The sequence below is a fragment of the Silurus meridionalis genome, chromosome 9, assembly GCF_014805685.1.
Source record: "Silurus meridionalis isolate SWU-2019-XX chromosome 9, ASM1480568v1, whole genome shotgun sequence".
NCBI classification, from domain to species: domain Eukaryota; kingdom Metazoa; phylum Chordata; class Actinopteri; order Siluriformes; family Siluridae; genus Silurus; species Silurus meridionalis.
Window position 1 is genome coordinate 5,879,865 of NC_060892.1, and position 71,525 is coordinate 5,951,389.

At 38.0% G+C, this 71,525-nt stretch overlaps 6 protein-coding genes and 1 non-coding gene across 12 annotated transcripts in view; 5 read left to right on the top strand and 2 right to left on the bottom strand.

Annotated features, from left to right (window-relative positions):
- The window catches only part of map1sa (microtubule-associated protein 1Sa), a 29,532-nt gene extending 28,104 nt beyond the window's left edge, over positions 1-1,428 (top strand). Inside the window, exon 7 of the mRNA XM_046857520.1 lies at positions 1-1,428. This exon is cut by the window's left edge and continues 676 nt beyond it. The gene's annotated coding sequence lies outside the window, so the exon portion shown is untranslated.
- Positions 1,429-7,841: 6,413 nt separating this feature from the next.
- Positions 7,842-14,511, top strand: ifi44g (interferon induced protein 44g). 6 transcript variants are annotated; one of them, XM_046857545.1, is made up of 9 exons: positions 7,842-7,923; positions 8,031-8,112; positions 9,286-9,396; positions 9,969-10,029; positions 10,123-10,318; positions 10,761-10,916; positions 11,620-11,791; positions 13,755-13,855; positions 13,980-14,511. In XM_046857545.1, exons 2-9 carry the CDS (start codon positions 8,058-8,060, stop codon positions 14,169-14,171), a joined length of 1,044 nt encoding a protein of 347 aa, XP_046713501.1. In that variant the 5' UTR covers positions 7,842-7,923; positions 8,031-8,057; the 3' UTR covers positions 14,172-14,511. The 6 variants fall into 6 exon arrangements, with proteins under 6 accessions (XP_046713501.1, XP_046713505.1, XP_046713507.1 ...); XM_046857549.1 differs by having other exon boundaries at positions 8,031-8,103; XM_046857547.1 differs by having other exon boundaries at positions 7,861-7,879.
- A 913-nt stretch (positions 14,512-15,424) lies between these two features.
- On the bottom strand, positions 15,425-15,496 carry trnag-ucc. The gene has a single exon. It is a non-coding gene; the product is annotated as a tRNA-Gly (tRNA).
- Positions 15,497-15,615: 119 nt separating this feature from the next.
- Positions 15,616-35,608, top strand: mfsd14a1 (major facilitator superfamily domain containing 14A 1). Its single transcript, XM_046857538.1, has 12 exons — positions 15,616-15,923; positions 26,383-26,478; positions 27,113-27,175; positions 27,259-27,386; positions 29,173-29,287; positions 29,465-29,683; positions 31,583-31,696; positions 32,695-32,766; positions 32,869-32,981; positions 33,068-33,165; positions 34,380-34,534; positions 34,944-35,608. Exons 1-12 carry the CDS (start codon positions 15,843-15,845, stop codon positions 35,157-35,159), a joined length of 1,470 nt encoding a protein of 489 aa, XP_046713494.1. The 5' UTR covers positions 15,616-15,842; the 3' UTR covers positions 35,160-35,608.
- A 2,144-nt stretch (positions 35,609-37,752) lies between these two features.
- On the bottom strand, positions 37,753-55,408 carry sass6 (SAS-6 centriolar assembly protein). The gene is made up of 17 exons (XM_046857525.1): positions 55,162-55,408; positions 52,625-52,685; positions 52,232-52,311; positions 52,020-52,124; positions 51,149-51,320; positions 50,703-50,780; positions 50,502-50,621; positions 50,067-50,258; positions 49,788-49,982; positions 48,638-48,727; positions 47,358-47,537; positions 46,266-46,347; positions 44,923-45,041; positions 44,588-44,731; positions 42,460-42,545; positions 40,036-40,130; positions 37,753-38,248 (listed from the first exon to the last, which is right to left on the bottom strand). Exons 1-17 carry the CDS (start codon positions 55,224-55,226, stop codon positions 38,178-38,180), a joined length of 1,935 nt encoding a protein of 644 aa, XP_046713481.1. The 5' UTR covers positions 55,227-55,408; the 3' UTR covers positions 37,753-38,177.
- Positions 55,409-56,482: 1,074 nt separating this feature from the next.
- lsm7 (LSM7 homolog, U6 small nuclear RNA and mRNA degradation associated) lies at positions 56,483-59,402 on the top strand. Its single transcript, XM_046857559.1, has 4 exons — positions 56,483-56,638; positions 57,804-57,894; positions 58,038-58,109; positions 58,896-59,402. Exons 1-4 carry the CDS (start codon positions 56,633-56,635, stop codon positions 59,036-59,038), a joined length of 312 nt encoding a protein of 103 aa, XP_046713515.1. The 5' UTR covers positions 56,483-56,632; the 3' UTR covers positions 59,039-59,402.
- A 4,504-nt stretch (positions 59,403-63,906) lies between these two features.
- tmprss9 (transmembrane serine protease 9) overlaps positions 63,907-71,525 on the top strand; it is a 15,651-nt gene continuing 8,032 nt past the window's right edge. The window contains 8 exon segments of the mRNA XM_046857524.1: positions 63,907-63,942; positions 64,885-65,057; positions 65,612-65,739; positions 67,146-67,213; positions 67,310-67,497; positions 68,869-68,910; positions 69,838-69,951; positions 71,044-71,209. Of these exon segments, the coding sequence (XP_046713480.1) occupies positions 64,922-65,057; positions 65,612-65,739; positions 67,146-67,213; positions 67,310-67,497; positions 68,869-68,910; positions 69,838-69,951; positions 71,044-71,209 (842 nt within the window). The 5' untranslated portion in view covers positions 63,907-63,942; positions 64,885-64,921.

The following is a 71,525-nucleotide window of genomic DNA, read 5'->3' on the forward strand; positions in this document are numbered from 1 at the left end:
TTTTCCTTCTGTACAGCCGAGATCACGACTGCATGTCCGAACAGTTTGATGTCAGTATTTGTTTCATTTTCACGCTTGCAGTTGATGGTGATCCTGCACCACTCACAAGCACAAGTGTTTTCTAACTAATTGTTTACTGCAGCCGTTGGATTTACTCTGCGTTCGAATGAAGCTTAAAAAAAACAAAAACAAAAAACAAAACCGGAAAAACCAAAGAACCCACCCCCCCAAAACTTGGATTTTCAACTTGAAAATTTGGGTTTGGTCTCCTCAACTCTACGTCAATGCTTATACAAATAAAACATTTCTTATAGCTAGATTTATTGATGTAGCTGGCTAGATTGTTGTTTACAAAATACATATAAAACAAAATTACGCATTTATTCCTTTAGTGACTCAAATGCTTCTGAGGACAGACTTCTAATTTTAAGTTAAGTCGAACGCAGCATTAGTGTAGTCCAGGGCTACATTTGATCTAGTAACGGTACACCGTGTGTCAATAGGTTTTTTGTTTGTTGGTTTGTTCAGTTGTTGTTGTTGTTGTTGTTGTTGTTGTTGTTTTTTTACACAATCATGTATATTCTTAATTTTACGATTTAGAAACATTTGGCGTGTTTTGATTGGTAAATGAGACACTAACCCAATGTATCTGGTTCCTGGATCAAAATGTTTTTTTTTCTTCATAAATAAAATGCACCAGATCAACACCACTTTATCTTCTGCTCGAGACATGCTGTAAGTTTGATTGAACTGCAAAGATCTGTGAGATGGTGAGTGCCATGGCATGGATGATGGTATTAGTATGATCATTGAACCTTTCCAAGCTGATCTGTTTGAACAGAATGTACAGATGTCGAGGAGACCTGAACGCATGGCCCAGTGCACCACAATCAGCAGGTTGCCGTGGAAATAGAAAACGGAAGAAGTTAAAACCAAAACTCAAAATGTCATTATACAGTCAATGTTCTTTCACACTAGGGTTTATCAGGGGGCTAATTGTTACAATTTAGGGTAGATTTTATCCATAATTCAGAAAAAAGCAATTAACTAGGAATAAATTGCCTTAAAAAAATACAATACTACAATTTTGCAGTTGATCCAAAACTCATTTTGGGAATTGAACTCATTCCTTTAATCAGTGGAGGATTTTTCTGTTCCCGCATTGAGGAAATGGAGCATGTTGTAAAAGAACACTGTATGTCTCTCTGATTAAGTGATGGTTACTGGAGAAGTGTGGATGTGGTTTTGTTGAGCATTTTCATTTGTGTACTTTTTTTTTTTCCAGCGTTTGTTCCTTCCACAAGCCTTAAACACTATCATATCCAAGTTGGCTAAACAAATCATATGCTTCAGATACATGATTTGCATACTTGCAAACCCGGGTTATGTGTGAGTGAAAATCCATTTGCATTAAAACAGTCTGCACTATTTTATCTTGTTTGTGCTCTTCTTTCTTATGTGTATATATATATATATATATATATATATATATATGTGTGTGTGTGTGTGTGTGTGTGTGTGTGTGTGTGTGTATATATATATATGTGTGTGTGTGTTTATATGTGTGTGTATGTGCGTATGTAATTTATAATGATGTGTCAGGAACATAAGAGAGCTGTGCATAAAGAAATGCCTGATAATCTCACTGAACTACTGATGGGTCGTTCATGAAAGTCCCAGACGGTGTGTTTCACCTGCCTGTCTAAAAGTCTGTGTTGGTAAACTTGTCCTCATCTTCACTCAGATCTTCGAAAGATTACTGGAGCTGTGTGTAGTTCCCTGTTGCTTCAAACGCTCCACTAACAACTCAGTCCCCAAAAACCCCCAAATCACTGGTCTTGATGAATATATTCTGTGATCGTAAAGTCGTTGGAAAGACTGGTCCTGTCCTACCTGAATGACATCACTGGACCTTTGCTGGATCATCTTCAGTTTGCCTACAGAGCAAACAGGTCTGCAGATGATCAGCATGGGACTGCATTATATTCAGCAACATCTTGATAGATCAGGGACCATCATTCCTGACCCAGATCTCTGTGCCTACCCCAATCTATCAGTGGATCACCATCTTCTTGACAGACAAGCAGCAGACAATGAGGCTGGGCAAACTTAAATCCAGGTCTCTTACTATTAGCACTGGTGCTCTCCAGAGAGGCGTTCTCTCTGCACTGCTCTGCTCTCTGTACACAAAAATGACTGCCCCTTTAAAAAAAAAAAAAAAAACCTGTGTCAAGCTCCAGAAGTGTGCGGATGACACTGCAGTCATTGTCCTCATCCAGGATGGAGACGAGTCTCCCTACAGACAGGAGGTTAAAGAGCTGGCTGTCTGGTGCAATCACAACGACCTCGAGCTCAACATGCTCAAAACAGTGGAGAAAATTTTGGATTTCTAGAGAAACCCCCCCCACACACACACACTCACCATTATAAACAGCACCTTAACAAGTTTCTGGGTGCCACAATCTCTCTGGACCTGAAGTGTAATACAGTATACTATAAAATAATATTGACTCTATTGCTAAAAAGGCCAAGCAGAGATTGTCCAAATGAGACATCAGGAGGCTACAGCGGACAGTCAGGACTGCTGAGAGGATTATTGGTGCCCAACCTCCAAGATCTTCTCTCCTCCAGTGTCTCAAAGTGTGATTCCTTTACTTTTTTTACTTGTATGTGTATGTAGATGTGTTGGGGGAGCTGCTAATTGAAAATATCACATTTTATTTTATTTCTGATCAAAGAAACGAAATGAACTAAATGACTTAATTTAGTATAATCAAATAAACTAATTAAAGTAAAAAAATATATATAAAAATTTAATGTCCTGATATGTAAAACTACAGAATTCAAAGAGGGTTTATTTTCATATTCACATCACTGACTGTTGTAAATAGTTTAGTTGGATAAAGAACAGAGATCCAGCTGTTGCATGAACAGCTTTAATCCAGACACACTTTACTGATGTTGGACTTCAAAAAGCATTCAGTTACTTAGTTGACTTCAGCACAAATTGTGGTTTGAAGTATTGGCTCCCTCTGCTGGACAAAACTAGATGTAGCGGTGAGCGTTTTGTGCCCTTCTCCTTTTTGAGTCCACATCTTTATATTAAACTCGTGCCCATAACTTTGTAAGTAATGTTCGGTTCGAACAGTGTTTCACAGCCACCTGGTCCTAGATACCACCGGTGTTATACTGTTTCCCTGCTTGAACAAACTTTCAATCATTTAGAAAGTGTTTGTTGATTAGTTTTAAAGCTGACTGAACTAATAAAGTGGACAGAACTCTATAGTGTTGTTAAAAATATACAATAATAAGTGATTAAGGTATTATTTGTGTAGCCTTCTAGGCACTATTAGCTTTGAACACCATTGAATATTCAATGTACTAAAAGCGACGGTTAAAGACCTACCTCTTCCTGAAACACTTAAATTAGCACTTTCCAAGTTTGCTTTGTAGAATTAAAGAGTTATATTTATATTAAGTTTGTAATCTTGTGTACCAGTGTAGATTTATTCATTGCTAGAGACTCAAAGCACTTTTGTACGTCGCTCTGGATAAGGGCATCTGCTAAATGCCACAAATGTAAATGTAAATGTACAACACACTACAAATCAAACCTCTGGGGAGGTTTCCTACATCTCACAGGGTAACGTCTTTGCGAACCCCGGTGCGGTTCAGGTGTAACTAGAATCGTCACATCTGGTTTATCATTGTGCGGTTCAGAATCGTTCATGGTATCCGAGGTAAGAGGGACAGTCTCAACAGCATCATTGACCTTGCTATTTAAATCAGGGACATCGTCAGATGAATCAGGAACAGATAACAGTAAGGATTTTGCCTGACGATCCACCAGCTGATCTGCATGACATCTCCATGTGTTGTCACCAACCTCTACTGTGTACATCAAGGGACCAGTTCTAGTGGCGATGGTACCTGGCTGTCATTTTTCCAGTCTGTAGTCACATGCTAAGACTGCTTGTCCTACTTGGAAGTTTCTTGCTTGTCTATCGTTCATGTTTGTTTTCCACATCTCATCGAACATCAGGTTTGATGAGATCCAAGCGAGATCTTAAATTCCTCTTCAAGAACATCATCGCTGGTGTTTGACCAGTCGTGGAGTGGGTTGCATTTCTGTACATGAAAAGGAAGTTGTCTATTTTGTTTTGGAGCGAGATGGTGTCATTGTCCATTGCATTTATTGCTTTCTTGAAGGTTTGTACAAACCTTTCTGCCAAGCCATTAGCCATTAGTGGCAGGATGGTATGGTGCGGAAGTAATGTGCTTGACTCCGTTCAGCTTCATGAATTTCTGAAACTTGTCTGAGATGAACTGTCGTCCATTATCCGTGCATATCTGTTCTGGCAGCCCGTTTCTGGAGAATATTGCTCTTAGCACAGAAACAGTCTTTTCGGATGTGGTCGTCTTTATTAGAACAACTTCAGGCCACTAAGAATGCGCGTCCACGGCGATCAAGAACATGGAGTCCTTGAATGGCCCAGCAAAGTCGACATGCACTCTTTGCAACGGTGTTGACGGCCGTTCCCAGGGATGCAAAGGAACTAATGGTGGAGAGTTCTGGGTCCTATGACATCCTGGACAAGCCTTTGCCAGATCCTCAATCTGCTTGCTGATTCCCGGCCACCACATGTAACTGCGAGCAAGGTTTTTCATTTTTACACTGCCCAAATGTCCTTCATGCAGTGTGTCCAACATCTTACTGCCAATTTGGTAAGCCACACATTAGAGTTCCTTGACACGCAGAAAGCTGTTCTTTCCTTGCTGTGAATGCCGGATACAGTGAGTTCCCTTGTGTCGGCCACCCACGTACTGTAATATCATAAACCTTAGACAACGTCGGGTCATTTCGGGTTTCTCTCTGAATAGTGGCATTTGTCACAGGAAACGGAGGGTTTAAAACACGTCAGCTGGATTCATCGCCTTTGACTCTTCTGTCAACTTCAGTGGAAGACGCAACAAGCCATCCGTGTTACCGTGTAGTTTGGTGCCTTTGTACTCGATATCATATTGGTGAGCACGCAAGAAGAGTGACCAACGCTGCAGCCGTGCTGAGGCCATCGCTGGGACACCCTTCCGAGCGTTGAAGATCGAGACCAAGGGCTGATGATCTGTGATCAGGGTAAACCGTTGACAATACAGATAATAGTGGAATTTTTTTACACCCCACACGAGACTAAGTGCTTCACAGTCTATTTGTGCATAGTTACGTTCCGCTGTTGTTAGTGATCTAGATGTGATCTTTTTTAGTGCCATCTGAAAACTTGTGTGACAGCACTGCGCCAATTCCATATGGTGATGCATCGCATGACAGTCTGATTGACTTAGATGGATTGAAGTGTGTCAGCACTATATCAGAAGTTATGAGCCTTTTGGTCTTTTGGAAAGCTTTTTACAGCCGTCTGACCATTTCCACTGTGTCCTTGATTCAAAGGATGTAGAACAGTGGAGAGGTTTGAAGAAGTTTGTGGTAATAGTTCACAAGTCCGAGATATGACTGGAGCTAAGACACGTTTCGTGGGTGTGGTGCATTTAGCACAGCTTCAATTTTGTCTTGTGACTTGTGTAGACCATCTTTGACCACAGTAAGAAATCCAAGACTTAAAGACTTTGTTGTTTTTAGTCCACACAATCTCATCAGCACCTGTTGCAAGTTTCGGAGGTAATCTGTATCATCCTTCCTCATTACAATGATATCGTCCAGGTAACACTGCATTCCTGGGATACCCTGCAACACCTGGTCCATCGTTCTCTGCCACAAAGCAGGGGCAGAGGCAATTAAAAAAACAAGACGGTTGTACTGATAGAGCCCTTTATGTGTGTTGATGGTCAAGAATTTCTTGGATTTCTCATTCATCTCCATTTGGAGGTAAGCTTGAGCCAGGTCAATTTTTGAGAAGTGTTCTCCACCGGACAAGGATGCAAAAATGTCTTCAATGCGTGGCAGGGGATACTGTACTGCATGAAGCGCTGGATTAATGGTCACTTTAAAATCCCTGCAAATACACACATCTCCTGCTTTCCCTTTTTGATCACTGGAACTATGGGTGTTGCCCATTCACTCCATTCAACCTTTGTCAGAATTTCCATTTTTTCAAATTATCCAGCTCTGCCTCCACCATGGGAGGAATTGCGTACTAGACTGGGCGAGCTTAAAAGAATTTTGGAGAAGTGTCTTCTTCCAACTCCAGATTCGCTTATTATAAGTGTTATATATAAGTGTTCCTATTCCTTTCCAAAACACAGGTTCTGCATTTTCTATGATTTGCACTAGGGTATTTTGTGTCTCTTTGTTTGTGACTTGCTTGTTTGTGACTAGTTTTTTTATAGCGAACAATTCAGGCCCTCTGTTTTCCAACACATACAAGTACAATTGCTGCTGATTTCCTTTGTACTTCACAATTACTGGTAATTTCCCTATTAGAGACACTTTTTCACCAGTATAGGTCTTTAATATCACTGATGTGCTTTGCAGTGATATTTTTGAGAACAGTCGCTGGTAATCAGCTGCTGAGATGACCGATAAGGCCGATCTATTGTCTAACTCCATTTTGAATTTGACTCATGACAACTCCAGTGTAAGCCAAATAACTCTTCGGTCTGTCTCCATTTTCAGTTACTTGATATACAGTGGCGGATTTACGTTTCACCTTGTGTGTTCTGTCTTTTTGTATCCTCTGTTTGTCCATTTTGCATACACGTTCGATGTGCCCCTTTTTATGGCATTTCCTGCACTCTTTAAACCAGCAGTCATTCGCATCATGAGACATTTATCCGCAGTGATTTCTGTTTTCTTTCCAATTTCCCTGAGAGTTTATTTGTTGCACATTCCATTGTTTTTTGATGCATCTTTTGCTGCAGTCTTTATGGATATTGCTATGTTCAGTGCACAATTGAGTGTCAAGTCTTTTTCTGTCAACAGTCTTTTTTGTGTGCTTTCATTGTGCATTCCACACACAAGCCTGTCTCTTAATGCATCTGCCAGTCCAGCTTCAAATTGACAATGTTCTGACTATCGACGTATCTCAGCTATATATATTCAGAAATTATATTCAGAAATAGTATACAACTACTAATACAGCACTACATGAGTCACCACTAGAGGGCAGGCTTATCACATAATGCTGATACCCAATACTACATACATTACAGCACATGTGTATAATACAGCACGAGTTAGTCCAATATAGATTGGAGCTATGGGATGGTGTTAAGAATCATTGTGGCTGCCAGGAAAAACTATTTTGGAGACTGATACTCCTGGTTTTGATCTGCCTGCCAAAGGATGGAGTCTGAACAGACTGTATGCAGGGTGTATGGGGGTCCCCCTCTACATTTCTCGTAGCTTGGTTCCTCACATGGAGGGCAGGTTTGTCACGAAAGTGATACCTGCTTTCTCATGCAAACATATTGTAAGCTCACAGATACTCACAACTGACTAGTATCAGAGAGAAAAAATGACTAGTTTCAAGGTAAATGCATTTAATTTGCACTGTTTAAAAATGAGATTTTGGAATGTTGTGGATTTCAAGTGTTTGTTGATACTATATTGTATCAACAACAGAATATTTTTCTAGAAATTCGTATTTTAGGATTTTAGGAGAAAACTGTAATATGACCACAAAAAAGCTTTATGACTGCAATTGCCTTGAACAGTTTTGATGACATTAAATTGTCCATGTGAAAAGATTATAACATCAACAATAATGGAACTATTATAAATGGACATTTATAATAAATTCAATTACAATTTTTTTTTTTATTGAATTACTCTCCAATCCCCCAATTTTTATTAGGGGCGTGGTTAAGTCACTTCATGTGAAGTCACATGGGTTTTGAGTTTCAATTTCGTTTCATCAGTCGATCTGTGAGTTTCGAGTTTAAACTATTTTCGTGCTGGATTTTACTGAGGTCCGAGTTTTATACATTTATAACCATTTCTTTTGTTTAACTCTCTATTGCAGCTCGAGCATTTCCTAAATATTTGAGCTTCTTTTCCATTTTTTAAATCTTTTTAGAACTGTTGATATACTTAAGAGTTCATCATGGAAGCTGGTTTATTCAACTATCAAGAGCCAAGTTTTACCTTTGGTCAGTCAGGTATGGTTTTATTGTACACACAGTGCATTTAAAAAATGTATATATTATTATTATTATTATTATTATTATTATTATTATTATACACTCATTATCTTATAATGACAAAATGAAAACAGAATTCTGGAAATGTCTCTTCTTCTTCTTCTTCTTCTTCTTTTGGCTACCGACTTTGTCACCAAAATGTCCTACATGCGCTGTTCCTCTAATAAACTAATTTCTAATCCTGTCCATCGTCGTCACTCCTAACGAAAATCTCAACATCTTCAGCTCTGCTACCTCCAGCTTCACCTCCAATCTTTTACTCAATGCCACTGTCTCTAATCCATACAACATCACAGGTCTCACCACAGTCCTATAAACTTTCCCTTTCACTCTCACAGATACTCTTTTATCACAATTCTGGAAATGTCTGTTAAATATCTGAATAAAAGAAGATAAGAAATAAGCTCTGGTGCCTCCCATTTCTCTTGATCGTTGCTGAGATGTTTTTTACACCTTGATTATGGTGTAAAATGATTTGGAAAGACACACACCGCTCTATAGAAGGCCTCACAGCTGACAATTCATATCAGAGCAAAAACCAATTCATGAGGTCATTGAAACTGCCTGCAGAGTTCAGAGGAATTGCACTGGAATTGGTGCAAAACTGTCAAATAGAAGAAGTGCGGCACCAACAGGACTCTTCCAAGACCCTGATGGCTGACTGAGCTCTGGAGATCCTGTGTGGATATGGGACAAAGTTCCAGAAGGACATCCCTCACTGCAGCCCTCCACTGATCTGGGCTTTATGGCAGAGTGGCTAGACGGAAATCTCTCCTCAGTGCAAAACCCATGAAGTGGGCGCTTGCAGTTTCCCAACATGCACATGAAGGACTCTCAGACTGTGTGGAACAAGATTCTTAGGTCTGATGAAACCAAGATTGAACTGTTTGGCCACAATTATAAACATTATATCTGGAAAAAAAAATTAGGCACCATTCATCACCTGCCCAAAACCAAATCCAAATAGTGGATTATGGTGGATTGATTTTGCTTTGTGTTTACATATTTAGGTTTAATATATTCATAATAAATTATATTTGAATTATTTTGTCCACCCCAGTGTGAAATCTTAAATGGTATGTTCATCTTTCAACCTGTTTTGTGTGTACATTGATACTTATCAATAAACAGATCCTACAAAAGTAAAGAAGGACAACGAGAAGAACAGAAGACTTTTCAATGTTGTAAAGCCAGCAGATGAAAGTCCTCGGGAAGAAAATAAAGGCAGGAAGGGGCCTGTAGGTAAGAAATATACTGATTAAACACAAATTAATTGAAATAATCATATTAAAATTATGAACCCATCATTTTGTTTTCCTCTCTAGCAGTCTTAATATTTCTAAAGAATTTTTGATGTAAATTGTACAATAAAAAAAAGAGTCGATTTCACCATCCTAAAGTTCATACTTAACATGTACATGTATCTGTTTATATTTGTTCAATTTTATGAAATGGACAAGAAGCAATTTTAATTTTGCTCTCACTTACTGTACATAATAACAGCTATAAACAGAAAAAAAAGCTGCATGAAGGAAAACAGAAACTAACATGATTCATGATTTATTTACTAAATGTCTAAACGTCTTATTAGTAGCGCCACGCCTTAAACACTTACCCGCCTTTGTTGGTGTATGTCGGTGTAATTATAAATATTAAGAGGTAACAAATAAAAAAAACTAGTAATTGTTGGCAAAATACTGTCCTTTACTTTATCTCTAATTTAAAGTTGATTATTTCCTATAACACCATGTCCTGCAGGACATTGCATATCATTGTTTGTCCCTTACATATTGTATTACCTACTTGATTTACAGATATATTTCCGAATTTACATCTACTCGAGACTCCATGGAGATCAGTGAACTGGACCTCAGAGTCAGTATTCCAGCAACTCTACTCTGTACTTGTGTGAAATACAGTATCTGCATTCTCAGAGTGTTTAAATCTTATTGTGTGCTGTATACAAAGGTCCAGAGGGGAACTGATGGAGAAGGTTGAGTCATACAAACCGGCCGGTGGGGCTGTGTCCCGGGCCAGAGTCCTGTTTCTGGGTCCCGTTGGTGCAGGAAAGTCCAGTTTCATTAGTTCTGTGCAGTCAATCTTTTCCGGGCGCGTCCTTAACCGGGCCATGGTGGGTTCTTCGTCTGCAAGCTTCACAAAAAAGGTAAAGGAGACAAGAAAGAAAGAGACCTGGACATGTGCTTGTTGAATCGAGTTCAGGAATTGGCTGTACCACAGGTTGGGGGTATAATAGATGTCAAAAAGAGAGGATTATATAAAAACCTGAGGATATATGTAAGATGCTACAAATTAGACAATACTACAAATTAGCTGTGAAAAGAAAAGAATGATAGTAAATAAGAATAAAATAGTTTTTCTAAAACAAATAAATGACATAAGTAAGAAGGCAATGAACACATAGGGCTCATTATACCATAATGGTTATGAGGACAGGCTACATATCATAATTAATATATATCGAAAGCTTTATCTCTAACCATTACAAAGCCATGATGCTGGAAATCCATTCAGTAGATTCTTCATGTTCACATGGAAAGTATATTGGATGCATAAAAATGATTCAAATGTAATGTTCTGTGACGCAGCTCCAGTCCTTCCAGATCAGACAAAGTGGAGAAATACCACTCCCCATGCCACTGGTCCTGTGTGATATTATGGGGATTGGAGAAGGAGACTCGACTGGATTGAGCCTTTATGATGCGCTGTGTGTTATCAAAGGACATGTGATAGAGGGACATCAGGTACATCTTTTAAACCTGTAAAGAATGATTGTGCACTGGGGAGTGATGTTATACAGTAATAAGGGACGCTTTAATAGATAATAGATCATGTAAAAAAAAAATGTCACACATAGATAAGCATTATTTCAAAGTGACAGGAGGCATGGTGTCTTATGAAGGCATGCATTTGTGCATGTAAGTCTTACAGAAGCAAGCATGGACTCTGAGTAAGCCTGAAGGATGACTGTTTTTTGTGTGTTTAAACAGACAAGGCCTTGGTGTGTGTTTCGGATTAAAGGAGATGTTATAGTTATGGAGGTGTTGCCTTTGTGTGTATCATTCCTTTATAAATAGGCGTAGCCTCTAAACGTGTCAGTACTACTGAAGGAGTCGTTTTTTATAAGTTTCATTTCCAGTGAAACAGATGTGGCCTTGGTGTGTGTATCAGTTTGATTAAGGAAGATGGGCCCTCTGTTTTTGTTAGTCCTAGATATGGAGGCATGGCCTTAGTGTGTATCAGTTCAACAAAAATAGGCGTGGCCTCTGTGTGTTTCAATTTTTGTGTCCTTTATGTTTGAAATCAGGATGAAATTTATGTCTAAAGGCTGTGAGTCATTAGTACTACAGTGAGGGTATGATGCTTTCTGACGAGGCAGTGACACAACCCTGAAAAAAGAGAGAAATCTAGCAATAGTTCTTATAGTCTTTTTTTTATTGCTCACAGTTCAGTGCAGAAGAGCCGGTCAGATCTGACAACACGGAGTTCATAAAGGAGCCGAGCCTCAAAGACAAGATTCACTGCGTGGTGTTTGTAGTGGATGCGTCCAAAATCAACAGCTATGCGAAAGGACTGAGCAGCACATTCCAGCAGCTCCGAGAAAAAATCAGCAGTCTGGGTGAGGCTCATTTTATATACCAGCTAGAGGTCGACCGATTTTACAGATACCGCTAGATTGGGCTAGATTGGATCGTACTTGCCGTAAACCAGTTAAACAATCGATAGTTTTTAAAATGGATACTGAATTTAAAAAAAACATAACACTCTGTGTAAACTTGAACTGAACATTATTATGGACATAAAAAATTCAAAAGTACTGGATCATGAAACTGTGCTAAAGATAATAAATATGTTAATTAAGCAATATAATTACATAATTAATCATTTATAGAGCACACTCGGGTGTATCACGTGTAAAAACAAACAGCATGTGGCCTCAGTGCCTCTAGGGGCAGCTCTTGTAAAGACTGAAAAACAAACGGTATGGATTGTTCAAGCAATCGACTACCAGTGCCGATTAATCGGCAAAACCGATTAATCGATTGACCTCTAATACCAGCAAATGTTTTAAAAAAATTCTAATGTTTTGATCAAATTGTAAATGCTTTTGTACATTCATTTAATCTAATTGTGTACAAGTGTCTGCTGTTTCCTACATTTTTAGTTGTTTATGTTCATGTTGATCAAAATATATTATACTGGTTTCACCTGAATAGTTTTAACCCCCAAAACATCTCAGCATCAGTTCATTGCATAAGTCATTGAATGCAAAATAGTTAAACCACTTCTCATTTAAAATTTCTATAAACTTTTTTTTTTTTTTTTTATGTTACAATGATGAATTGTGCAGATGAATCTTGAATGTCACTAATGAAGGCGAGTGAACAGCATCAGATCAACCAATAATCAACTAGTTCTCTGAAATAGTTTAAAGGTGAATCTCATGAACTTTCAATTTGGTGAGCAAATACAGACGGAGCAAAACAAAGAATTACACTTTTCTGAAAATGGATGAACAACCAGGAAATGAACGAACAGTACAGTAAAGGTGTGAATCCTGCCCGGTTTCTTGCAATCAATATAAATCGAATATGCAATCAAATTAATAAATTTGTGCTGCTGAAATTCATAGATGCCAAACAGAAAGAAGTCAAATTTCGTGCATTTTTTTAGTCACTGTGATCCAGACCATAGTTTATCAAGAAATCCTAAAACTGTGCTCCATCATAGTGACAACATGCCTAAACATTTTGACTATTTTGTTTGCGAACAATGACAAAGGGACTTTTTATTCTGATAGAAATGAGATGTTCATTGACACAAATACTTGAGAGATGAACTACGGATTTTAAGAAAAGTACAGGCTTTTGCAAGAAATTCAATGTTTTGTGCTGTTTGTACAAATTGTTTTGAGAATTCACTTACTGGTTTGCAAATATTATGGATGATTAAAGAAATGCTCCAAAGCAGCTGAGAAGAAACTGTAATAATAACAAAGAATCCAGACTTCGAAGCAGCTTTACAGAATTTAAGAGTTATGGTGAACAATGTGTATTTATCCCTGATAAGCAAACCATGGTGATTGTGGCAAGGAGAAACAATGCTAGGAAGCTGGGGTCAGACATGATACATCACCCCTGGAGTACAGTAGGTTAAGGGCCCAAGAGTGGCACCTTGGCGATACCAGGGCTCCCACCCCAACCTTTCGATCATTAACCCAGAACCTTAACCACTGAGCTACCACTTCACCAGAAAGAGAAAAGGGAAAAAAGATCACTGAGGGAACAGCTATGTATAGCTTTTATAACAGAGTGATAATAAGAAGCATAAACATATCAGTTGCTGATCAGTTACTTCAGGCAAAACACTGTGGTAAAAGTGAAATAAAGCATAAAGAGACATGCTTTATTAGGAAACTATCTTCAGGGAGGTAACTCCACTTTCCACATTACACCACCCTGCTGCTGCTTATTTACTTCTAAAACTGTGTGTTTCAGACTTACTTACAGTAAATTGTTATATACACATACTGTATATGTAAAAATATATTTACGCAAACAGTAACTCTGTGTTTATTGCAGGTGTGCACCAGGTGGCACTGCTGACTCACGTGGATGAAGTGTGCACCCAGACGTCTCGAGACATCAGCCAGGTGTACAGGAGCTGCCAAGTTCAGCAGCTGGTATGTGCACAATCATACCATGTACATGGTTGTGTGTGTGTGTGTGTGTGTGTGTGTGTGTGTGTGTGTGTGTGTGTATTTCGGTATATATATCAGCGTCCATGCTTTGTGCTGTAATGTTCAGATGGTGAAGGCCGGAGCGCTTCTTGGAATGGCCTTATCCTACATCGTACCTGTGAGAAACTACTCCTCCCAGCTGGATCTCGATGACAACATGGACATCTTACTGCTCAGTGCTGTCGATCACATCCTGCAGTACACTGATCTGTACTTCCAGGACACTGCTGTGGAATATAAAGTTCAGCTAGAAATGTAGAACCGATGCGCTGATACGCCGCTTATGTCTTGTTTTCTGATTTCTGGGGGGGTTTCGAAAGAGATAAGATTATCCAGTCAGTGGCAACTGCTACAATTTTGATCTTTTTTTTTCAGTAATTAATTTTGTGTAATGTACTTTTACAGTTTTTCTTTTGCTTTGGAGAATTCCTTCATATTATGCTTAATATTTGCAAAAAAAAAATTTTTCTAAAACAATTTGCTCAGTGAAATCCTTAGTTAATTTTTCAAAAGTAGGTATTTGTATCAATAAAAATCACAGCCATCAGAATGAAAAGTCCTTTTCTTATTGATCACAAACAAGATCGTCAAAATGTTTAGTCGTGTTGTCAGTGTGACTGTGTTCAATTTCATGTATTTCCTGATGTAAACTATAGTTTGCATTGCGATAATTGAAAAGGGACAAAGTTTAATTTCTTCTGAATTCCATTTATTAATTTTAGCAGCACACACATATTTATTTGATTACATATCTACCTTTCTTCTCTCCATCATATCAGCTACCTCTCTCCCTTCACCAGCCATAGTACCAACATTTAAAGTACCAACCCGAACCTCCACTCTCCTCCACTTCTCCTTTTCCTGCTGTCTTTGTGGTCTTCTTCCTCCTCTCCTTCTCCTACTTCGGCCAACAGTAGCCCAATTTCCACTGGTACCCTGTTGGCTAATGATGCCTGTGGTGGTCGTTGGTAACCAGGGCCTCGACCGATCCGGTGTGAAATTCTCTTTCGTGATCCACATATTTGATTTGGCTCATGTTTTACGCTGGATGCCCTTCCTAACGCAACCCTCCCCATTTATCTGGGCTTGGGACCGGCACTAAGAGTGCACTGGCTTGTGCAGCCCTAATGGCTGGTTTAGAGAAGTTCAGGGTTATGGGCCTATAAAAATTCAAATAAAAATTAAACTAGTCAATCCCACAGCAATCAGCCAATCAGGATTGAGCGCTCGCTCTGTTCTAAACTTGTTTTGAGTGTGTTTGGTGGTATTTATTTAACACGAACATACAGTTTAGTGTCATTTCTGACTCCCTGGAAGAAACACCCAGTGTGTCTACATGGTTTGTGTACTTTGTCCGCCACTACACAGCAGTGACAGCTTGGTTGTGTCGGGATTTGAACTTGTGACTTTCTGATTTACAAATTAGTTGCAATAAATGAGGTCAGTTTTAATAAATATATGTAGAGACGGTAAAAAGCAAGAAATATGTATATATACTTCATAAAGATATTTTGCGTTGGCCGGGAATCGAACCCGGGTCAACTGCTTGGAAGGCAGCTATGCTAACCACTATACCACCAACGCCTTGTGTTAGACCCCTCGCGGCTCACATCATAAACCAAAGTAACAAATCTGATCGCACGCCCCCACATCGAATGATTTCCACGTCATCACGCACACCCACCCTAAATCGTGCGATTTCACGCCTAGACGTCATGGCGCACCGCTCGTGGGTTCGATATTTTTTTTCCTAGCCAAGATGGCGGCGGTGTGAGTGTGGAACTGAATGGGCGACGCGGATTGTAAAACTGTACAAAAATTAATAAAAATAATGTACGCCTCGTTTTTAGGGGAGCCTCGTTTATTAACGTATTCCCGTTAAAATCCCGTCGAGACTCGATTTTTTCCAACCAACTAGGATGTTTATATCATGACACAGAGCAAAAAGAAGAAACGGGTGAATCGCAGTCTGCTGCTGGCCAAGAAAATCATCATCAAGGATGGCGGAACGGTGAGTTCATTAAATAATATACAAATAAAACAATCTTTAGACACACAGGGTGCTGTGTTTTAATAATACATGTTTGGTTTCACTGTTAAAGAATGAGTACAGGTTGAAGAATGAATGCTGTCATCTTGAGTAAGTTAGTAATGGCAACTTCCTGTGGTTTGGCCAGGCAGCATCTTCCACCTGTACCTGAAATCCATTCAGATAAACGATAAAATGTCACCTGGGGATGATTATTATATATTTTTGAATATACTGTCACCATAGTGATCATATTACTGTTATTACAGCTACTGGGTAGCAAAAAGTATTATTGCATTGCAAAATATTGCATTGCATCACACATTATCAGACGCTAAATATAAACGTGTTTGTGCCCTATTTAAAATAAGAGCATTTTAATGTTCAACACTCTTAAATACTCAAACCATCCTGTCCGACATCTACAACTATTTTCCCTCATTCTGATGAATATGAACTGCCCTGTATTTGTATGAGATTCTGTCATGTGCTGCTGCTGCTTCATGATTGGCTGATTGGAGAAGTTTAAGTACAGGTGTTTCTATTAAAGTGGCCTGTGTGTGTGTGTGTGTGTGTGTGTGTGTGTGTGTGTGTGTGAGTAAACAGTCAGTGACAGCTGTGCATTTCACACACAGGCTTTCATCGGTGTCCTACCTTAATCAGTCCACCTCTTAATACAATCATTATGAAGCCACACCTATAGAAACCATCAGTATTATACAGAAAAATGAGCAGAGAGGAGTAAGGGCCTTGATCAAGGGCCCGACTGTCAAGCTTGGGAGTGATAGATAGATAGATAGATAGATAGATAGATAGATAGATAGATAGGCAGGCTGCAAGACAGACAGACAGACAGACAGATAGATAGATAGATAGACTGCAAGTCAGACAGACAGACAGACAGATAGACAGAAAAAGATAGATAGATAGATAGATAGATAGATAGATAGATAGATAGATAGATAGATAGATAGGCAGGCTGCAAGACAGACAGACAGATAGATAGACAGATAGATAGATAGGCTGCAAGTCAGACAGACGGACGAATGGATAGATGGATGGATGGAGAGCTGGATAGATAAATAGATTGTATAGAAATTCTAATGAAATCGGACACTACTGGACACAGCTAATGTAAATGCTATGAACTGAAGAGACTAGAATATTGGGTATAATTTAATACGTATTCATGGACACAAATATATTAAACCGTAAATCAGTGAGTCTTCTAGAGTTTAGCAGAGAAGGCCTTGCTAACCCTGATGGCCCACCACTAAAAACAGTAATGTACAGTACATCAGTATCAGAACCAAAAAGGTTGGAACGTCATATTGTAATTTAATTTATTATAGATCCTGATATCACTATTTTCCACTGATGTAAACAAGCACAGATATATTTTGTGATGTTCGGTACAGGTGCTGGTAAACTCGAGCGTGCCACTGATGCATGAATTGTGATGTTAAGCGTCATTTTTTTCATCATCAACAACTTCCTGCTATTTGGCACCTACTGAAACTCAGCAGCATGAACTAGGACAGGAAAAAGAAATTTACTTGAAATGAAAGTGATGATGATGTGATCATGAAATGAACATTTTCGGTTTTCAAGGCATTTTATTTTTTGGTTTTCATGATGGTGCAGCAAATACAGTAAAAACCAAAAAAGCGCTTAAAGTGTGTTAAGTGTTTTATTGCTTTTTTACCATAGCAACATTTTCATTGATGACCAGTTGGTACTTGTTGCATTGCAGCAGATATAAATAGCCTTTACATTACCATTCTCTCCCTCATTCACTCATTCATTCACTCATTCATTCACTGTTTCTTTACCACTTTAAATGAATAAGGCAACAGCAGCTTGTGTTACAGAGGTCCATAGTACAGGAGAAAGCTGTGGTAATAGGTAACATTTGACTGGTTTGCAAAAGCAATACAGACGTTGTTGTTACTTAGTTGGTTGTAATGTTTTCCATTTAATACAGGGTTTTCACAGGGTCTTAAAAAGACTAAAATATCAAAATTTAACGATTTTAAATGTCTCAAATTCGATGTTGTTGGTCTTACGTAATATTGAACACGTCTTAATTTATTCTGATGTAGTAGTAGTTCTTTCATTCGCTAGTACAAATATAATTTATTATGACTACATATAAGAGCAGCATGTAACAGCCATTCAGTTTTCTGTTACTTACGTGACTCTCTTAGACGTAAAGCGGATTTTAGTTTAGCTATGGGAAATGCAGGTTTAACGATTCTCGGCTTGATAAAAAATATTTCAGAGTTTGGTTAAGGCCGTTTACTAACGTTTGTCTGTGTGTTTTTGATGTCGTGATATAGGTGTTAAGTTTCTTTCTTAGTGGTATAGAAAGTTTTAAATTTGACTTTGTAAAACCCGCAGAAACCCTGTAGTAGCAACAAATGAAAGGATAACACTTTTGAAAAACAAAACTTAGTTGTAAATAGTTATTTTATAACCCCCCCCCCTTTATCTTATACTTGGTAATAATTTGAGTATAATTTATAAATAAAACACAGTAATTGTACATGTCATTATATGCAGTTTGAAATACGCTATACAATTTTACTGAAATGAGTTTAAAATAAAACATAAAGTAGAAAAAAAAATGTGAATGACGAGCCCTTCCTTTTTTTTTGCTTTACTACTGAAACAGAAAAGAGGAAAAACGTCTTTTGATTGTTTCTAAACATACAAAAGAGGAATATGACCGGGTTTTATTGGTTTAATTACACAGTCTAGTAACCAAAATCTCACAATTACTCACAAGTAAGATGCCTTAAATAAAGTTCACAATATGACTTTCCAATCGGACATCGTATCCTTGAAGTGGATTTCATTGAGGTCTGTTCTTAGGAAGAAATGTCCAGAGATATGCAACATATTTACTGAATGCAGATCTACTAGAATGGGGTTGTTGTGAGGTTGTTCTGGGTTATTCTGGTAATGAGTATCCGAAGATCAGAGGTGGCAAAAGTGCACACATCCTTTATTCAAGTAGATACTCATGTTTTTAAAGACTCTGGTAAAAGTTTTTCCTCACATCATATTAATATTTTAGTATAAAAGAATTTTCTAAAAAGTTATTTAATGAATGTATCCAAGCTGAACATCCACCATATAGAACACAAGCAGAGAAAAGATGATGATAATCAGGTGATCAGGAATGTCTCTGTTCTCACTCATGTTTACATCGCTGACTCCCTCTGTCTCATCCACGTTAACCCCAGACTTCTTGTTGCCTCCTGTCTTGCTCGGTGTTAGCTTTGTGGGCTAGCCAACGTCTGTGGTGCCAGAAAATGATACACGAATTGTAGATTAAAAAAGCCACACAATGACAAGAAATCGGTTAATGGGCTGAAAACGGTGCGCAATGAGAGGGAAAAATATTGTTCGTCGCCAAATTAGATTAAAACTAAAGTAATGAGTCCGTTTTAAAAATGTAAGAAGTAGAAAGTACGGATATTTGTGTCAAAAATGTAATGAATGAAAGTAAAAAGTTGGCTGAAAAATAAATCGTAAAGTTAAGTACTAATACCAGATTACTCTAAGTACAGGAACCAAGTATTTGCACTTTATTACTTCCCACCTCTGTCGAAGATTTTGTACATGATATTAAGTTGTAGGAAGATTACATATGCTGGACTTGTTTGCTGTCTCTCAGTTGTTGCTTCTGAATAGGATGTAGTGATCATATGATCTTTTCAGAGTGAAGCTCAGTTTCTCTCATGGCCAGTCTTCTATGTTTGGTTATTTAGTTGTGTTATGTGTAATCGTGCTTGTATTGGTTCATGTCTGGCATTGCCGTAGAGTGCAGTAGTAGTGTAGTGTTGTTGGTTTGTCCAAACCAGACACTGATTTCTCATATGTTTTCGCATATATATTGTTGATCAGTTATTTTAGGGTCCCTGGTGGTCTAGTGGTTAGGATGCGGCACTCTCATCACTGTGGCCCGGGTTCGATTCCCGGTCAGGGAAACAACCCCAGCCATTAGGGTTACACAAGCCAGTGCACTCTTAATGCCGGCCCCAAGCGCAGATAGGTGGGGAGGGTTGCGTTAGGAAGGGCATCCAGCGTAAAAACATGTGCCAAATCAAACATGCGGATGATCCGCTGTGGCGACCCCTAACGGGAGAAGCCGAAAGAAATAACAAGATTGTTGATCAGTTATTTTACATCCGGTTTGTTCAAAAGTCCCACAAAATTCAAATAACTCCAACAATAAGCTGGCAAGACACTGTAAATGATCCCAAATTTTGCATCAAAAACATGCAACAACCATTTCATCCTATCGTTTTAATTTTCATTTCATAAGAGAATGAACACACTTGCGTTTCTGCGTTTACGCAAGTCTCCCGATGGACTTTTATCAGTCACTAAATTGTAGGAAAAGAGCCATAGGTTAAACCATGAAGTGTGAATGTTTCACAATAGCAGGAGAGAGATTGTATAAAAGATTATTTGTTTCAGCATGCTTATTTTATTCCATTTTTCGAATATTTCCCTGGATCCAAATCCGTCATTGGTTTATTTTTAATGGTGCTTTTGTCATGGACTCCAGCTGTTTTGTTGTTTGCACATTGTTTAATATTACTACAAGACAGAAAGTGATTAAAGATGTCTCTAAATCTGAATACAAAATATTAAAAAAATTATATTCTATTATGATTTTTTGTTTGTTTTTTTAAACCTATACAGCATCTGTCAGACATCCTTATCTAAAGCAACTTGCAATTATGTTATTTATATAATTGAGCAGATGAGGTCTAAGGGATTTGGTCAAGGTCCTGGTCCTCAACTCTTAAACCTATTGTGCCTGTCAAACTTTGGAAACACAGTGTCTTTTGTTGTTCTTGAGAGACACATGCATTGTCCTTTTGTTTATATGTAACAAATTTGGTCATTTAACAGTAATGTGACCAAACAAAATTATAAATGTAACAGATGTTCCACTTTATTTTCAATGAAAAATCCTCCTTTGGTATGAATATCAGTTTTATATACTCTTCACATCTGGGCGGTTTGTTTCTCCAAACTTTCAGCTGATATTCTTTACAATGCCTCTTGTGAAACTTGTCAAAGGAGTTCTTCACTAGTTGGAGATTTGTTTCTTTTGGTCCAGTTCATCCCAGGGCAGGGCAGGCCATTCCATGATAGATAACACTCCAGTCGACTGTTTGCTTTCTAAATAATGATTACAGAACTTTGACATATGCATCGTCTTGTCTTGTTGTATGGCGAAGCCGGTTCCAATAAGCCGCAGTCCAGAAGATGGAATTGCATAGTGTTGAAGTATGGAATGGTAGCGATGTTGGTTCCTTTAACCTAGAATAAAGTCTCCAACATTTTCTGCTCTAGATAAACCCCATACCATCTCCATATTTGATTGTGGGTGTGAGGCAGACTGCTAACATCTTCTCTTCTGCTCTCCGTCATACACAAGTTCTTCTATTAGAGCCAAAGAATGTCAAACTTGGACTCATCTGTCTAGAGAACTGTCTAATTCTTGTGTAGAACATAAATGTGTCTCAAAAAAACACTAGGTTTCCAAGCTTTTGACAGACACTGGTTTTTATGAAATGCTTTTTTTTGTTTCAAACACACGCCTGTAAATTCTTCACCGTGTCCCTGATAATGTCGTGTTGTCTCGTTGATAATTACAAGTTTCTGAGCGTCACTAATACTGAATCACCTCCCGAGCATTTACATTTGATTTCCTTCATTCTTTTTGTCTTGCAAAACTCTCACCTCCTGTATTTTATGCAGACACATAAACAGAACTATACGCAGCTATAACAGAACTATAAGCAGCTATAACAGAACTATACGCAGCTATAACAGAACTATAAGCAGCTATAACAGAGCTATATGCAGCTATAACAGAACTATTAGCAGCTATAACAGAGCTATATGCAGCTATAACAGAACAATAAGCAGCTATAACAGAGCTATATGCAGCTATAACAGAACTATAAGCAGCTATAACAGAGCTATATGCAGCTATAACACAGCTATACGCAGCTATAACAGAACTTTAAGCAGCTATAACAGAACTATTAGCAGCTATAACAGAGCTATAAGCAGCTATAACAGAACTATTAGCAGCTATGACAGAGCTATTAGCAGCTATAACAGAACTAAACGCAGCTATGACAGAGCTATTAGCAGCTATAACAGAACTATAAGCAGCTATAACAGAACTATACGCAGCTATAACAGAACTATAAGTAGCTATAACAGAACTATAAGCAGCTATAACAGAACTATAAGCAGCTATAACAGAACTATAAGCAGCTATAACAGAACTATACGCAGCTATGACAGAGCTATTAGCAGCTATAACAGAACTATAAGCAGCTATAACAGAACTATAAGCAGCTATAACAGAACTATAAGCAGCTATAACAGAACTATTAGCAGCTATGACAGAGCTATTAGCAGCTATGACAGAGCTATTAGCAGCTATAACAGAACTAAACGCAGCTATGACAGAACTATTAGCAGCTATAACAGAGCTATAAGCAGCTATAACAGAACTATTAGCAGCTATGACAGAGCTATTAGCAGCTATAACAGAACTAAACGCAGCTATGACAGAGCTATTAGCAGCTATAACAGAACTATAAGCAGCTATGACAGAACTATACGCAGCTATAACAGAACTATAAGTAGCTATAACAGAACTATAAGCAGCTATAACAGAACTATAAGCAGCTATAACAGAACTATAAGCAGCTATAACAGAACTATAAGCTATAACAGAACTATAAGCAGCTATAACAGAACTATACGCAGCTATGACAGAGCTATTAGCAGCTATAACAGAACTATAAGCAGCTATAACAGAACTATTAGCAGCTATAACAGAACTATTAGCAGCTATAACAGAACTATAAGCAGCTATAACAGAACTATAAGCAGCTATAACAGAACTATAAGCAGCTATAACAGAACTATACGCAGCTATGACAGAGCTATTAGCAGCTATAACAGAACTATAAGCAGCTATAACAGAACTATAAGCAGCTATAACAGAACTATAAGCAGCTATAACAGAACTATTAGCAGCTATGACAGAGCTATTAGCAGCTATAACAGAACTAAACGCAGCTATGACAGAACTATTAGCAGCTATAACAGAGCTATAAGCAGCTATAACAGAACTATTAGCAGCTATAACAGAGCTATATGCAGCTATAACAGAACTAAACGCAGCTATGACAGAGCTATTAGCAGCTATAACAGAACTATAAGCAGCTATAACAGAACTATACGCAGCTATAACAGAACTATAAGTAGCTATAACAGAACTATAAGCAGCTATAACAGAACTATAAGCAGCTATAACAGAACTATAAGCAGCTATGACAGAGCTATAGCAGCTATGACAGAGCTATTAGCAGCTATAACAGAACTATAAGCAGCTATAACAGAACTATTAGCAGCTATAACAGAACTATTAGCAGCTATAACAGAACTATAAGCAGCTATAACAGAACTATAAGCAGCTATAACAGAGCTATACGCAGCTATAACAGAGCTATAAGCAGCTATAACAGAACTATACGCAGCTATAACAGAACTATACGCAGCTATAACAGAACTATACGCAGCTATAACAGAACTATAAGCAGCTATAACAGAACTATAAGCAGCTATAACAGAACTATACGCAGCTATAACAGAACTATAAGCAGCTATAACAGAACTATAAGCAGCTATAACAGAACTATACGCAGCTATAACAGAACTATAAGCAGCTATGACAGAACTATAAGCAGCTATAACAGAACTATAGCAGCTATAACAGAGCTATGCAGCTATAACAGAACTATCGCAGCTATAACAGAGCTATACGCAGCTATGACAGAACTATAAGCAGCTATGACAGAACTATAAGCAGCTATAACAGAACTATAAGCAGCTATAACAGAACTATACGCAGCTATAACAGAACTATAAGCAGCTATAACAGAACTATAGCAGCTATAACAGAACTATAGCAGCTATAACAGAACTATAAGCAGCTATAACAGAACTATTAGCAGCTATAACAGAACTATAAGCAGCTATAACAGAACTATAAGCAGCTATGACAGAACTATAAGCAGCTATGACAGAGCTATAAGCAGCTATGACAGAACTATAAGCAGCTATAACAGAACTATACGCAGCTATAACAGAACTATAAGCAGCTATAACAGAACTATAAGCAGCTATGACAGAGCTATAAGCGGCTGTAACAGAATTATGCCAAAAGTATGTTTAAGCCCAAAGGCCACAACATTTATAGACTGGGGTTGTGAGTTAGATGGTTGCAAAGTACTTCAGCAGAGCAAAGCAAGTAATTGGGGTAGAATAGTGTAGTAAAGCTGGCAAATCAAAACTGTCAATTATTTTGGTCTTTGTAGCTTTAGAATCAGGTATTTTCTGTTGTAACAGACACCTTTTTATATTATTATTATTATTTATCTATTTTTTATTTTAAAAAAAATGTATTAGGTCAAAATATTTTGAGCTGTATTTATTTTAATATTTTTTTGGATTAGATTTGTTTCTTTTAAGTTAAATTATAAACTGATTGGAGCCCATAGCATGGCAGTGTGTAGAGCTGCTTAGCTCAAACCAGACAGGCTCATAACGCTGGTTTGAAATCTGTTAAGTGTTTAAAGGTCAACAGATAAAACAAAAAAGCCAACACGTTTACAGTACAGTCTCGCCACTGCACACAGAACCAGAGTCTGCCTGTAGGAACTGCACACTGTCATTCCATGCTGTACGAACGTTATTTTACAGCCTTTCTGAAACAATGTGATGTTTTCTGTAGACACAGCAGACTTGTGGCATGCTAGAGTTTGTTTCATTTTCACACACGGTTGCCTTGAAGATTATCTTCACTGCTGGTGAATCCGATAGAAGAGGTGGGAAGTAACGAAGTACGAGTACTTCATTCCTATACTTAAGTAGATTTTTATTGTATCAGTGTTTTACTTCACAGACAGACACGGACAACTTTTTACTTTTACTCATTACGTTTTTACACAAATATCTACTTTCTAATTTTTACATTCTCAAAACAGACTTCCTGTCATTGCGCAGCTTTTTTATATCCACTGGTGTATTGTTTCCTGGCTTTCACACTCCACATACGTAGGCTAGTTTACAAAGTTTACAATCAGCAGGGCAGAAGGTGACAAGAAGTATGTGGTTAACATAGATGGAGACGGAGGGAGGGAGTCAGCGATATAAACATGACAGAGAACAGAGACATTCCTGATCATCATCATCTTTTCTATGCTTGTGTTCTATATCAGTGGTCCCCAACCCCCCCGGGCCGCAGACCGACACCAGTCTGTGGGTCAATCGGTACCGGGCAGCAGAGAGAATACATAACTTACATTATTTTTATTTGATTTATTATCTGATTCTGAACGATGTTTTATTTCGGAAAATGACCGGACTCTCTCCGCCACATCTGTCTATGACTCACTCTTGATGCATGTCATGATGCCTCGGTCACATGTCTTACCTCCATCTTCTACCTTCTTAAAGGTGCTGCTCCAGAAGCTAACACATAATACATTACCGCTAAATTCAAACCCCCAAGCGAGCAAAATAAACAAACAACACAGTGGATTCATGTTTATTATTATATTTAGAAAATACCAGTTTTTATGCTGGTCGTATCATTTTATTTTGTTGTATTTATCCGCCACATCTTAAAGGCCGGTCCATGAAAATATTGTCTGACATTAAACTGGTCCGTGGCGCAAAACGGTTTGGGGACCGCTGGTCTATATGGTGGATGTTCAACCTGGATGTATTTATTAAGTAACAAAATTTTAAATTTCTTTTGTATTAATATATTGTATGTGTATTTTTAATGTATCGTATCATTGGTTATGCATCGAGATGCGAATTGCATTTCTAGTGCATTCTAATATAATGTTGTTTCTATATTAACAGCCATTTATAGTGAGGTTTTTTATAGTAGGTTTACGTCAGAGTTATAGAAAAAAGTTGCACGTCAGTGGTAAAGCGGGACATTTAAGCTTTCAGAGATTTTCAGAAGAGTTTTCGCTTTGTGTTATACACTTTTTAAAATAGGGGAAGAGAAGCTGGTGAATAAATGGTTTCAGCTATCATTAAGGACAGAAACTGTTTCTTGGCCAGTATGCAACACAGTTGTGTAACTCTAAATGGAGAAAAAATATCAAGTTTAATCCTTTAATCAATATAAATGTCATCATTGGTGAGTTGCTGTAAAATAAAGGAATAAAACATACCAGAACCTGATGTTATTTAAAATATATGGTGTTAAAATTAACCAACATGTTGATTTCCCTTATAACAGCACATCCCAATTTTTCATAATATTTCATACTAGATAACCGTTTATGTATGTATATGTGTCTCGTCACAGCCGCAGGGTTTTGGGTCCCCAAGTGTTTACCATGCTGTCATCGTCATATTCTTGGAGTTCTTCGCTTGGGGATTGTTGACTGCACCCACACTGGGGGTAAGTCATGATATTTTACTTATGCAGTGTATCATAGTGGCTACAAAATATTTTTTTTAATTTCATGTTGGGTGTACAATAAAAAAAAAAAAGTTGGCAAAAAGCTGTTATGGAAAAAAACCCCGGAATTTCCAGGGGGAAAAAAATCAGACTTTTTTGAACATTGCAGAAACTGGCTTTTTATTGTGCAGTGTCTTCAGTGTTTACCTCCAGAGTCTAGCGGGTGGTGCGTCAATAATAATGGTCCGTGGGGAAACACAATGCTCTGTGTGTAGTTAAATGGACTAAATGGCAAATCATTTACCAAGATGATTATTTTGTATTCGAGTTACTTGAGGAATCGCTTTAACACTAGAAGGGTTTTTTGATGCCCATTCCTGAAAAAACTGTACACAAAACCAGAGTAAAGAAAATGGCTTAGGAAATCACTCTGGATCCCTCAGATCCTAGCCATATGCTTTTTTTTTTTTACAATCTGGCTGGCACTACAGAGCACCAAACAAAATATTTATTTATTGATTTATTTATTTATTCTCTTGTTAGTTTTTTTGCTTAAATGTAATTGTTTCAAAGGTTTTTTTTTTATTGTTATCATATTCAGTATGGACTCACAGTGTTGTTTTTGATTGTCCAGGTTCTTCACGAAACATTTCCAAAGCACACGTTTTTGATGAATGGCCTCATACAGGGAGTTAAGGTGTGTTATAATTTTTTTTGTGATTGGTATATTCCCAAAAACATGACTGGAATTGTAAACGTTCGGTTCTTGATTGCCAACAGGGTCTGTTGTCGTTTCTGAGCGCTCCTTTGATCGGCGCTCTGTCTGACGTCTGGGGCAGGAAGTCGTTTCTCCTTCTGACCGTTTTCTTCACGTGTGCTCCCATCCCTCTGATGAAGATTAGCCCATGGTATGTCACCACTGCTATTTCCACACACACTTCCCACACTTCCCAGGACTGTTTCGGTGGCCTGTATCAGTTCCTCGACTTCGGTGTAGACAAGTGTATTTAGATATAATCTAGCTGAGGGAAAAAAAGGCAGGTGAAGCTGTTTAGAAGTGCAAACATGTTCACTTGATGACTTGGGTATTTAGGTAGTGTTACCTCAAGGTTCACCTCAAGTCGAAATTACAGTAATTATACGATGACAACTTGGATATTCACTGCCAAACTGTTTATCTCTTTGAACTAGGAAATCAGTCATTAAGTTAAATTATGCTCCTGACGTCCTCTTTTAAGGTATTTGCTCACAACATGTCATTACACAAAGTATTGTTTTTCCCGCTTCCAAAACATTTTGCCATCCCAACCTGACCATTATGATTTTAGTTTGTAAAAGTTTACCTTTATGGATTATAATTTAGGCATGATGTTTTTATCAGCTATCAAGCCATATAATCGATATGACCTGTAGAAAAAGAATATCATGTATTTTCATGTACCGTATTTTCCGAAATATAAACCGCTACTGTTTTCCCACGCTTTATATCGCGCAGCTTAAACAACGAAGCAGCTAATATATGGATCTGTCCTGGGTTTTTCCCGGTTTCACAAACTTCAAGCCAAAAAACTGAGCCCCATAATATTAGACCAATGAAATTGCTGAACGGGTTCAGGTGAACCAATAAAACTCTTTATATTAAATCAGATGCGCTCCCACTGAATCGGGCCGCACCACATCATAAATATGGATGATGTTCCTCTGACGTTTGACCTGCCGCTCACTCGGACTGTCTACAGGAAATGCGAATCATTCGTCACGCTGAAAACAACCGGGCATAAAAACACACTTCACCTGTGTTCTGAGCTGCACGGCATCGGGAGAAAAGCTTCACTGATGGTGATTTTTAAACGCACAACGATGCCAAAAGAAAAACTCTCGAGAGAAGTAGTTGTGAAAGGAAGGAGGAAGACAGTGAACAATGACTTTCTTGGTAGGCTACTGTTTAGATACACGCCGTGTAACAAACACTGTCTTTCATTAAAGCCTGTGTAAAGTTCATTAGTTTCAGTGTAGACACCTGCAGCTTATAGACAGGTGCGGCGTGTTTATGTTCAAAATAAATATCTTTGTCAAATTCAGTGGGTGCGGCTTATATGTGGGTGCGCTTAATAGTCCGGAAATTACGGTGTATATAAATATCAAAAATATGGAAAATTCTCAGATCACCTTGTTGGGAAGGTGTTTATTAATTTCACAGGACAATATTAAATCACTATAGTTCTACACTGCAGTCATTGAATCAGTCCTGTGCACATCCATCACCATCTGGTTTGGAGCAGCAACAAAACCCGACAGGAACAGACTGTTAAAACAGCAGAAAAAAACATTGATAGAGCTCTGACCTCAACCTTCTTGAAAACCTTTGATGAATGAATGAATTGGAACTCTGTCTGTACCCCAGGCCTCCTCACCTCACCTACAGGTGACTTTACTAAGACCCTTGTGGCTGAATGAACACAAATATCCACAAGCAAACACCAAAATCTAGTGGAACATCATCCCAGAGGATTATCATAACAGCAAATGAGGATGTGGTGTTCAAAAAGCCCATACAAATCTTATGGTCAGGTGTCGACAAGCGTTTGTGCATAATAAATTCGATCTATGTGAAAATTTATTTTGCGAATGTGTAATTCAATTTGAAGATGTGGATTTAATGTGGGTTGCTGAAAGTGTGTCCTTCTCTTCCAGGTGGTATTTTGCTGTTATTTCGGTGTCGGGAGTCTTTGCTGTGACATTCTCTGTGGTTTTTGCGTATGTGGCTGATATCACACAGGAGCATGAACGCAGTATGGCATATGGCCTGGTGGGTAAAATTATTCGTACAATAGTGATGAATGGAGATAAGCATTTTTTTCCCCATAATATCATTATGTTGTTTGTTACTCCAGACTGCACTTATTGATACTAAATAAAAAAAAAAATGGAAAACAGCAATTTATGCAGAAATCTCACTTGATGTTATTCTAATGGTTCCCATTAGGTTTCAGCCACTTTTGCGGCGAGCCTGGTGACCAGCCCAGCCATCGGTGCCTACCTCAGCCGAGCGTACGGAGACAGTCTGGTGGTGGTTCTAGCATCAGCGATCGCCATGCTGGACATCTGCTTCATCCTAGTGGCTGTTCCTGAATCACTACCAGAGAAAATGAGACCGGCGTCATGGGGAGCACCGATCTCCTGGGAACAGGCTGATCCCTTTGCCGTGAGTGTGCTTTATCCTGTGGAAATGTTAATAGAACATTGAAGGAACAACAACTGTGTGCAGAGTAGGGCTGCTGCTATCGATTATGTTAGTAATCGACTATTCTAACAACTGTTCAATCAATTAAACGAGTAATTTTCTTTATTAGAGTGCGATACTAAATAAGAGAGAGAAAATTAGACAATAAATAAACATTAATTTGTTTTTCTTTTTAAGGCACAATTTTATTTTTATTGCTGAAATTGCATACAAGAACCCAACTAAACCCATTTAGTGCATTTAATAGCCATATTACTTCAAAATACAAATACAGTGCTTCACAGTGGCCGTGTAGAGCAGGTTATGGGAAAAAAAACGTGCTCCGCTACCTGCTCTACACGGCCACTGCCCAGGGACGTTTTGACCGCACCGTATATAAAGAAAAATATAAAAATCTATTTTAAATGACTTTAAAGAACATAATGAAGACCCCGTACAGTGCGACTACCAATTTTAGTGTGAAATGATCCCGATTTCTTTGGACTGAATCTTTTCATCACCCCTCACTGTTTTCGCTCCGTTCCTCCATTTTTCATCATGAAGCATCTTTTGTGTTCCCTGTCCAGAGCGCTAAAGTGTTTAGCGGGTGATGCATCAGTAATAATGGTCCGTGGGAAACGCTGTTCTCTGTGTGTAGTTAAATGGACTAAACGGAGCATCGTTTTAACGAGGTTCTAAACGAAGCTTCGTTTGGTCCATTTAACGAAACACGGAGCACTGGGGGGAGATTCAGGCTGAAGAAAACGCTGATGAATTTTTGTAATCGAATTACTCAAGGTAGTGAAGGAATCGCTTCAGCCTCAGTGCAGAGCATCGTGACTGATCTACATGAGTGGATCACTTGTAGCACATTGCAAATGGCTGGATGGATGGTTTGATAAAAGCCAGATGAATTAATTATTGGTTCCATGGACAGATAAAAACTGATTTAAAAACTGCATGTTGTGTTCACTTGTGTTATCTTTTACTAATATTTAAATTAGTTTGATGATCTTAAACATTCAAGTGTGACAAACATGCAATAAAATAAGAAATCCGGAAGGGGGCAAACACTTTTTCACACCACTGTATTAAGATTGTGGATGCTTGGTCAAAAAGACAGACAGACTAATGGATTGATGAATCCTTGTGCATGATGATGAACAGATAGAAATGTAGTAAATGAGATTATACATACAGTGTGATAGCGTCAGTGTTAAAATGAGAGTATAAATTTATCCTGCAGTGTTGCACCACACACCTTTAAAAATAACTCTAATGCTCGATAATGGGACCAGTGATGCAATCAGTATTTAAGATCCTAAAATATCTCACACACACACACACAAACACACTGAACATCCAACTGTTCTTCGTGTGTCGCAATCAGCCTGTTTCAGCTGTCTGTGAAAGCAGAGTGTGTTCAGTACAGAGGCTGTGTAATTGTTCTCTGTATAGAAAGAGATCAGAAATGGAGGCAGGTTCAGGACGCGACTCTCACACTCTGATCTACAGATGCGACAAAATGTACAAAACCTGTATTAAAACGTAACATGTTAGGAATTAAACACCAATACAGTTGTGTTGTGAGGTGGTAAAGTGGAGTAACTTTTACTGTTACTCCAGAGCTACTGTTATAGAAAATAATCAACACCTTCTGACCAATTTAAGAGCTGTTATAATATTGTATATGTTTTTCCTGTTTTTTAAACCAGCATCATTTGCAGTGATGTGTAGTAAAAGTAGTGTATTCTTTTCCTCTGGGGATGCTGCTCTGATGGCGCATACTCAAGAAGTACTGCAAAATAATGTGTTTTGTCAAAAGCAAACCAGGATGTCAAGTACATACTTGTCTTTTTCTCTTTCTCTCTGTCTCGGTAGTCCCTGAAGAAGGTGGGTCAGGACTCCACAGTGCTCCTCATCTGTATTACAGTATTCCTGTCATACCTTCCGGAGGCTGGCCAGTACTCCAGCTTCTTTCTCTACCTGCGACAGGTCTGTTTAAACCATTTTGCTGTTTCATGTCGTATACAGTGTATTTATATAGAGTATAAAACAGTTTTTTGTATTTTTTTTAAGACACATGCATGTTCCTTTTGTTTATATACAAAAACTAGGTAATTGACCAAAGAAATATATAAATGTACAGATATTGCACTTTTTTTCCCCCTATTCAAAAAATCCTCTGTTTGCATGAATAACCGCTTTACACACACTTGGCATCCGGACAGCTCATCGTCTTATTGTATGGTGATGTCGGTTCCAATGACGGAATCGCTTGGTGTTGAAGTGTGGAACGGTGGCCATGTTGATTCAGTTTTTCTTTCACCCAGAATATTTCTCCAACCTTCCCTGCTTCAATGCAACCCCACACCATTACGCTTCCACGTCCATGTTTGACTGAGGGGATAAGGCAGTCTTATAACATCATCTCTCTTCTCTTTTCTTTATGTTCATCTGTTAGAGCCAAAAATGTCCAATTCGAACTCTACAGAACTTTTTTCCACTAAATATACAGCTTTGTGACTGATTATACAGTTTGTTGCATAGAAACAAATTGGAACATGCATGTGTCTCGAAAACCTTCTTTACGTATTTATCATAGGTCTAGAAACACAAAGACTTTCATGACATGATAAATATGTAAAGAATGTAAGTAAAGAAAAAACACACCATTTCATGCAGTTAGAGGAATATAATTTAGTTAGGCTGGTATTTTGTCGTTTGTTTTTCCATTTAGAGCACTTTATTCCTCTTATAATACTACAGTTACCCACTGATTATAATTTTTGTTAATTAAATAATGACTAGAATTGACTTTTTTAGGAGTCCACATTAAATTTTTGTGGTTTAATTACTTTTTCTAAAGTTTACAAATTAAAAAATTGAAAAATGATTGTAAACAGTTACACCTTTTAATGTTAACATTAGTGTTCGAATGATAAATGATTCATTCATTAATGAATTTCATTCTTTATTTATTTTGAAAACAGATAATGGGCTTTTCATCTGAAAGTGTTGCTGCTTTTATAGCTGTACTAGGATTACTTTCAATTGTTGCACAGGTTTGTCTTTTAATTCTTAATATTTTTTTTATTTGACATGCTTTTTGAGGATTGAGATTTATGAAAGCATGTTTTTATTTATTTTTTCTTTCTCCCCTTCAGACTGTAGTGTTAAGTTTACTAATGCGTTCCATCGGGAACAAGAACACGATCCTGCTGGGTTTGGGCTTCCAGATCCTCCAGCTGGCGTGGTACGGGTTCGGTTCCGAGCCGTGGTGAGTGTGAAGGCGAGGGCTTGTGGTCATGTGACTTTTTAGAAGTGATTTTCAGAGATGTGATGACTATGTTCTTGTCTCGTTAGGATGATGTGGGCTGCAGGTGCTGTAGCGGCCATGTCCAGCATCACTTTCCCAGCTGTAAGTGCACTAGTGTCCCGCACGGCAGACCCGGACCAGCAAGGTGAAACTCTTTCTCTTAGGTTTATAGTATAGCAAAATCATAGTATATTTATATAGCAGGGTTTCAATAGTCTTTTTGACCGTAAAAAGTCTAAAATAATTTTAAAGGTGTCTTTAATTTTCCAAACTCTATGTATTGCAGACTGATTGAAATGCTGATGCAGCACTTAAGAATGTTTTTTTGTTTGTTAGATTCCTTTGCATTCTTTTCTGTAGTTCTTTCGTCCGCTAGTCCGAATATATTTCAGTGTATTGCAAATACAAATGAGACCAACATGCAACAGCCAATCGGCTTTCTGTTATTGGTCTGAATCTCTTTTGGATTGACGTGAAATAGATTTGATTTTTGCAGTTTTGGCTAATTGTGCTTATTTGTGTTCTGTGGTTTTGATTTTGTAAACAGGTCTTAAATATCATTCTTAATAGTCTTAAAAAGGTCTTAAAAAGTCTTAAATTTGACTGTGGTGAAACCTGCAGAAACTATTAGAATACTGACATCAGAATAATGCTTCAAAGGGAAAACTCAATTACAAATAAATTAGAACTGGATTGTGTGGCGTGTCTGCTGGACCCCTGAACATACTTTTACTCTGGAAGAGTGGAATGGGGAAGTGTAACTCAGTGGTTAAATGATTGACTGCTGATCGAAAGCTTGTGAGGTCAAATCCCAGCAATACCAAGCTGCCACTTGAGCAAAACCCTAAAATGCTCAGCTGTATAAAAATCACAAAGAAATATATAAGTGGCATTGGTCTTTAGATCTGAAGGCCATAGGTTCAAATCCAGGTAGCCCATTGGATAAGACTTTGGACTTCAGATTGGAAGGTCATGGGTTCATATCCCAGCACCACCAAGCTGCCACTGCTGGGCTCTTGACCAAGACCCTTAACTCTCAATTGCTCAGCTGTAACTGTAAATATAAAGGCTCTGCCAAATAGCATAAATGTAAATTATGTATGTAAATCCCAGCCACACCAAGCTGCCTCTCCTGGGCCCCTGAGCAAGGCCCTTTACCCCATAGCTGCTAAGTAGTATGAATGAGATAAAATGTCTCGAGATATGGGCATCTACCAAATGGAATTAATGCAAATGTAAACGAAACGGGTGCATAAAAAAAAATTGTGATTTGCAGCAGAATTGCTGATCTAATCAACACCCCTGACCAATCAGAATCCATTATCCAATGTGTGTTTGTGTTTGTGTGTGTGTATACAGGTGTGGGCCAGGGAATGATAACAGGAATCCGTGGTCTGTGTAATGGACTCGGCCCGGCTCTTTATGGCTTCATCTTCTACATTTTTCACGTGGAGCTGGACGAGGTTCCTGACGGAGGGGAAGATGTCGAGCGTCACACTCAGCTTCACCAGCAGGTGGCCACTCCACACGTTTTAGGCACTCCATGACCTCGAAAACTAATCTCCATTCACACACTTTACCAGTTGATGCCTTTTTTTTTTAATAATCTTTTAAACCTTTGCAATCGCAAAAAAATGAACAAAACCACTCCTTATTCCTCAAAATCAAACATAATAGTTTTTTAAATAAAATGGGCGGAGCTAGGTAACTGTCACCTTTCTGTTGACAAGGGTTATAAGGCCTGAAAGATATAGACTGAAGCCAAGAAATAAGCACATCATTTACGTAATATACTGGGATATTGTTATGATTTTACAGTTATATGATTACTCCTGGAACATTCCTGGAATGTCTGAAACATTTTTAAACCTACAAGTTTCTTTCCTCTCGTTATGCTGATTTTCTGACTCCCTCTCTTTCCAGAGTGCTATAATTCCGGTCCTCCATTTCTTTTCGGAGCGTGCTCAGTGCTGCTGGCGCTCCTCGTGGCGTTATTCATCCCTGAACACACACCGCTGGGCAGCCGATCGGGCAGCTGGAAGAAACACGCATCGGCTCACGGGCACCAGCACAGCGCTCAGCCTCCGGAGGCTAAAGAGCCTCTGCTGCAGGACACCAACGTGTGAAAGAAAACCCTAAAACCAGAGACGTGACAAATTGCAATCTATATCAAACCCAGAGCTTTTTAAAAAAACAAACATGTATATTAAAAACAAACAAAAAAAAACGTGTACACAGAGGAACATATATTTAATGACGGTTCTGTGCAGTGGCACCTTTGCAGTGGCTTGTATTTATTCATTTTATAGTTTTTGCTGAACTTTTTTTTTTTTGCTCTCAAAGTTGCATTCCCCTTTCGGACAGGGCTCACTCAGGGACACGAAGCTCGGCCAGGAGCGTTTCTGAACGCAGCATGCTAACACATACATGCCTCACGTTAATGGAAGAGCTCAGTTATCCAGCGTTTCTCTTCATGCGCATTCACACCTACTGTTCGGTTTCTCGATTTGGAGTTCGATCGGGTCTTTTGGTTCTCCGATTTGGTTTGCACATAATGAAACAAACTGAAATAAACCAATAAAAAATTCTGTCTGAAGTTTAAGATCTACTTCTAAAAATACATACGTATACGTACATACACTTCTGTGTAACGTTTGCGAGTCCAAACACGCGTTGATGGGTTTTATTTTCGAACGCAACACAGATTCAAAGCTGTACTAATGTGAGATGGTCAGTTCAGTATATGACTGTAGTTTTTCCACAAATTTCAGTCAATTTGCACATCTGTTTGGTTTCTTGAGGGAAAAGTATATTTGAGCATATTTTTTTGGTTGATCTCACCACCAGAATAGAAAAGCATGATGGTTGACGTAATGTGTACTCTGGGGTTTTCGGCTGACGTTGAATTCCACTGCATGATGGCTACATTATCCTTTTATCCACAACTGGAGCACAAGCTCTTCGTATCTGACCGACTGCATTAGGAAAATCGGGACGTCGTGTGTGTGTTCGATTTCCTTTAATGCCACGCCAAAAACTAATCGGCTGGTTTGACGCCTGTCGTTTTCCTTACACCGGCTTCAGTCAGTTCTACATCTCCAGCTCGGTTTTCCGTCTCTCTAATCCACACTGGCATCTGTGTATCATTCATACCACTTCAGTTATTATTGGTGCCTTTGTTTATTCTTTTTTTCGTTTTGTGTTCCTGTGATAAGCGTGATAGACTCACTCTATGATGAGAACAGTTCAGCGTATCAGAGCGGGAAACGCTTACATGCAGAGCTTTAGGAATGTCGTGGAACGGAACGGAATCGTATGCAGGAAGTAGTAGAGGAACTTCAGTGGCCTTGTGTACTTTTTCAGGGTTTTTTTTTTCTTCTTCTTCTCATTTTGACCAAATAGAGGTTTTTATTGAATGATGGCAGGTGTGAATTAGCTGTGTTCTGGTTATTTATGATTTCCGCATGCTTTTCTATGTTTTCTCGTCATGTTTTGCTGCCTTTTATTATTAATTTTTAACATACAGTAAAACTGTAATCAGCTAAGCGTGTAAATATGACATGACGTACCTTTAAAACATTTCAATAAAAGTATTTTTGACATTCAAACCTGGATTTGTGCTTTTACTTTTAATTCCTGTGTTTTGCTTTTCAGTCCCAGTGAAGGTGTGGCCTGTGTGTCAGTCTCAGTGAAGGAGGTGTGGCCTGTGTGTGTCAGTCTCAGTGAAGATGTGGCCTGTGTGTGTCAGTCTCAGTGAAGGAGGTGTGGCCTGTGTGTGTCGACCCAGTGAAGGAGGTGTGGCCTGTGTTTGTCAGTCTCAGTGAAGGAGGTGTGGCCTGTGTGTGTCAGTCCCAGTGAAGGAGGTGTGGCCTGTGTTTGTCAGTCCCGGTGAACAAGGTGTGGCCTGTGTGTGTCAGTCCCAGTGAAGGAGGTGTGGCCTGTGTGTGTCAGTCCCACTGAAGGTGTGGCCTGTGTGTGTCAGTCTCAGTGAAGGAGGTGTGGCCTGTGTGTGTCAGTCCCACTGAAGGAGGTGTGGCCTGTGTGTGTCAGTTCCACTGAAGGTGGTGTGGCCTGTGTGTCAGTCCTAATGATCATGGTTTCAGCATTTCATGCTTAATGAAGGAGGTGTGGTCTCAGTCTGCCCCATTCCAGGAAGTCTTGTGTGTTATTACCAGTAAAGGAGGTGTGACCTATGTGTCATTCAAAGTAAAGGAGGCTTGGCAACGACAGGCTAAGACATCTAAAGGAGTTTAGGAGTGGCTTATGTGTAAGTCCCAATAAAGGAGGTGTGGCCCTTTGTGATAGAAGGATGGCTTTAGGTTTTCATGCCTAAGGAAGGAGGCGTGGTCTCTGTCTATCCCATTCAGCACAGTGGTGTGACAGAGGCATGGCTTCTTTCTAAGGCCCATTAAAGGAGGTGTGGCCTTTGTCCCTGTTAGGATGGCTTGGCATCTGGCTGAAATGACTGATGGAGGAGGTGTGAATGCTGCTGCATGTGACTGAGGTGTGGCCTGTGTTAAATCCAGTGAAAGAGGAATGGCCTCTGGCTGACACTCATTGAAAGAAATGGGGTCTTTTTCAGTTCCTGTAAGTGTTATGGCTTTGGGACTGCAGTTAAAGGAGGTATGGCCTCTGCTTTTCCCAATACTGTTTAAAATAGTCATACTGAATTAAAATATCAGTTGTTTACAAGCTCTTTTATAACACTAGGTTCATCAGACAGTTGTAGAAATGGTTTTAAGAGAAATGATTTATTAATTCAAGTATCCAAGTACATCACTGTGTATATCCACAAACCGACCAGGAATCGCATGTAGGCTTTATATACAACTTCTATACAATCAAAAGAACACTCAAACGGATGTCTAATTTCCATTAGTCATGAGTTTTACGTGCACAATTACTGATCTTGTTTTGTTTGCTATGTCTCTCCACTCAATAGCACCATAGAAAATTCACCACCTGTAGACATTGCATTCAAAACCAAAACAATAATTTCTGTATACACCAGCACTCCGCTGCAATGGTTATAAAAAAAAGTGTTTAATAAATAATTTGAGAAGCATAATACACTTAAAACACATGACACACAGATGTGCAGAAGCTCCTGAGAGTTGGTGCTTCATACACTGGGGGTGGGGGAGTGGAAGGTGGACATCATCCAGGGAAGTATGCTGATGGTGCAGCAGGTTTTGGTCCAGCCATGTTTGAGGAGGGTTTAGTGATTTCTGGGAACAAATACAGAGCAGGTATGGTTATATACAGTATCTGACAAAAGTGAGTACACCCCTCTCATTTCAGCAACCATTTTAGTGTATATTCTCAAGGGACAGTTTTATACAAAATGAAACCTGGATAGATTTAAGTCAATGTGCAGCTCCTTCCTATCCTTTCTATCCATCCATCCATCTATAGCAGCACAGATTTACTGTCCTCTGAAAACAAAAACATGCAGCCATTATGGTCAAAATAATGGCAACAAAAGTAAATAAAAAAAAGACTTCAAAGTATTCCCATTTGGAGAGACTTTTACTTTAACTTCACTACAATTCAAAGTCAAATATCTTTTTTACTCAACTACATTTCCTTTATATTTGAGTACATAACTTAAATGGTCCATCACACAATGAATCAGTGTAGAGAGCGCTCTATGTTTCGATTAGCTCTTGGCAGTGGCAGATTTTTTTTTTTTTAGAAATGTGTAAAAAAAAAAAAAAAGTTTTTTACTGCTCATTTGCACATTTGCCTATTTTACTGCTCATTTCACAGAGTGTATCTCTACTTCTACTCAAGTACATGATTTGTGTACTTCGTTCACCACTAGTTCATGTTTTTGTCTGCTTGACAGGGCCATAAAAATGTGTGTATCTTGTATTAGAGCAGTTACAATTTGGTGCTTTGAGTAAAATTCTCTCATTCTAACCACTGGATGTTCAACATGGCACCTTATGGCAAAGAACTTTGAGGATTCGAGAATTAGAATTGTTGCTCTTTACAAAGATGACCAGGCTATAAGAAGATCAGTAACACCCTGAAACTGAGGTACAATACAGTGGCCAGGGTCATACAGAGGATTTTCCAAGATGGGTTCTACTCCGAAGAGACCTCACAAGAGTCGATCAAAGAAGTTGAGTCCTCGTGCTGTGTGTCAGGTGCAGAAGCTGCTTCAAAAAAAAAAAAAAACAGACGCATGAGTGCTGCCAGCATTGTTTTAGAGGTTGCGGAAGGTCCTCTTGTCAGTGCTCAGACCATACAGCACACACTGCAACAAGTTGATAAAAACAAGGAGCCTCTTCTGAAGCTGGCTCACAAGAAAACCTGCAAACAGTTTTCTGCAGACAAACAGTCCAAGAGAGCATGAATTACTGAAACCATGTCCTGTGGTCTGATGAGACTAAAGATAAAATTGTTTGGTTTAGATGTTGTCCAGCATGTGAGGCAACGCCCTGGTGAGGAGAACCAAGAAAATTGTGTCTTGCCTACAGTCAAGCTGTACTGGGGTGCTGCGGTTCATTAAGGGGAAACATGGATTCCAACATGTACTGTGACATTCTGAAGCAGAACATGATGCCCTCCATTTAGAAACTTTGCCGAACGGCAGTTTTCTGACAATAACAACCTCAAACACACCACTGGGATGACAACTGCCTTGTTAAAGAAGCTAAAGGCGATTGAGTGGCCAAGTATGTCTCCAGACCTGGACCCTATTGCGCACCTGCAAGACATCCTCAAGTGGAAGGTGAAGAAGTGCCATGTGTCTTAAGATCCAGCAGGGTGTACTCACTTTTGTTGCCAGTTATTTTGACCATAATGGCTGTATGTTGAGTTCTTTTTAGAGGATAGTAAATATATACTTCTATACAAGCTGCACATTTACTACTCTAAAATATTTCCAAGTTTCATTTCTATAGTATTGTCCCTTTAGAAGATAATAGTATAATGGCTGCTGAAATGTGAGGGGTGTACTCACTTTTGTGAGATACTGTAACAAGTTTTCTCAAATTTTTTTGTTCACCTTTGTTTAGGTGCATGCTGGGTACTAGGCCACGCAGGGGAATGCTCTCATCTCGTCTCTCGAAGTATTTCGAATCCAACCCAAGCGCCTCGCCACTATAGACAGAGAAAGAACGGTATTAAAAACATTAAAAACAGCATTTGACCCAACATGAATGCTGTTTATAATGTCAGTGCTTTTCTGTAATATAATATTAAGAGGATAAGATGGTGACAGAAACAGCAACAAACTGGTTTCAGAGTAAAAGATTTCTGAAACTGGTCATGCTAAATACCTCAAGTCTGTTGAATGCTGTAAATAACTGTGGACTGTCAATAAGGAGAACACTATGGTACACACCACCAGAGGTGGAAAATATTCTTCTCAAATAAAAGTAGTTACTTCAATGAAATTTTACTGCAGTCTATGTAAAGTTATCGGTCTAAAACTCTACTTAAGTAAAAGTAATCTCCTCGAGTGCTCATTCGCTATGCTAATTAGCCTATCAGAGTTTCCTTTGTAGCCGACCGACGCTCAAAATCCCGTCAGCTTGGTGTGTCACGGGCTTTAAGATCTTATTATTCATTCTTAATCTTGCCTTATGTATTTCATTGGTTAAATATAATGATGCTTTTGTAGAGAGAATGAGAATAACATTTAGAACTGTATTATTAGTGATCCTGCAACCAGCCGTAGTTTAGGGTACAGGTCGGCACGGAGACCAAAACCTGCTAACAAGTGCACTGAATGTGTCTTGTGTTGTTGAATAAATGTTGAGCAATTTTGTGTACCACATCTTATTAATGTTTAGAAAACCGCACAAAAAAATATCGGCATCGTACATCGGCTACGGTGATTTCTAAATCATTGGCCGGAGAAAAACCCATATCAGTCGACCTCTAATCTGTTATAATGTAATTTACGATTGAGAGAAATTGCTAATTCAGATTCAGAATTTAGACACTGGTCTGAATTGCACTGAATAACTTTCGGTTCGACAGCATTTCACTTTCACCGTCTGCGTCACCGGCGTCTGTCTTGTTAGTTTAGCGCATTTGTTCTCCACCCATCAATTAATCAGTGCAGTAGTTTCTGGGGTGTGAAAATTATAAAGTGCTTAATCAATAATTACATTCAGATGCTGGCTCATCAAGACAGACTGAATAATAACATCAGTCTAAACTATTTGTTGTAAAAGAAAATCTATCTGACCTTTAGGCAATGTTTTAAGACTGTTATATCACACAGACTCAGCTACTCAGACATCAAGTAGAAGTTCGTTTCATCTCGGTGCCAGAACAGAAAAAAAAAACCTTGAAGTGGGTCTTCCTTGTAATCGGAGAGATGAAGGGACCAGTTGAGCACCAGAGGGTGTGTGGTGCAGTGCAGGGGTGAGATAAGAGCTGTGATACAGAGAGGTACTGGTCCAGTTTTTGGCTTTGTAGGAGAGGAATGTTGTTTTAAATCCGATGCGGGAAGCGAGTGGTGAGAGTGTAGCAGTATGGTGGTGTGGGAGGAGCTCGGAAGGTTGAAAACAAGTCGTACAGCCGCGAATGTCAGGCATGTTTTGATCTCGTTTGTTCATCTGATGTTCTCAGAGTTCGGAGAGTTTACATTGGAATTAGAAGTATAATCAGAATCGTATTTACTGCAAAATATCATGGGCTGCAGGTACAAGGAATTTGTCAGTGTGCTGGGGCTATAAAAAGGAAAAACTACAAGATAATAAAGTAGTAAATTAAAGACGTAACTATATAAACTATATAATTTGGGCATGGTATGTAAAGCGAGACAGTGAAATTGACTCCCAAATAAGTCCAAGGTTCAGGGTTGCAGTATAGTGTACCATGTTGGTATTATGAGATGACGGTGTGAGGTTTAACCAGCTGATTACAATTTGGAATTGATCCATACAAGTGTACAGTGTTTGATCAGTCTCAGAGTCTCAGAGTTCAAACTTGTGTTTATTTATTTTTTTGTAGGATATCTGTGCCTTGATTTTTACGATGGTATCAGTGCTCTAGTTGCTGCTATAGTAGTTTTAAGTTTATTTCTATAGCACAGGACATTGCAGAATGTAGGGAAATGTGTGTGTTTATCTCTGATGAGCAAACCTGGGGCGAATGTGGCAAGGAAAAACTCCTTTAGATGGTATGAGGACAAACCATGGGAGGAACCAGATTTAAAAGTGGAACCCATCCTCATTTGGGTGAAATCAAGAGTGTGATTAGAAATGATAAAAACAATACAAAACACCAGAAAGAGATAAACAAGTTGAGCTGTTGAGTGTTTGATGAGTGATGTCCTTTTTACAGTCTTAAGTCAGTGAAAGATCTTGAGCAACTCTTAAAATAGCTCAACATCCGAAATCATTACAGATACAACACCAACTCCTCCATGCCAGTGTTTTGTAGTGAATGTGTAAAGAACTAATTCATGACTCACTTCTCCTTATTGGAAGACGACTGTAATGCTGTAGGGTTTTCGTTTCCATCCATCTTGGCCTTGGCACTCATCGGGTTGAAGTGGACCTGTCGGTGAGGAGCGAACACAAATGAATCAGTTTATACCGCTGAAGGTGTCGATTCGTTTTCTGCAGCAGCAAATTAATGTTTAGTATTAATAAACTTGTTCTTATAAGTCATTATATCTATAGTTCATTTACTGCCTTTCACATACACACAATATTAAACCTGTGTAACCTGTGATTTGGCTAATCTCGGGTGCACTGAGGTGCAGTCAGTGTTCTAATTTATTCCAGAGGTGCTCAATAGGGTTGAAGTCCGAGCTCTATAGCAGGCCACTCAAGATCTTCCACTACAACCCATGCAAAGCATATCTTCATGCAGTTGGCTTTGTGCACAGGGGCACTGGAACAGGTTTTTGTCTCTTGGTTCAAGTGAAGGGAAAATGTAATCCTAACGCATCCAATGACACCCAATACAATTGCGTGCCTCGAATTTTACGGTAACAGTTTGGGGAAGAACCACACACATATATCAGGCGTCCCAATACTTTTGTCCATATAGTCAACATCACTGTTTTGTCCCACTCTCTTTTTTTTTTGCCTCAGATAAATTTGTAATTACTTTGACTGACCAGACATAACTTTATGACCAGTGAGAGGTGAAGTGAAGAACACTGATGCGCTTTATGTGGCAAGGACACTTATTTTAGTCCTCAGCTCTGTGTTCTGTTATGTAGCTCTATGTTATGTAATGCAGCTCTTTGTTGTTTTATGTAGCACCAGGGTTCTGGGAAAACGTCTCATTTCACTGTGTACTGTGTCAGCGATTGGAATGACAATAAAAGCTTCTGGACTTTACTTGTTTAGGGCACATGGAAATTATTCAAGCAGTAACGCCAAGTATGGTAAACAAGCCTGGGTTTAGGGCTTTGATCAATACACTGGATAAGCGGTACAGCATGCCCCCCTGCACACATGTTCGCCAGGTCACCATACCGGAGCTATACAAGAAATGCTAACAGTGTTTTTCGCTGGTACACATGATATGATACAGGCAGATATTTGCTCTCCTTTATTTTTCTGGACTTTGTGTTTTACGTTACTGACTGGAGATCAGTAAGATTATATAAATTTTTTTAAATTAAAGACTGTCTAGTAAAGTTCACAGACAGTGTTTAAAAAGTGCAATCCACAGGTATACATATGTTTATTACAGTGACTTTAAATGACTGAGTGTGGTAAAGGCACAGATTTGTGCCTGCAATCTACACTTGTCACTTGCTTTATGTTATAATTATTACATGCTAACGAGGCTGACAGTTCAACAAATATTTTCAATATACTACGGTAATTGTCGTTATTAAATAAAAATGTCTATCAATTCATGCGTCACCTAATTTCGTAACAGAGATCTGGCCTACAGAAAAAATTTTGTTTAATTTATCTAATATTGGGTTGGTCATACTACACATGACTTATTGCTTGTCTTTGTTGAATAATATAGAACATAAAGAGCTTAAAAATAATTGGATTTCTTCTTCTTCCGGCTTCTTCCATTAGGAGTCGCCACAGCGGATCATCCATCTCTATACCCCCTGTCCTCTACATCTGCCTCTTTCACCTGCATGTCTTCCCTCACCACATCCATAAACCTCCTCCTTGGCCTTCCTCTTTTCCTCCTTTCTGGTGGCTACATTAAAAAAAAATTTTTAACTTTTTTTTTTAAACATTGCACGTGGGGAGTGAAGGCTGGCCGTGTGGTCCGATTCCAATAGACGAGCAACTGTAGCTCAAATTGCTGAAGAAGTCACTGTTAATGCTGGACGGATCAGGACGGTTTTAGCAGCAAAAGGGGACCAACACAATATTAGGCAGGCGATCATAATGTTATGCCTGATCGGCGTATAACTGACTGTGGTGCGAGAGCGTAAACACTTCAGGATGTCGTAGGAAAATAATCGTTATAACCCTGTGACAGCATGATCTATTTCTCACATAGTGACCTAGTGAATGAAGTGCATGCAAACTACAAAGTAAGTGTGCTAATGACAAAAAGATTGTGAAAACAGATAAAAGAACAGAAAAGGGAGGAAAAAAAGAGCCTGCCTTTGGTCCTGGGTTGGGATTGTGTAAAGTGAGGATGGAACGTGGTCCAGTGCTCAAACACGACAGAGGGAACGAATGCTTGGAGTTTAACGTGGAGGTTACAGGATACGGCTGGCCCAGAGAGGAGAAAGTCTTACTATCAAGCTAGAGACAGAAGAAAAAGGATACGTCAGGTAACACACACACACACACACACACACACACACACACACACACACACACACACACACACACACACACACACACAGAGAGCGAGATCTACAGCCATAAGGGACTTCATTTATGATGACCTGATTAATCAGATGAGCAGGAATCAGAGTGTGTGTGTGTGTTACCATGTTGTGAGAAGCAGGTGCAAGTCTCAGTCCAGGCTGTGGTGTCTCAAACACACCAACAGTGTCCTGCTTCCTGCACAGCTGGTTTTCATTCAGCTGCTTATTCAGCCATGTTATCACTGCAGGTCAAGGAGAAAAAAAAAAAAAAAAAAAAACAAGAGACTTACTTAGTCGTATCTGCATTTCAAGCCATGATTCAGCTACCAGTGTCATTTTCATTCATCAATATACTCTGTCTAGTTTTATAGTACAAACGGTGACTCAATTTCTGTGTAGATTTGACTCCAAAGACATAGGGGTGAATGTTTTCTAAGCGCTTAGCATTGCTCAACTCTACATCGTTGTAATTGCCTGACATACACAAAAGAGATTCTAAAGACACTATGTGGACATGGTACATGTGTTTGTATCAAAATTTTTCCACACACGTTTGCCTAATGCAATTCTTTTCACGTTTACCAGGAAGTGGCTAACGCTAGCGCTGTGGATTCTTTATCATTTTATGTCCAGCTTCAAAGAGAAAATCCTGACATGTTTCCCTTTATTATGCATTTATGAAATTGTGGGAATTAGAGGGGGGGGGCAAAACCCTCTCACAGCTACTCATGCAATTGGTCACACAGATGTGAAAATGTGCAGAATCAGTCAACACATTTTAAAATGAATCGAGAACCATGACTTTAATTTGGATGTCAAAATAAATGCAGTACAATAATCCCCAGTTTATCGCGATGATTACGTTCCAAAATAAACGAAAAAGTAAAAAACGTGATTACGGACGCCACCCCAAAACCGCTATCTTATGTATACAGTACTGTATTAACACACTTCATTTTATATTGAATAATTATATTATTATTTAAAAAAAAATTCATTATTTCAACATAAAACTCCATAAAAACAAATGTTTTTTTGCTATCGTGCTATACGGGAGAGACCGGGAAAATCAGCCAAACATTAGTTATGTGGCAAATGCAATTCTGCAATAAATCAGGGGCGAGAGATTCTGAACTGCGGTAAAGCGGTGGTTTACTCTATTTCCAAATTATCTGATGAAAGTTAAATTCAATTAATTTTAATTTGTATTGCGCTTATAACATTGGACATTCTCTCAAAGCAGCTTCACAGAGATAAAGTGGTTATTAAAGAATGTATACGTTTGTTTCGTAACTAGCAAGACAGTGGCGAATGTGGCATCTCCCTGGGACTCAAAAGGGAACGTCATCTGGGTGGCACCGAATGTCCATTATTGAGGCAAAAAAATTTTTATTCATGTCTACCAAAAATAATTGTTTCGATTTAATTACTACTATTAAAGCAAGGAGCAAAACACAGATACGCACCGTTTTCATTTGTTTTCAGCACTTCTCTGCTCTCGTCCAGTTTTTTAACGGTGGTCTCCAACTGTTCGTTTAACTTTAAGACCTAAAAACAGAAACAACCTTTATTTTCTACATACATTAGACACAGGGAATTTATTTTATTGGCACATACCATTTTGTAAAAAAAATTAAAATAAAATGATTCCCCGAGTAACTCTATTTAATTTAATTGACTCTCACACACGGAGCACTCGGGTTTCCCACGGACCATTATTACTTTTTCTGAAAAGGAAACAAATTACTAAGCAATTATTTAGTATTGCTCTTTAATACAGAAAGTACTCCTTATCCGATTAATCGATTTATCAATGGAATAATCGTTCATATTTAGAAACTTCATTACTAAAATAATTGATAACAGCAGCCCTAGTTAGAAAGCTGAGGTCAGAGTGAAGGGTCAGCCATGATACACCACCAATGGATCACACTGGGCTAAGGGCCTTATTCAAGGGCCCAAAAGTGGCAGCTTGGTGGTGCTGGGGTTTAAACCACCTGACCTTCTGATCCATAATACAGAAACTTAATTCTGCAATCACTGCTTTATGAACAGATCAAGACATGAAGCAGTCGATTCTGGAGAGATGCGATTTTTCATCAAATGAAAAGGAAATCCCACAATGCACTGCATTTCTCAATAATGTTTCCTATTGTAAAATCGCTCTAAGGTACAAAGAGAAAGGATTTTTTATATATATAAAAATGTAGTTAGAGTTAAAACTGCATAATTCTTACTAAAAGGATTAACCTTTATTAATAAAATTCTTAATATCACTGTAGCAGAGCATAGAAGCTTAAAGTTAAGCTTGCAAATGAATGTTTCAACTGCAGAAGCTTAAACCCTGTGCAAAATTAAATAGTATTTGGTATAAAACCTAGATTAATAGATTTTGAAATTATGCTAAAAAAAAAAAAGCAAAAGCACTGGCTTAAACACTGCCACGGCGAGATGTTAGAAAGGAGAAGGGCTTCCATGAGAAATACTGGCACAAAATTGCAGAAATGTTTGATCTTCCATAAAGAACAACTTCCGATTACTGGTGTAAAATTGTTTACCTCGTCCTCCTTGAGCTTCAGTCTGTGCTGCGTGTCCTGCAGCTCCCTCTGCTCTCGCTGCAGTCTTTCCGTCGTCTCCTGCAGCACTTTCTCCTGAGACACAGTCACCGTGTTCTTCACCTTGATCTTCCCCACCAGCGCCTTGAGGTCGCCCTGCAGCTTTTTAATGATGCCGTTCGCCTGAAGGACACACCCATGCCTCAGGTCAGTACTCCAAGCAAATTCCAAACCGAATGATCGTCTCGGAGCATTCCATGACAAGCCTGGTTCTTCATGAGTTGCTTAAGAATTCCAAAATCGAATGATGTAAACCAGTTTTGCATACACTATATGGACAAAGCATTGGGACACCTGACTTTTCAGCCATAAGTGGTTTTATTCCAAACTGTTACCACACAGCTGGAGGTTCTCAAACGTACAGAAACTAGAAGACCCAAGCCTGTGCCTTAAAAGATATGCTTTGTTCAAGTTGGAGTAATGGACCTTAAGTGGCCTGTTATAGAGCTCTGACATCAACGACAGGCCTCTTCACCTCACCTACAACAGTTCCTGAATTTACTAACAGCCTTGTGGGTTTCTGGAGGTTTCACAAAGTCCAAATTAAGACTTTTTAAGACCATTAAAAATTATATTTAAGACACACATGCGTTGTTAGCAACGGGCCTTAACTAAGCCCTAAATTTATTTGTTTTCAAGCCAAGAATGTAAATGCTAAACTTGCATTTCCCCATAGTTGAAAAATAAAATTTGTTTCACGTCTGTGCTTCAATCAAAAGGAGATTCGTGTCAATAACAGAACGCTGATTGGCTGTTACATATTGGTCTCATTTGTGGGTTAATTATATTTGCCATTATTGTTGGCTTTTATATGGACATTGTAAAATTAAGACTGGTTTAAAAAAAAATCATAAATAAAGACTTTTTACGGGCTAAATTTGGATTTAAAAATTTTAGACTTTAAGACCCCACAGAAACCCTGTGAATCTAAAAATCTCCATTAGCACACTCCAAAATCTAGTGGAACATCTTCCCAGAGAAGTGGAATTTATACCAGCAAATGGGGAACAAATGTGAAAGATGTTCAGAAAGCACATGCCAATCTTACAATCAGGTGTCTACAAACTTTTATCCATATAGTACTTTAAAAGTATAATACAAAAACTGTAATACTGCAATGTGTATTGGGTTAAATACACCCTACCTAACCACACTTTCTCCTGTTATTCGGTTACATCCTGCTAAAAACAAGCCTGCTATCACTGTAGAAACCTCTGACTAACCTTTATAAGCTCCTCAGACAAGGACTTCACAGTCAACTCCAACTTTCCAATCTGTAGCTGTTTACTCCCAGATGTTTCTTCAACAGAGCACTAAACAAAACAAAAAAAAAAAAAAAGAAAGGCGTTAATAAGAAATGTTATGCCACAATAATAAATTCTGGACTGTGATTGGGTGGAAGGTGGTGATTTGTTTTCTGTAACAGCAGCTCCACAGTGAAAGCTGTATATACATTAAATTCTCTTATTCTAAAGCGTTATGAAGTGCAAACTCAACCTTATCAACTAATTTGAAAATTGTATTATGTGGTAAGTTTTAGTTAAGTAAGGGGAGGGTCAGTGATTTTGGAACAGTGGAACATTTTCAGACCTTTCTGGGACGAGGAGATTAAACTTTGTAGTTTCTCATAACCATACTTTTTTTTTTTACTTTTATAGCTGCTACAACATAAATGAGCACTTTAGTAGGCATTCTACAGGCTCCTGCGTGAACTTCAAACCGTGACATAAAAAATAAAAACCCAAAGTGAATGAAATCTGATATTCCATCATGTAAAATCTGCTATTTATCGTGACAATCATTTTAGGTCTATATCTATATTATATGGACAAAGATATTGGGAGACCCGACTTTTGTAGCCATATGTGGTTATTTCCCCAAACTGTGACCAAAATTGGAGACACACAACTCTATAGGATATTTTTGCTTGCAGCAGCATTAAAATTTCCCTTCACTTGAATCACTAGAACCGTGAGCATGAAGCCAACATCATGAAGATATGTTTTACATGGGTTGGTGTAGACGATCTTCTGTGGCCTGCTTTAGAGCTCTGACCTCAACCCTATTGAACACTATTGGAATGAATTGGAATGCTGACGGCACCCCAGACCTCTTTACCTCACCTACATCAATATCTATGTACGAACACCCTGGTGGCTAAATGTAGCTCACAAATCTCCAAAACAGTTCAAAATCTGGTGGAACATTTCAGTAGAGTGGAGGTTATTAAAACAGCAAACAAAATAGAGAATGGGATGTCAAAAAGCACATACAAATCATATAGTCAGGTGTCCACAAACGTTTGTCCATGTAGATTAAATATGAAATGTCATTAAATAAAAAAAATGTAATAAATAAAAAAAAGGAAAAAACCTTTTGCTGCTGCGTGGCCTCGAGCACCTCTTTAGTCCGGAGTATCAACTGATCTTTGTCTTTAATCTCCTGCTCGAGCACGGCTACTCGAGTCTGCAGCTGATTAACGAGTCGCTCTTTTTCATGACATTCTGTATCGAGGGTGCCGTTTTCCCTCCGGAGAGACGTCACCTGCTGCTTCGCCCTCTGAGACTCCTGCAGAAAAAAATTATACAAAAATAAATAAATAAGACAATGCAAAGCTGAGCAGCTACGACAATCTACAGGGTTTAATCTTACCTCCTCGAGGCCAAGCAGTTTGGCCTTCAGGTCCCGGATGGTGGAGTCGCTTTTGTACTTTTTCTCTGTGAGCTCCCTGTTGGAGGTCTCCAGTTCGGCGAGTCGGGTTTGAAGCTGATGCGTGCTGCGCTGATGAGTCGCCTCCAGCTCGCGCCTCAGCTGTTCATTCTGCTGCTGCAGCCTCGTCTGGATCTGTACAGGTACATAAACGATGAGGTTAGGTTCAGCCTAAATGTGGAAGTGGTCAAAAAGTACTGAATCTTATGGTCAGGTGTCCTTTTGTCCATATAGTGTATTTAGTCATCTTGAACAGATCTTTTATTAGATTTAACATTTTTACAATTCAAACACTAACTGAAATTTAAAAAAAATGTTTAGTATTAATACTTAATGATCTACAACAGCACACAAGTTTTGTATGAACATTATGTTCACCTCCAGGGCTTTTTCACGCTCTGTCGTGAGATCTTGCGTGTGTCTGCTGGACAACGTCGTCGTTTGTGAGGTCCATTCAGAGCGCAGTTTGTCCAGCTCTCGGCTCTTCTCTGATACTGTCTAAAACAAAAACAAAGTTCTCTTCAGAAAATGTGATCGATTATAAATTCACACATACACTTTTCATTTCTAGCTGCGTACCTGCTGTGTGTAGTTTAGCTGTCTAGTCAAATCCTCTTCGGTCTTCTTTAGAGTTTGCTGTAGTTGCTCCTTTTCCTCCTGAGAACAGCATTTAAATACAGTAAAACAATCTTATTATGCTGGCCATTCAAGATCTTTCACATGCTTCCAACCCATGTACATGCAATACATGCTGGCTTTGTGCACATTGTTATGCTGAAACAGGTTTAGGACTCATAGTTCAAATGAAGGGAAAATGTCATACTTTACAAAGACATCCTATACACTTGCACGCTTCCAATTATGTGCTAACAGTTACCCAAATATGGCTGGTGTGTGTGTGTGTGTGTGTGTATATAAACATAAAACCAAAAGATTTACAAAGAACTATTAATTAATACTTTGACGTAACAAGCAAACAAAACAGATTACAAGATTACAAAATATCTCCAGATCATCTCCTCTACCTTCATGGTGGCCAAACAGGTTGCCAGATATTTCTTTATTTCCACATCTGAGCCAGGGAGTAGTTTAAGAGACAGGTGTGTGAGGTGCTTGAAGGCGTTGGTCTCCACGATGTTTAGATTAGCAGAACTGTGGTTTAGTGGGGATGACGGGGAGGAGAGCTGCAGTAAAAACCTTAGCCAGGGAGGGAAAAAAAAAAGAATCACGACCAATCTTATGAGTCTGGAAGAACCTGGATGGTGAGGATATTGAGCAAATTTAAATGCTTTGAGTAACTACTGCACATTTATGGGGAAAAACGATGTTTTAATTGTTCACAGATCAGGCATGACATTATGACCACCCACCTAATATTGTGTTCGTCCCCATTTTGATGCCAAAACAGTTCTGACCCATTGTGCATTACACAGGATTAATACTTCAGCAATTTGAGCTACAGTAGCTCGTCTGTTGGATCGGACCACACGGGCCTTCAGTTTTGATAGATGCTGACCACTGCATACAGGGAACAGCCCCTACAAGAGGTGCAGTTTTGGAGATGCTCTGACCCAGTCGTCTAGACATCACAATTTGGCCCTCGTTAAACTCAAATCCTTACTCTTACCCATATTCCCTTCTTTTAACACATCAACTTTGGGGACAAAATGTTCACTTGCTGCGTAATAAATAAATCCCACACACTAACAGGTGCCATTTTGAAGAGATAATCAATGTCATTCAATTCACCGATCATATTGGATACGTTATGTCATGATGTGGAATCTAGATGCACAAAAATTCTATACAAAATGTGTAAAAGTTTATATTTCTGTAATGTGTGTCTCCAAAGTTAGTCAGTTATATACAATAGACGTATCATTGGGCTCTGCTCACCTCGGATTTTCTTTGCTCTGCTCGGAGATGCACTGTTCTAACAGGTCTATAAACTTCTGTGGGAATGCGGTGAAGTCTATCAGGAGACCCTGCTGCACTTTTAAGCTGTTTCGTTTTTTAAAAGGGAAAAGTGGGTTTATTTGTGTTACTCATCGCATTGCAAAGTTGTATGGCTGCGCAAAAAAAAACGTTTTCTCGATGAATCGATGTACCTTTGGAAATCCTCCTCTGAAATAACAAGGTTGTATAGGAAGTAGAGATCGGCATCGTCCGTCAACCTCACGACCAAATCCTGAAAAATAACAATAACGTCAAGATTTCGGAAAATAATATACTTAGCTGCTCTGACAGGAACAAATATGTTTCATGAACATTCTACAACATTAAATGCAACAGAAAAAAGGCTGTTAAAAATTACTGTTGTTTTTTTTGTAATAAATAACTAATTATTAAACATTGGGAAACTACGGTGATATCAGATGAATAAAACATGACAGGACATTGCAACACAAAAAAAATAAAAACAACACATTAACTCTTTATCATGACAGTGAGTCTTACTGCGTAGTATAAATGTGAAAGCTGTTTGATTCAGAAACACTTACCCGTCTGTGCATGGGGTTCGTAACGAGCTGCAGCTCAATACTGACTCTGATGACCGCCCGCCTACAGGGAACAAGTAAAACGATGAACAACACATCCGAGTTGTTTAAAGAACGAAAAGAGCGCAGACAACAAGCGATAAAACATGAAGTCGAGGTTCAGATCCTGGGACATTTTTCAATCTATTGCTTTGAAAAACTAACAAACAAACAAATAGACAAATAAAAACTAAGTAATAAAAACTAATAAATGCATAAGGAGTACATTAAAAAAGTGATTTATGACTAACATTTTTACATTTCCTTTAAATGGTTTGTGTATAAATAACAATAAAATAATTCAGACAATACCGTCAATCCCCATGCCACAATTTTACCAGAAATATACATCCTTTTACTTTTACACACTGAGTTTTTATTCAAATCTGTTTGATTAGTGTCTCAGGCAAGTTAAAAACATTTATTTAATCAAACCTTTTATCAGTAGGTTTTTCTCAGGTAACATTTACATTTATGGCATTTCATAACCTCCAGAACATCTGATCACATGCACATTATCAACTTGTGCTGTTAATATCATGAACAGCAGCTACGCTAATTTTCCTCCACTGCTTCTCTTTCTCTCCCCATCCCGAGGCATACTGGGATTTGGCCAGCTCCAGTCACGTCCCACCTCATGAAGATTATGGAGATTTGAAGAAGTAAATGCCGAACTCGCAAACATCCCGTACTATCTAGGGAGGTACCAGTGCCAATTGCATCCCACTACATGTGTGAAGTTTTGGACCTCCTGGAGGGTTTAAAGGCTCTGGCATGGAGAAGCTGGTGCTGGATCTGTGATGATCACAAATGTTGAGCTCAGTAGCTTCTAGTTTTATAACCATAAAAACTGTAGAAAACTGTAGAAAGAACATTATTTATAATCTTATACTCCAGTACTCGTGTTGGTTCTCACTTCCCAGTGTTCTGTATTGTTGAAAGATTTATGATCAAACTCTTGATGTCACCCAAATGAGGATGGGTTCCCCTTTTGAGTCTGGTTCCTCTCAAGGTTTCTTCCTCATAACATCTAAGGGAGTTTTTCCTTGCCACAAGCGCCATGGCTGCTCATCAGGGATAAATGCACACTGTTCACCTTGACTGTTGATTTCTGTAAAGCTGCTTTGAGACAATGTCTGTTGTGAAAATTGCAATAGAAATCAAATTGACTTGACTTTTCGGCAGATGCCCTTATCCAGAGCGACTTACATTTATGTCATTCACCCAATTGAGCACTTATGTGGTTAAGGGCCTTGCTCAGGGGCCCAGAAGTGGGAGCCTAATGTCGCTGGGATTTAAACTCACGACCTTTGGATACAAAGCCTTAATCACTAAGCTCATCATGAACATTGAGTGTTTTGGTGAACTGGGATGTTTGTACGCTGTTGTCCACCCACTCATTCCCAGAGATACTTTATGTCTGTGTTACTTTCTGGCTCTCCTATTAGTTATGCTAACATAGTTAGTCTGCCCGAGTCTCTACTGATCACACTGTTAAGTGTCTAACTTGTATGTAACAATAGGAATATTTAATAATCCTTAGTTCTTTCGCTCAGTGTCAAGTTAAACATGAGGTACCAATGACCACTGATCCTGTCCCTACCTTCTCTTCACAACCGCCTGATTCATCCTGAAGAACTGCCTGAAGATCCATGAAATTACTGAGTATATCTTGAACTTTTATGATAGATTGTACTGCAATTAATATCAAATAGTCTACCATAATGTCTCAGGTCCACAGTTTGCATGAAGAGTTCTGCATTTAATAATTAAATATGTCAACAATAATGGAACTGTAATGAATGGACATTTGGTGATGAGGACGATATCCCTTTGGAGTCTGGTTCCTCTCAAGGTTTCTTCCTCATACCATCTCAGAGTTTCTCCTTGACAATGTCACCACTGGTTTGCTCATTAGGGCCAAAATTTAATTTCATAACCTATTTATGTCTGTAAAGCTGCTTTGGGACAATGTCCATTGTTAAAAATGACTAAAATTGCAACGATTACTGTAGATCCAAAACATAGTCGCTCCCTTGATGACGCAATAAACCCGCGCCTTATTTTATCATCTTAAATGAACTATTTTATAAAAAAATATGAAGTTTTAAAAATGAGAAGTGCTGTAAATGTAGCCTCAAAAACAACCAGATATGTGATATTTGATGATATGTGAGAAGTAAAAAAGAAAAAATAATAAACTTTGTTTTGTAGTATGTTATATTATTGGTTGTAAAATTATACATTAAATAAGCGTTAATTTAATTAAATATTCAACATTAAGTGGTAATAAACCATACTTCATTTGCATATTGTATAATTACAATTGTGAACAATAGTACAAAAAAAACAATCAATATTCTTTAAATATGTGGCCTTTAAAAAAAAAGTTGATTTCGTTGATTTTATTGGATCTCCGGCTGATTCGAACTCATTTCTTGTTAGCGGTTAGCATTAGCATTAGCATCAACACGGAAAATAAAAAATAATGCCTGGTGTACCTCTCATCGCAGTCTTTACACTGCACGTGCACCTGCAGCGTCTTGTTGAAATGTAATTCCGTCATTTCCTTTTTACATTCAAAAGAAAAATAAATAAATAAGGATGATTAAATGTAATAAAGTTTTTGTTTCTGTTGAACTCCGTCTAACTGGTTTTTATGCGTCAACGGCAGATTTCGAGTTTGGCGCGTCGCCTCCCGCTAATGGCGACTGAAACCGGAAGTGATGATCCGTCAGCGGGAGCAGGGCGGTGTTCCAATCCGCTTCTTAGTGCCCTAAGTAGAACACTGTAATAAAGCGAGGCATGAGAGCTGGGATGGATGGATGGATGGATGGATGGATGGATGGATGGATGGATAGATAGATAGATAGATAGATAGATAGACAGACAGACAGATAGATATATATATACAGTACAGACCAAAAGTTTGGACACACCTTCTCATTCAAAGAGTTTTCTTTATTTTCATGACTATGAAAATTGTAGCGTCACACTGAAGGCATCAAGGGCTATTTGACCAGGATGGAGAGTGATGGGGTGCTGCGCCAGATGACCTGGCCTCCACAGTCACCGGACCTGAACCCAATCGAGATGGTTTAGGGGTGAGCTGGATCACAGAGTGAAGGCAAAAGGGCCAACAAGTGCCAAGCATCTCTCGGGGAACTCCTTCAAGACTGTTGGAAGACCATTTCAGGTGACTTCCTCTTGAAGCTCATCAAGAGAATGCCAAGAGTGTGCAAAGCAGTAATCAAAGCAAAAGGTGGCTACTTTGAAGAACCTAGAATATGACATTTTTCAGTTGTTTCACACTTTTTTGTTATGTATATAATTCAATATATAATTCCACATGTGTTAATTCATAGTTTTGATGCCTTCAGTGTGAATCTACAATTTTCATAGTCATGAAAATAAAGAAAACTCTTTGAATGAGAAGGTGTGTCCAAACTTTTGGTCTGTACTGTATGTATATATATATACATATGTATAATATATATATGACTTTGTATTTTATTCACAGAATTTCTCTTCATCAGACAAAGATGTTCTGTTTGGTTGCTATGACTAAAAAAAAAAAAAAAAACGAACAGTATTGTTTTTAAGCTTTATTTTTTTTCTTACACGTAGATTTCAGTGTGCTCAGTCCTACTTTTTTGTGATTTGTGTGTAAAAACAGGACACTATGATGTATGTAGTGAACTCAGTATTAGTTTTAAGTGCAGTAGGGAACTGAACCACAGTATAATTAGGACACAACTCGAGCTTTGCCTACGAGATATTTTTTTTTATCTACACAAACGGGACCTAAAAAAACTTTGTAATTATACAACAATAACAGTTGTTATTATTAAAAAAATAATAATAATACTTAGATCAATAAAAAAAAAACATTAAATAAGCCACATTGTGATTGGTGGAACGCCGGAGGTCAAAGGTGAAGCACATGGCGGCGGCGCAGGAAGAAGTTTAAACATGGCGGTGAGTAGCATGTTTGCGATTATTTATTACTTTTTACAGCCATGTTTTGTTCACGTTGCATTTACATATTTAAAAACACTTCAGATATCACTTAATACTGCAATTAAATACATGGAATCTCAAATTTGACATCTGATATAATGCTTATTGCCATTTTTAAGCGTTTAAGGGAATGTGTGTTAGCAAGCTAGCAGTCAGTGTATTGTTTAACAGGAATTAATTAAACGCGACTGTAATATATATTAACAATGTAATATGTTTTTAAGGGGTAATTTTTTTATTGAAATATATTAACATACTACCGTAACATATTATATTAGTGCTTTCAGAGTAGGCATACATACATTATTTATATATATATATATATATATATATATATATATATATATATATATATATATACTACTTGCTTTCCCAATAACACCTACAGAACATGGACTTGTGCTTCATCTCATTGTCCTGTTGTATGGTGAAGTCGGTTCCAATGAGCCTCAGTCCGGATGTAATTTGCATGGTGTTGAAGTATTGAATGGTGGCCATGTTGGTTCAGTTTTCCTTTTACCTGGAATAATTCTCCAACCTTCCCTGCTCCAATACAAGCCCAAAGGCTTCCACCTCTATGTTTGATTGTGAGGCAGTCTGATAAGATCTTTTCTCTTGTTCCACATCGTACATAAGTTTTTAGTTTTAGAGCCTACAAAATGTCCACAGAACTTTGTTCCAGTCATTCATTGTCCAATACTTGTGTGTATATTGCATATAAATGTATTATTTTTTTATCTGGGGTATATGGTGCAAAAGCTAGGAGGGCTTTTGAAGGTAACAAGTGGTTAGTATATAGTTTATTTTTGGCTCCGATTACTTGCTTTCAAATGGTTTAAAGTAGTTGTTTTGGAACCGACTTCAACATCACCACCGACAGCCAGAATTAAAACACTCAGAAGGACTGAAGGAGCAAGAAGCAATGCTGTGGCTGATTTCTCTCCATTTCACACTGATTATTTGTGCAGTGCAGCAGCCACACTAGGACTACATTACATTGTATATTTCATTGTATGTTAGTGTGTTTTATATGAGAAAAGTGGAATTGAGGAAGTTGTATTGTATCGATACAACCCTATAGTAAGACATTGTTTTATTTGAACACACTCTGGTGCTGTTACAGGATAAAGAGAAGAAGAAGAAGGAGAGTATTTTTGACTTGTCAAAGTACATCGACAAGACCATCAGAGTAAAATTCCAAGGTGGACGTGAAGGTGCGAAGCTGGTGTTAGCTGTTACATCTACATCTTTTCTTTTCTTTTCAATAACCAGTCAATTTTATATTAATTTGTCTTATAACTATAATATAACTATAATAACTTTTTTATTATTATTTAAATCCTCTTTTGCTGTGCAGTGAGTGGCGTCCTAAAAGGGTTTGACCCTTTGCTGAACCTGGTGTTGGACGGTACAATTGAGTACATGCGTGGTAAGTAGTTGAAATCTTCTATTAGCTTAAAGAAATGGTTTGGTAAAAGCGTATTTGACTCCCTCACAATAAACAAAGACAGAAATACACCTGAAATCTCCAGCCATTTGTGGTTCTTCTTTAAACAGTTACCAGAAATTTAGAGGCACTCAATTGTACAAGATGTCTTTGGATGCATGAGCTTTAAAATTTCCCTTCACTTGACTTAGGAGATCCAAACCTGTTTGTAGACACCTGACTATAATATTAGTGCGTTTTTATGAACATCCTATGCTATATTTAGTCCCTGTTTGCCCCTCCGCTCTTCTGCGAAGATGTTCCACTAGATTTTGTAGTGTGTTAGTGAAGTCAGGTAATGTTGTAGGTGATGTGAGGAGGCTTGCGTTCCAGCTCATCCCAGAGGTGTTCAATAGGGTTGAGGGTCAGAGCGCCATAGCAGGAGAACACCATATCTTCATGGATGTTCAGGTGAAGAAAAAATTCAATGCTTCTCCATTCAAAGGCTATTCTTACTTGCTTCTATAGACAATTGTATAGACTTCTATACAATTGTCTCAGATTTTGAGGAAGATCCAAAAATGGCTGGAAATTTGGGTGTCCCAATACTTTTGGCCATATGCTTTGTATCAATTTTTGCCTTTTTTGTAAAAAATAAAATAAAAAATAGATGTTTCTATGGCATAAATAAATAAATAAATAAAACAAAACGAAGGTGTGTGTGTGTGTGTGTGTGTGTGTGTGTGTGTGTGTGTGTGTGTGTGTTTTTTTTTTAATGACCCTCTGCAGACCCGGATGATCAGTATAAACTGACTGAGGACACCAGGCAGCTCGGCCTCGTCGTGTGTCGAGGGACTGCTGTCGTCCTCATCTGTCCTCACGACGGCATGGAGGCCATTCCCAACCCCTTCATCCAACAGCAGGATGGCTAACACACTCTCACACACACACACACACACACACACACGCAGGGATTGTGTGTGTTTTTCTACAAGATCTTTAGTTTTTGTTGCATCCATATTTGTGGATGTCTCATTTGTTCAGGTGTAACATAGTGTTTTTTTTCCTGGTTGTAAGGTCACTTAGGAGATCTTTTAGTTTGTTTTCTAAATATGGATTTGAATTTAACTGTATCAAGTCTCAAGATCACATGATGAGTGCACTTAGTGCTAGCTTTATTTTTACTAATTATTTTAAATAATTAAATTGGATGTTGATAAAATGTCTGAAGTTAATCCTTTCCCTGTTTGTTCCACTTTTTTGTCAGATGAAATAAAACCTTAGTGTTTCTCTTTTTTTTTCTCTAAAATATATATATATACATATATATAATATTATGGGTTTGACTCATGGCACCTTTACGTTCTTTCATATGTGTGCAGAATCACAAAGCGCTTTATTGCTTATGTTTTCACTTACAAGGAATTTGTTTTGGTTACAGAAGCTTCCAGTTGCTCATTTGTAATCACAATTAAATATTCAAATATATATATATATATATATATATATATATATATATATATATATATATATATATATATATATATAGTAGTATTGCACAATTTATTTTTATAAAAATAAATAAAAAGTATTAGTGCAAAAAAAAATTAAATAAAAATCATTTTGATCGTTATAAGTAGTATTGTACATATTTTTATTATACAATGGGGAGAGTATTTAAATATTCATAAAGTAGACTGGCTGTCCTGTGGTTTGGTGCTATACAAAAAAAAAGTATATGATTTGGATATGAGGGACCCAGTGTGATTTTCTGAGCCCCTTCAGGAGTTCTTCAGGAGTGGGCAGAGGAACACCAATAATCCTTTCAGCTGTCAGAACCATCCTCTGTAGTCTTCTGATAATCCTAGTTCAATAAGAGAGCACTGCATGATTAAAAAAATGGACCACAGTTTATTTATAAACATATCCTGTGTGAATGGTAATCTTTTAAAAGCTTTAAAAGGCATTAAATGAACTGAGGTATTAATAAAGTAAACTATTTGAGCACTTGTTTAAATATACTCCACCCCTGCATGTGTGTACTCATGTTTTGTTTTAAGTCCTTTGTGAGGACCAGAAAGGATTACGCATCCTAAGGCAAATGTGGTGTTAAATGTCCTTACAAAGTCCTTGTAACTATATAAGTACATTATTTGTATGTATAGGATGAATTGATGTCTGTTTAAGCTACATGCTTAGGGACGTGGTAGCTCAGTGGTGGTTTTGGGGTCAAAAGGTCAAGTCAAGTCAAGAGGCTTTTTTATTGTCATTTTTATTGTCATGAATTAAATTCCCGCACTTTCAAGTAGTCACTGCTGGGCTCATGAGCAAGTCCCTTAACCCGCAACTCTTAACTGCTCAGTTATTTAGACATTGGGATAATTGTAAGTCACTCTGAATAAGTGCATCTGCCAAATGCTGTAAATATAAATGCAAATACATTCATACCCGCTCCAAGTTTTCTTCTAAAGTGCATCAGCTCAGAAATAGATGTCCAGAGCAAGACCAGTTAAGGTATGGACAAATGGTTGTAGCCACCTGACAATAAGACTGGTATGTGATTTCTCATTTTAGATCTAGTCCCTATTTGCTGTTACAAAATGTTTCACTCTTCTATCAAGATGTTCCATTAGTTTAAAACACTCAACCTTCTGACCCAAAATTCCAATCCCACAACTTAACCGCTGAGCTACCATGTCCTCAGCTCTAAGTTCTATCAACTAAATTGTCTGCCAAATTCATAATTGTAATGTAAATGCTATTCATATTATTGTACAATCAGGTGTGTTTACCAAAGACCCCAACAAACAGTAGATGCTCAAGTTCCTGAGTTCGGTTCATTCCAATTTTACTTGTATAGCGCTTTTAAGATAGACACTATCTATTGTCCCAAAACAGCTTTTCAGAAATAAATAGATGAATCATTTCAATTTGTAAATCAGCCGATGGTGATGACCTAAGACCTTATAAGTAAGAAACCCTGAGAGGAACCCGATTCATCAATAGAACCCATCCTCACCTGGGACACACCGAATATTAATTCATTATAGTGTAGTTTCATCATTTTTGAGGTTATAAACTGTATAGATTCAGAGTTTAATTGATTTGAGTTGAAAATAGTTTACATTAGAAATCGGAATATGGACATTTGGAGCAATAATCAGATAATTCAGGTTTCCAGGTTTAAGCATATCTTAGATTATTAGTTTGGGTGGAGTTCTACATGTTCTACCTGTGACCTGTGGGTTTTTCTGGGTTTTTCTATCACCTCTCAAAAAAAAAGTGAGATAGAGGTAGTTACACCTCAGTCATCAAAAATTCATGAAAAAAAAAATCAGCTTTCATTCACATTCAGGGTTCAACATCGCATAAATAAACTACAGTCGTCAATATATTAATGGTCCTCACAATGATAGCACTAAACCATTAGGTGTTTTAAAAGCTGTTAGATGCTCCTGTGGCTTCATCTGAGCTGAATAGGTGTCTGTTGGAGGTCAGGCTGCTGGGAGGAGGTGGATATCTGATCTGATATCTTACACACCCAGGAGAGGGGCTGGACTTCAGGGACAGGTTTTTAGAGTTTCACCACTTCTTTTTTTTACAAGAAGGTGTCGACTTCACTCTCGAGCTTCAGCCAATGGTGAGTAATATCTATTTCTCTGAAGATCTCAAAACATTTGTAATAAAATAAATAAAAATAAATGACATGTTTTTACTCTTGAGAAGGTGTTCGATCGTGTGTAAGAGTTCTGCCATGTTTAATCTTTTTTTTTGTTTTATTGTTAGAAACATTTCTCCATTCACCCCAATGGGCTGCAAATTAAATCATTTTGAACATTAATTTCAAATTGATTGTGTTTCTTTTTCTAGGATTTTGTTGCACTTCACTGAACTTGAACTAATTCATGGAAATAAAAACTGGTTGAAATCTAATAAAATTGCTTAGTTTAATAACAAAATAATCCAAATATAACATTTAATCTTATATTTGCTTAATTATAATCTACTCATAGAATATACAATCTGCATTGGACTCTGTTCAGGTGTTTTCTAATGTTACAATGCCATTTTTGCAGTGTATACATTTTGCCAAATTGTCACGCGGTTTTGATGACACTGATATCCTGTATCCCCTCAGGACAAGAGACACTAAGGAAAACAATTCCCATATCAACAAACTGAATTATACACACACTTCTATTTATAAATATAATAAAATGTCCTTATTTGGTTTTTATCTCTGCTTTAATTAATATGTTTTAGGGAGAATAAATGAATACAAAACAACCTATTTCAAATATTGTAACAAAACAATGTGGCATTTTGTGTCTTTACTGATGATACATATGAACACACTATTATTGGTGCAGAGACTGAATACCAAAACCTCTTGTTACAGTTTGTACACCAAAAAAACAACAACAGGTCAATTGGTTTATAATCTGAACAAAATGAATTTCTATGAAAGTATTAGACATAGACTTAGATATACTTTATTCATCCTGTGAGGGAAATGATTGTGTTACAGCAGCGGGTTACACAAACAGTGTAAAAAAAATTACAATTAAAATTTGTGTTTATTAAAAAAATGTAAAAAGCAGAATGTAATTATATAATTGTAAAACTTATAAAAAATTTATATAACTTTTATAAATAAATACAATATTGCAGATGATGCATGCTGTAGTGAGTAGTGAAGAGTGAGTAACATTCATGTCATGTTATAATTAAGTCATAAGTAATTATTTGACTTTACTGTGCATTATAGCATTGTAAATATGATAAGGAGCGTTTAGTATTATTATTATTACTATTATTATTATTTTTTTTTTTTACAACAAGCACCTTATAACTGTTTGCTACAAGAGCTGTCTTGTTTTTTCTCCTTGCATACTGCATATATACTATTAGAGAGATTATTCATACAAAAAAACCTAATGATATATATACAGTACAGACCAAAAGTTTGGACACACCTTCTCAGAGTTTTCTTTATTTTCATGACTATGACACACTGAAGGCATCAAAACTATGAATGAACACATGTGGAATTATATATGGAATTATATACATAACAAAAAAGTGTGAAACAACTGAAAAATGTCATATTCTAGGTTCTTCAAAGTAGCCACCTTTTGCTTTGATTACTGCTTTGCACACTCTTGGCATTCTCTTGATGAGCTTCAAGAGGTAGTCACCTGAAATGGTCTTCCAACAGCCTTGAAGGAGTTCCCCGAGAGATGCTTGGCACTTGTTGGCCCTTTTGCCTTCACTCTGCGGTCCAGCTCACCCCTAAACCATCTCGATTGGGTTCAGGTCCGGTGACTGTGGAGGCCAGGTCATCTGGCGCAGCACCCCATCACTCTCCTTCCTGGTCAAATAGCCCTTAATGCCTTCAGTGTGACGCTACAATTTTCATAGTCATGAAAATAAAGAAAACTCTTTGAATGAGAAGGTGTGTCCAAACCTTTGGTCTGTACTGTATATATATATTTACTGTAATGTAATGTATTTTTATAAAACATATAATAATGTAAAATCCATTATAATTTGTTGTAAACAGTAAATACATTATATAGACAAAAGTATGGTGGTTCTTCCCCAAACTTTTACCACAAAGTTGGAGGCACACAAGTGTATAGGGTGTCTCTGTATGCAGTGGCATTAAACTTGCTCTTCGCTTAAACTAGGAGACCCAGGCCTGTTCCAGCATGACAATGCCCCTGTGCACAAAGCCAGCTCTATGAAGATAAGCTTCGACTGAAGTTGGGTTGAAGTGAAAGATCTTGAGTGGCCTGCTACAGAGCTCTGACCTCGTCCATACTGAATACCTTTGGTATGAATTGAAACACTGAGAGCACTCCAGACCTCCTCACCTCACCTACATCAGTATGTGACTTTACTAACACCCTTGTGGATGAATAAACACAAATCTCCACAAACACACTCCAAAATCTAGTGGAACATAAACCCAGAAGAGTGGAGGATATTATAACAGTAAATGGGGACTAAATGTGGAATGAGATGGAGAGCATATATGAATCTGGTGTGGCCATATTAATGGTCAGGTGTCCACAAACGTTTGTCCATATAGTGTAGGTCTGACTAGTGTTGCTAACACAGTGTCATTTTTAGATGTCTTGAGCGACTATAGTAAAAAAAAAAAAAAAGATACTTGTGATAAATCTAGTGATAATAGTCCTGCATTTGATATGTCTCTCAAGCTGCAATCTATACAAGCTAAGAGAAGCTGTGTTTATTTAACATTTAGGAAAGGAGTCTCCAAATTTAAATAAATTCCCCCAACATGTTTAGGACAAATGAATTTAGGCTTTGCAGTTTCTCAGTACTATAACAACTATTGCTATGAAACGTTTGTCTCAAGACAGATAAAATATAGACATTGTTGCGGAAGTGGCTGTTTTCAGACTTTTATAATGTAAGTGAGAAAAATGTTTCAGTAATATTTCACAACATTAAATGTATCAGTGGTACAGTACTCTTCTTCAGCACCCCATAATGTCATTGTGTTTAATTCTTCACTGAGCTAATATATCTGTCCTAACAGACAAAACTCGGTGAGAAGAAAACATTGTGTACATTTACTTTGTACTGAATCATTCCTTCAGAATGGATTTTTAAAGTTTTTGGCATTGTTATGGAACTGAAATAGTATCAGTACTGTTAGTGGGTTACAGGGTGTGTGAGCAGGCAGCATAACAATGCTGCGAAGATCCGGATGAAACTGTAGTATGCTGAAACTTATTTGTGGTTCCAGGTCTCAGAGGTTCAGATTTCTGAGGACTAATAAAGCAATGAAACAGCAGCAGCAGAGTACGTGGCCTGAGGCTGATCCTCCTTCCACATCGTCCTCCTCTGTGTGCAGATACATTACACTGTACAGCATCTTGGTGTTCCTCCTCATCTGTGCTTTTGTGGGTGTCATGATAGGTGAGTGCCACTGTGCAAAAAAAAGTTCGCTATTGACCTGCATGCATGTATATGCTGGAAATGTCAGGTGCTGCTTTAAATATAGTGAAATACTGAAAATAGCGAAATACTGAAACTTATATATAGAAATTAGAAACTCAGTATAGTTTACTAGTATACTTTAGTATACACTTTAATGTACAACTCCGCCTTCAGAGTTAAGCCACTCCCAACAGGCTATGTCTGACCAGTTTTGCTAACATAGTGTCATTTTTAGATGGACATACTTTGGCCCAGCTAGGCCAAATTAAAGGTCACCATGGTTTAACTTTATCCCTTTATGACCCCTAGTTTGGGCATCTTTGTTATAGACTAAGTTGCTTAATCATTGAATTGTGGTTGTCAAACTATCCACACTATACCATATATGTAAGAAGTAGAAAATAAGGCAAAAATGGCTTTTGGAAAAACATTTGGAAAAATAAGGACCAGCTTTAATTTTTTTGTCTAGCTCATCTTGTGATGAATATTACAGATGTTAGTAGGTGATAAACTGTTCTGTTGATCCCGTTCAGTGTACGCGGTGCAGAAGGAGCATTACTTCATGGACACGGTGGAGTTAAAAGGCCTACAATACAAAGCCGACCTCAAGGATAAAATGTCTGCATTTTTTTTAATCCTGACAGCCACTTTGGAAACAAAGGTAGGAGCAGCACAAAGAAAAAGGTAAAGTTCTTATTTAATCTGGTTGTTTTGAATTTTGAAATGAAATTCATGTACTCTGGATTTAACCTTACAGATGTTCTATCAGGTTTCTGAGGGGTTTAGTGATATTTAAATGGCACGGCTGTGTAAGGAATAAAACACTCAGGCGCATGCTGGTAAAGGAATTTAATAATGATTTTAGTTTCACCACTCAAAAATGCCAGTATTAATCTTTTGCTTGACAGATTATACGTTTTATCTGTTTATAGTTACATTTAATGTCGCAGAACATCTGTGAAACAAAACAAAATCACTTGCAGTATAGCAGCTATAAACAGCCCTACCCTCAGCAGCCTCTCTTTTTTTGGTCTATTTTAATATGAACGGGACAAAAATGCAGCTCTTCACAATACTCGAGAAACAAAGCGCAAACTTCTTCCTCCTAAAGATTAAAAATAAAATTAAAAGTAATATTGATCAACAGCTTCTGGTCGATCAGAATCCAGCCTTTAAAGTCGCTGCTTCCAATCATTGTTGTGTTTATGTTGAGTTTCCTGGTCTTTCATTATATACACAGTTTCAGGATCATTTACAATATTTATTCGTGTAAAGATTTGCACATACTTAATTCAAAATGATAAAAACCAACTAAATATTTATTTAGTTGTTATTAATATAACTATTTTTAAATGTTTGAAGTAACTAAAATGTATCCAAAAGTACATAGAAGAATTATTATTTCACTTAAGATTTTGTGCCTCCTTTTCATAAGAACACATTTCGTTGTGTTTTTTTTTTGTTGCATTTTTCCATCATATCATCAATATGCAGGCGACCGTTCCCATGGTTTGGCGTACAATTTCTTTATATTACGATGACAATAGCGATACGAAAAAATAACACGTTGGGACGATACGTGAGATGCCTTACTCTCGCCAGCGGTCGACAGAGTTCAGTTACCTCGGTGTTAAAGTGTGGGTTTTTTCGACGTTTTTGGTGTTTCAAAGCCAATTTTTAGTTCTTGCCTTTTTTTATCCACATCACCAGATTACTATTAACAAATTACAGCACACTAGCCCATACAGATACCATTCTTTAAGACTCCTGGGTAGGCTAGGCCATGTCTCAACTTACGATATTTTTAAGTCACTATATAGTCATGTGAACACGTCTCCATCGTAACACGGGGACTACCTGTATATAACAGAACAAGGTATTTTTTAGCATTCTAATAAAAATAAGTTTTCTTTAGATTGAAATGTAGTTGCTGTCATATTAAGTATAATGTAATGGTGCTCAAATTAGAAAACTTGAAAAAAAAATTTTTTTAATTAAATTGACAATTTTATTATATTACATCTATTGTTACAATCAGCCCTGAATACTTTTCCTCTTTCCCTACAGATGCACGATATTTTCATGACCTCATCAATTGCATCCCATTTTGTTTCCTGCCATATCGTTGCATACGGGTAGGTGTGATCGAGAATTTATACTTCCAGAACATACTAACAATAGACATTTGGGAAGCGTCCTTTATCCTGCATGCCTCTGCGATTTTTTTGCAGGAACATCAGTGATAACGTGATGGTGACGCTTCGTTTGGTCTTCAGAGTGGCCGAATTTCAAGTACATTTTACAGACTACAGTGAGAATTTCTTCCAGGAGCAGATTCACTACAGCTTTCAGGCTTTGGTCACTCCAAACCCGCTGATTGTTCCTGAGTTTGGAAAAATTCAAAACATCGTACCTCTGGGTAAAAGCAAGTTCTGGAACGATTAACCTTTATACATCTGCTTTTGTTAAGTTTCTCTGCAAATGACTACAATCCTTTATTCATTAAAGAGTGACAGCGTATTTTTTTGCATGTTACATATATCACATATATTGTAAATAAGTTAGTTCCTGTTTTCAATTACGTTATCGCAGGTTTAAACAGTCGTTCAAGCTCTTTTTTTCCTTTATGGAAGGAGTCAGAAAACTGTGTTATATTTTTACAACGCTACAAAGCAATGACACTGGAAACTTCTTCCATTTAATGTAAAATTGATGTCTCTTTAGAGAATCCTGCAACCATTGTATATACACATTTTTGTAGCAGTTTATTCAATCCAACTTAGTTTTATTTGTATATTGCTTTTGGACACTGTGCCAAAGCAGCTTTACAGAGATAAATAGGTTATAAAATATGAATTCACAAGTTTAGTGCCTATAAACTTCTCCCGGTGGAGGCAGTGGTCAGGAAAAATCCCCCGAAGAGCACCTTAACCCTAAGCCTTAAGAGGAACCAGACTCAAAAGGGAACCCATCCTCATTAGTTAGGCACCGAATGTACATTATTGTCTTGGCCCAAGGGAGTGTAGGAACAATAACAATGTAGTTTGTTGCAGGTTGTTTGGACAAAAACAGTAGGACAAGGGGTTAGAGTGGTTATTGCTTGTAATGGTCAAGTGTAATGGTGTAACAAATAAAATGCTGTTCAACAGTGACAAGAAGACTAGACTCACACAGGCAAGAGAACTGTTTTTGACAACTATTTTAAAAGCTAAACTAACTAACAATCAGCCACAAAATAGCTGACTACACTGGGCTACACTGTCAGAAAAATACAAGGGGTGGCACCATGCCATCTATCCTATGATGTCTAAACAATGATGATACCTATGTGGTGGAATATATGTGTCCACACATTCTTACCTGTTCTCAAACAGGGTGACTAGCAAACACTTCTCTTCCTCCTCTTCCTCCCAGGTAGTGCTTCAGGTTACTGCTTTTAAATTGTAGGCTCCACCTCCTCTGGACAGGCTCTTGCTCTTTATTGGTCCCCTTTTTTCCAGGCCTTTACTACAATTAACTGGTGACTCCACCTATATGACAGTAGAGAGCCAAAGAAAGAGCTAATAGGGGTGTGTGTGTGTGTGTGTGTGTGTGTGTGTGTGTGTGTGTGTGTGTGTGTGTGTGTGTGTGTGTGTGTGTGTGTTGGGGGGGTGTAACAGTAAGGCATAGACCACTTCATATGCTGGCAGCTTGAATGCATCTTGTATGATAATCTATGATAAAACAGGAATCAGGCTCATATATGTTTATTTCTTGTATATTTTATAATTCTTTGCTTATCTGTTCTCAGGTTCTAGCGGAAAGTCATACTATGTAATCGACCCTAACGAAAGTGAGAATGGATTTCATTATACTGTTTCTCAAAACTCTTTTAAAGGTGCAGTTTGTCTTGTTTTTTTTTCTCGACCTGGAAGCTGTCCCATTAAAATGATAACATTTGTATTTATAGAAATAAAAAATCTTTTACTCATTCCAATTGCTGTTGTCTATTTGGGAAATCAAAATCGGTGGTCATCAACAAATCTTTTATCTTTCAGCACCACAAATCTGTGGTTGGTTCAGAAACTGCAAGTAGCCGCCAATATTTGAAAATTAATATTAAACATCAGGAACACAAATAGACCTGTAACTTTGTTTCATACTTCTTTTGGCCAAACAAACTCTGTTTAATGTATACACATCAGTTGCTCTGTCCACTTCATGCTTCTATACGTTGTCACCTGACTGCTATAAAATGATAACTATCAAGTTGAAAGAGAAAAAAAAATCGTATTTTCTTTGTAGTGCTAGTCGAACATACAATATATGGACAAATGTTTTGGGACACCTGACACTTTTGCAGCAATACATGGTATATCCTCAAACTGTTGGACTCACAAAGCTGGAGGCATTATGGCCAGACATCCACGAATTGTTGTCCATATAGTGTACCTTAAAAATCAGTGATTGGTTCTTCTGGATAAATTCTTCACAAGAGACATCTGTTTGCATTTTTCCAGCTACAGAGATCAGCTCTACCCCGAGATAGAACAAGAAAACTCATCTTTCAAATCATATATACTTTAATCAAAAGGAGGTGGAGTTCATTTAGAAAAGCTAGTCAGTGTTTACACTGGAGTTACATTCAATTTCACCTTGCATGCAGTAGGGGGCGCTAAAAATAGCAAACGACTCCTTTAATGTTAATAACAAAAGTGGAAATATTATACCATGTCCTATAAGATTTATTTATACAGCATGTCAATTTTCTTCATTCCAGGTAGATGTCCTGATGACATGTTCACCTGTGCCAGTGGAGAGTGTGTGACTAAACCAAATCCTGAGTGCGACTCCGTGTTGGATTGTGCTGATGCGTCAGACGAGGCATACTGCTGTGAGCATTTACTTATCATATTACATATTATCACTTTATCTGGTCAGGTCATCATCTGCTGATCTATGTGAAGTGCATTTCCACATCACCATGCAGAAAATTTTTATAAAATGTAATGAAAAGAAATTATGAAAAAAATTTCTAATCATTAGTTTGTTCTGAATTCGGTTCCCTGGTGGTCTAGTGGTTAGGATGCGGCGCTCTCACCGCTGCGGCCCGGGTTTGATCCCCAGTCAGGGGACCAACCCCAGCCATTAGAGTTACACAAACCTTAGTGCCGGTCCCAAGCCCGGATAAATGTGGAGGGTTGCGTTAGGAAGGGCATCCAGCGTAAAAACATGTGCCAAATCAAACATGCGGATGACCCGCCGTGGCGACCCCTAATGGGAGAAGCCGAAAGAAAGTTTAAGTTTGTTCTGAATTTACCAAGTATTCACAAATTTGTTTAGTGTAAAAATAGTGATTATATTAATAATGTTCGATAATTTATGTTAAATATATCTACTTATCTATAGTATATACTGTCATGTGCAAATGTTTTTTATATTCAAAGCACAAAGTGGAAAGTTTACATTATACGTTCTATATTGTATTCATTCCAAAGTTGCATCTTCCTTCCCAAATATGCTGATTTTTGGTTATACCATGTAGACCTATCCTTTAACTTTTTGAAATGCTCTCATATCATCTGGACATCTTCTGTATGTCCTCAGGGCAAAAATGTACCTATCAGGTCTATATACAGTACAGAAATGTTCTTGAAAAAAAAATACAAAATGACTTCACTGCATCTGTTCCATACAGTACATAAAAATATACCTTAAGAAATACTTATTTAGACTTAAATAACTGTCATTTAAATCCATGTTAATGGATTAAAAATAATAATGTTAGTGGAAGCCACCTTTCATTGGAGGTTAATCATTGTTGAGGTGTACTGTGCAGCGATTGGGGGCTTAAATGAAGAACTATTTCATGCAAAAAAAGTGTGGTCGTAAGCCATTGTAGACTGCTAATAAACCATTTATGTGGAGTGTTCACCATTTACTGCAAAATAATATTTTTTTAATCCATTGTGTTTGTAATGAGTAGCATGTGGCAGGAAACTGGTGGTGGACAGTCGGGTTGTTGGGGGTGGAAATGCCCGTCATGGTGATTTGCCCTGGCAGGTCAGTCTAAGACTTCGCGGCAGTCACACTTGTGGCGCTTCCATCATCAACCGCCATTGGCTGGTCAGCGCTGCACACTGCTTTGAGAGGTAAGTGCTCAAGCAATCAACAGATAAACCTTTTAACAGCTCAATTCTTGAACCCAGAAAAACATAGAATCTTTATACACCAAACCCCTCAACATCTACACCGCTAAATACTGCTAAAACAATGAACCATTAAAACTGCCAGGCACTGTCGAAAACAACTAAAACATTTAACCCCTTAACTACTCAGTAATTGAAACAATACACCACTCAGCCAATCAGTATGCTCCTAAACTGCTGAACCACAGAACTACTAACCAATACATCACTTATCCACTAAGCCAGAGTGCCATTACACAACTAACCCTCAATCGCTAAT

Coding starts and splice junctions, on each gene's coding strand:
- mfsd14a1 (XM_046857538.1), top strand. CDS start 15,843: ATGACACAGAGCAAAAAGAAGAAACGGGTGAATCGCAGTCTGCTGCTG. Junction 29,288..29,464: donor GCAGTATGGCATATGGCCTG/GTGGGTAAAATT, acceptor GGTTCCCATTAG/GTTTCAGCCACTTTTGCGGC. Junction 34,535..34,943: donor ACACTCAGCTTCACCAGCAG/GTGGCCACTCCA, acceptor CTCTCTTTCCAG/AGTGCTATAATTCCGGTCCT.
- lsm7 (XM_046857559.1), top strand. Junction 57,895..58,037: donor ATTCCAAGGTGGACGTGAAG/GTGCGAAGCTGG, acceptor TTTGCTGTGCAG/TGAGTGGCGTCCTAAAAGGG. Junction 58,110..58,895: donor TACAATTGAGTACATGCGTG/GTAAGTAGTTGA, acceptor GACCCTCTGCAG/ACCCGGATGATCAGTATAAA.
- ifi44g (XM_046857545.1), top strand. CDS start 8,058: ATGGAAGCTGGTTTATTCAACTATCAAGAGCCAAGTTTTACCTTTGGT. Junction 10,030..10,122: donor TCAGTGAACTGGACCTCAGA/GTCAGTATTCCA, acceptor CTGTATACAAAG/GTCCAGAGGGGAACTGATGG. Junction 10,319..10,760: donor CTGCAAGCTTCACAAAAAAG/GTAAAGGAGACA, acceptor TCTGTGACGCAG/CTCCAGTCCTTCCAGATCAG.
- sass6 (XM_046857525.1), bottom strand. CDS start 55,226: ATGACGGAATTACATTTCAACAAGACGCTGCAGGTGCACGTGCAGTGT. Junction 52,125..52,231: donor TCAGAGGAGGATTTCCAAAG/GTACATCGATTC, acceptor AAAACGAAACAG/CTTAAAAGTGCAGCAGGGTC. Junction 44,732..44,922: donor CACCTGCTTCTCACAACATG/GTAACACACACA, acceptor TTCTGTCTCTAG/CTTGATAGTAAGACTTTCTC.